The sequence below is a fragment of the Macrosteles quadrilineatus genome, unplaced genomic scaffold (assembly GCF_028750875.1).
Source record: "Macrosteles quadrilineatus isolate MER2022 unplaced genomic scaffold, UCM_ALF_1.0 Scaffold_9__3_contigs__length_116548681, whole genome shotgun sequence".
Classification (NCBI taxonomy): Eukaryota; Metazoa; Arthropoda; class Insecta; order Hemiptera; family Cicadellidae; genus Macrosteles; species Macrosteles quadrilineatus.
This window is the reverse complement of record NW_026542602.1, coordinates 68,432,926-68,505,014: the sequence shown is the minus strand read 5'-3', so window position 1 is coordinate 68,505,014 and position 72,089 is coordinate 68,432,926. Positions and strand designations below refer to the sequence as shown.

The 72,089-nt window shown below is 33.0% G+C and overlaps 1 protein-coding gene across 2 annotated transcripts; it reads left to right on the top strand.

Moving 5' to 3' along the window:
• The first annotated feature begins 29,318 nt into the window (after positions 1-29,318).
• Positions 29,319-49,581, top strand: LOC129003078 (uncharacterized). 2 transcript variants are annotated; one of them, XM_054431302.1, is made up of 8 exons: positions 29,319-29,367; positions 36,356-36,384; positions 42,409-42,466; positions 43,273-43,310; positions 44,414-44,507; positions 45,256-46,055; positions 46,879-47,022; positions 49,125-49,581. In XM_054431302.1, exons 1-7 carry the CDS (start codon positions 29,322-29,324, stop codon positions 47,005-47,007), a joined length of 1,194 nt encoding a protein of 397 aa, XP_054287277.1. In that variant the 5' UTR covers positions 29,319-29,321; the 3' UTR covers positions 47,008-47,022; positions 49,125-49,581. The 2 variants fall into 2 exon arrangements, with proteins under 2 accessions (XP_054287277.1, XP_054287278.1); XM_054431303.1 differs by lacking the exon at positions 36,356-36,384 and having other exon boundaries at positions 29,329-29,367.
• The last annotated feature ends 22,508 nt before the right edge of the window (positions 49,582-72,089 follow it).

The window sequence follows — 72,089 nt, the reverse complement described above, 5'->3', positions numbered from 1 at the left end:
TTTTGTAATTTGAAGTGGTTTCCGCGCCTAAAAAAAATGTTTTAAAGGTATTGTCTTGTTTATTAAGATCGTAGGAATGTTTTAAAAACGTTTAAAAGAAAAGTCCAGAAAGTTCAGAAATACCAAAACTATAAACACGAAATGACAGGTTAAATCGTAGTTATAATAGTCAATCAGCTGCTCATAGTGTTATTATCTTTAGGTGTTGCCAACCTATTTCCAAGCGTACACGGATTACGTGCATAATAGAACCACGCTGTTTTGTGTTGTTTCGTTGGAATCCTGATGTGCGGCAAAGTATAAACCGAACGGCAAAGTATAAACCGTACGGCAAAGTATAAACCGTACGGCAAAGTATAAATATGCAGCAATTATAAGCTTTCTGTACTATAAACAGTACAAGGAAGCCAACTTTGTCGGGTGACTGTAGGAAAAAGTTGTTTACACAATATAAAATGCGGTAATTGTTAGTGAATTGATAAGGCTAACATATTCTCCTAATATTCTCCTGAATAAATGCCTGCAGTTGGTTCATTGTTAAAATCATTAAGTGATATCTTTCAATCAATAGTCAATGGTTATATGCAATCGCTAATTACGTTAAAGACATTTACGATTTAGCTACATATGTTCTCAAATATTATTTCTAATTTATTATTGGGTGGTATGGTTGCAATAATTAATTAATACATCGTAACAACCGGACGGTTTTCCTGTATGCAAGTTCTTAAACTTATTCTTTTACAATTGGAATGAGACATGCTAGTTAAGTTTTCCCCCTTTTATATTCAGATCATAAGGAAAGATCATACGTAATAACGTACTGTGAAGTCGAACACAATAATATCAACCTAGGCAGAGTTGAGCCTTGAGGCTACGTCTGGAGCACGCCTGGCTCATCTACTGTCAACAGCCTTTGTAGAAATCCACAACAACCCGTCCAACCTCAACATCCTACCTGACCAAACGTGAACCACACTCCACAACCAACCTTTGTAAAATATAAACCAACCTACTTACCCTAACTAGCCAGGTTATCAAATCGTAATTTAACGGTTCGTAATATTATACACGTGCATATCGTAGCTGCGACCCCACCCCGGCCTTAAGAGAACATACGTGTAATCCTAAAAAAACTAAAGTAGGGTTTCAGCACACTGAAACTTCACAGTGAAGACCTCCGTGGATGATGTATTTAAGTATACAATAAAGTTTGTGAATAGAAGATTTATAATCTGCTTCACATTGTAGGTTATCTAAATATTTATACTATTGATTTTTTTACAAGCTTAAGTTATTGCAAATAATTATACCAGTAATAAATAGTTATACCTTTACGTCACCCATCTTTGTTTACGCCCTCGTAGATTTGTTGGATTAGTAGGTTGGAACTATTTCAGTTTATGTAGATTTGTTATGATACTTAACTTACATAGCAAGTATGCAGGCATATTGAAGAGAGCTATTGACATAAACTTGTCTAACTTACAAAAATGGAATATATACTTAGTAAACAAGATTATCTAAATTATCCAGTAGCATTAAACTCAGAATATAAGACTTAAGCAGTGTTTTTTTTTTTAAATTAAACTTGATAATAACCAGTGGGACTCAAAAGGGAAATCTTTGAGTCTGGTAACTCGGGTCGAATAGCGTGACTTTTGATTATTTACTCAATGTGATCGAAAATTTGGTAAAGTTCAACATTCTAATGAGGATTGTGTGTGATATTTGAATGTCAAAATACACTTTTAGGAGCAGGTTTACTCAGGAAAAAGCATGTTAGTTGAATAGTATGTAAACTTATTGTAATACAAAGAATAAACGACTGTACTGCCTCTATTTCAAGGTTGTCAATAGAACAGTAATTATGACTGAAATATCTAAAAAGCTATGAAGCCTTACTCAAAAGCTTTCCGGTGACTTTTAATTGGTCCATAATCTTCTTTACGCCTCCGGAAGCCTCGAACTTAGAAGTTTGAAAGTAATATCAGAAGGTTGATAGTTTTCACCATTCGCAAAATTAGTTTTTTCGTCAAGGTATATTGTGTTAAACCAAAGATTAAGCACAATATCCGATATCATACTTACGTGATTAAAATAGTAACTTTTATGTCCACCCTACCATTCTTGATTAGCTTATAATTGTGTCATTTAACGATTTCCGTAAATTTAATCTAACATTGCAAAATGCCTATAAGTAAAATTCAACAAATTCGACTCGTGTGGAGGTTCATATGACGGATTGATCTGATTTTGATTTGAATACTGACGGATAAGACACATCAATCACATACAGCTAGACAATGGAACAGACAGCTGATCAATACTGGCCATTGTACTCCACAGGACGAGGGGTGTTTACCTACAGTGGTCTAATGCTAGGTGGACTTTGGTACCATAGTTGATTTGCCTCTGGAACATATAATGATGGATTCGATGAAAAATAATGTCCAAAAGGTATAAGACTGATACTATTTGTTACTATATTATATATTATTTGCTATTTGTTATTGTTGTATTATTTTCTATTACAGGTTGTATAGCCGAACTGAAAATGTTTTTTTTTGTGAATTTAGATGACCGGTAAAATCCATTAGCTATTCATGAGTTTTATTTAGGAAAATGGACATCTTTTTATAATCGTCAATAATCATCATTGTGATACTTGATTTTTTCCTTGAATGTCCGTGAGATTTATTTATTTACAGACGGAAAACTCCATTTTCATATACATACAATGATGGCAAGACGTTACATTCAGACTAACATAAAACATTTCATATATAATATGAAGATGACCTGACTAAAAAACCCTAATAAATAAGAATGTAAGGGTGATAAAAAACAAACATAAACAACTTTGCCGCAGGCAACAACACATTGCTCACTTTTCTTCCTGTAATGTTCATAAGATACTGCAGCAATTTCATCTTTGTCATTTTTTTACATTTTAATTCTGTATATTCATTACATAAGGTTATGATACAAAGCATAAGGGTCAGCAATGAACATATACAATAAAACGAAAAAAGATATCACAGTTGGGAGGATAAATATGATTCCATATCGTTAAGGTAGTTTTTTTCTCTACTGATCAACAGAAAGGATTTTCAATGTTCCAAATTAATTCTTTAGACCTGTTTGGAGAAGCGGAAAATTCCAAAATTTTAGTTTTAGCATATTTCAAGTTAAGGCCATTCTTGCTGAACCAAAAAATGATGTTTTGAACAGAAAAAAAATACTATAATATTATAGTGGAGGAATAATTTTTTTATAAGGTCCGGTTCATCTTTGCGTCTTTATCTGTTACTATCGTTTTAGTGTTATAAAAAAAAATTTATTAACATACGACATAGAATTGTTGACATAAACTAAGAACACGTCATGTCAACCTTTGAATCTTGAGGAACTCCCAAATGTACTTCATAGTTTGTACCAATATGATTAAACTAAATTTCTATTAAGGTAGTATTATTATTATTTTAACTATTTTGGAGATAATCATTAAACAACAGAACAACCTTTATCCACATACTATAACATTCTAGTATTTTCATTTAATGTTAACACTAACAATGTCAAAAGTCTTTGGCAGGCCTCATATTAGCTCTGCGATCCATCAATGATATCCAAAACATGTTTTATTAATTTAAACATGTCATGAATCGTTCAACTGTTCTCTCTAAATCCAAATTGATTTAATTGCTTAACATACTCTTAAAAATGGAACATTTTGTTTCACTACCTTTTAAACTATAGATAAAACTTGTGATATAATACTTGACATTCGTTAAATTTTGTTATATTTCACTGATTCAGAAAGTTGTTGAATCAATGAAATATCCGTTTTACATTTTTTATATGTTTTTTAATCAATGTAAGTTGAAAAATGTAAAGGCAATGGACTATGGAACTGAATAAAAGAACTGATTTTTATATATTATGTTTTTAGTTGACATTTTTGTAGAGTAGAATGGTAGATGAAATGAAACATAATATATGTGTCATTGCATCTGTGATTCTAAGTATTTTATACTGTATTTACTATTACAATTATTATTAATATTGTTATTTTAATTATTATTGTGTTTTTATTGTCCTTGATGTTTTGATAGTCATATCAGTTTTGTCTGCCGTCTTTAATGCCAAATTAATTGTTTACACCTTTTTATAGTATAGCTATCGTTTCTTTAATAGTTCAAAAGACTGTTGATAAGAAACAACAATATTTGTTAATTTTATAACAGCTGATGTCAGTGTTGCTAATGATTTATTTTAAGTGAAGATGGAATAATTTGTGATTTAATTTAAAGAATATTGACCCACAAAATTGTTCATTTAAATTTAATAATTAGTAGTTTTGCAACTTCAAGATTGAAATTTAAAATGTCAAAAATAAAGAAAAAGATATGTAAATAAGGAAATTGAAATTAAATCATGTAGACTATGTGAAAGTGTTATATGAAAATTTGGGAAGATTTTCACATATCAGCCCACACAAGAATTAAAATTAATCAAAACCAAAATTCCACTACTTGCCAGATTCAAAAGCAACAAACGTTTCTAAAGGCCATTAAGGTCGAATTTTTTTTCTAAAAGCGTTGGCGGATGCGTAACTATTTCATACAACAGATGTAATGATCAAAATGTTTCTATTTCGTGTCCTCTTCCCGTTGCAAAGCACGGGTACAACAGCTAGTAAATTATAAAATCACTTTACTCGTACTTTTATTTTGCTCTTATTCCATAATTTCAAACGAACACCACATGAGATTGTGGCACTTACCATGGAGACATAAAAATCGTGGTAAATGTCCTGAACTAAATGTTAGCTCAAGGGAAATAAAGCCTCGTTGTTAATCATCCCAGCAATCTCAACGGAACAGGTAAGGTTTACTTTGCATCGCGTCCTAACAAAATGTAAGATACAATGTAGTTTCACTGAAAAATATTTTCTGCCAAAAAATCCAATACGTTTTATTGAAAGGAGAACACAAAATACCTCTGCCGCAGCAAACCTGCAGATTAAGAGAATTTTAAATTGCCAGATTGGATTTCCACATAGATCTATTTGAATATCATTAGGTTTAACGAGTACCTAGGTTTGTTGCTACAGTGAGGTGGCACCAAATGTGTACACAATTAACATTTTAAGAGGTTTGTTACCTTTTTAAGTTACTATACTGTTACCTTTGAATACATTGTGTACCTACTTAAACAGTCCAACAATCATTAAAGTTGAATTATCTAAAAAGTGTTTTGTATGGATCGACACTTCGAACCTGGCAATTTTGAACAGTTTTGTTACTATACGCTTGACTTGATATATTAAGGTTACTAAACGTAAAACGTTAATCACAGATTAGCTTAGCCTAGTCAGGCTCGAGTGTAAGTGAAGCATCTCATTTGATTATACGATCCTCGGTGATTAGTGACAGTCTAATAGCCACTTGGACTCATTGTGCAATATTGAGTTGATCCGACATTAGAAACGGTCTTAAATTAAACCGATCACTGCTAATCAAACGGACTTATGATTGTTATATTTCTGTGAACAATTATATTTATGGGAACAAATGATTAAATACATAGTATACTGTATACAATAAACCATACTGAGTCGATACGTGTTTGTAACGGTCTCAAATTAAACTGAGGCCTGTAATAAGCTAAAAGCTAATTTACAATTTTACATATTTGATTACCTAAATTATCTATCAAAGTCATATAATTTTTATACGTAATTTTCCAATAATATCATACGATACATCATAATATTGCTGCAATACTTGATTGTGGTTCTTGTTTTACGAAGTGAAACTACAATATTTAGTCGAGTTAACAAAAAAAAAAAAAAAAATAAATAAAGGTTGAAATAAGTATTACAATCATGAGCAGAAGCAAACAATAGAGCACTTGTATCTGACCTGTTTGTATCAAGACTGTGTGAAGGTAATGTGCACTTGGGTACTTGTCTGGAAACAATCGAGCTATCGGTAAACACTTTAAACCACTTCCTTTATGTCTGATCATTGTAAGTGCTTTCTCTTCTGTTCAGCCTGATTCTGAGTTAACCCTTTATGAGACTAAAAAATGTCAAATGCATATCGACTATTGAAAAAGTAAGAATAAAAGACGGCATGAAACTAAAAAAAATCATATTTTTTTGTTATTGTTCACAAAACTCTCATTAACTGTTGTTAACTATTCTGGTTGCAGTCTTCTTCCGACTCTCTGAGCCCTAGACTAATCAATATATAGATGTACACAAAATGCAAATCTAAAGCTGCTGTGTATATTGTGTTGTATTATCCTCCTGTAATAAAAAAATCGTGTTTGAAATGTTTTGTAGGAATTGTATTTGTTCCACTAACTTTATAGAGATATCTTTTTATGTAGGGCTACGCCATTAAATTCACATTTTTGATTACTTTTCTAATTATGTTGTGGTCTACTGACTCTAAAAACTTTATTTATTGATTACTTTTATTACTGATTTGTGATAAAGTAGGTCTCACCATTTTTGGAATGAACAGTTAGTCCAATTTATTATTGGTTGACCTCCATTTTAGATGTAAGAAAGGTAACGTTATGAAATTTGCTGAGCTGTAAAACTGTATTAAGATTTTACAAATTTAATGAGTAAGGGAATAAGTATTGAAACCCAAAAACAAACTAATGACAAACACCTCTAAACAGTACAATTAAGAAAAAATTATTATTGCTTGGTTTTTGTAACATAGATTTTTATATATTTTATTGCTTTATCTATAATTTCTTAATTGAAACTATATTAAAGATCTGTTAAAAGCTAAGAGATTTTTTACTTGACTTAATAAAAATGTTAGGTGCAGATTTAAAACACAAATTACGATATATTTATTTATTAGAAGTTGTAGCAACATCGTGATGATCCCAGGTAGGATTCTTATCATCGAGTGTCTCTGTTTAGGACTGATTACAGGTATGTCACATGCATCAAAGCTATGCTTTGGGTCACCACGAGCTTTTCGTAGAAACCAATACTATTCTATCATCATTCATAAAACACATTCGTATTACTAAATTTAACGTCTTAGAATAATTCAAAGATTCGCTAATAGTAATTATTGCCTCTGACACCTATATTGTGGTTCTGCTGACACGATATTTGCAGAACTTATCATGTTGTCTATACAAATTACCGGGACTTCTAATGTCGAAGGTGTAATTTACCTCAGTGATGGCTCAGTATGACAGAACTTCTCAGATGTCCGTTAAGCGATGGCAAACACAGGTCTATTGTTGATATCATTAGGCTTAATTACTATTTTGAAATTGTACGTTGTACGCTTCTGCGGAACACCATATTATTACATTTCAATAAATATATATTTTTTTTAAACGTAACAATGTTTAGGGTTAGGTTGGATATTTTGAATGATTTAAAAAAAAATGTGAAGGTAATGTAAATAAATTATATTACCAAACAATTTTTATGATTATTTAATTTAATAATTAAATGTTTGATTCTATAAATTTAAATAATATGATAACTATTACCATCATAAAGAAATTTGAAAAAGTAGTTAACTATCCCGAGTTTCCGTTTCTGTTTCAATGTAACACGCTAATTGTATAAAGTTTCTATCCATATTTTAATATGTATGGGTATGTAACACATTTCAATGATGATACATGTTTGATTATAATTAAACTAATGATTGCGGCAATATGCATAGCAGCATTAGACAAAGTTCGGTTTTCATATCAAGGTTTTCAGGAAGAAACTACAATTTTTGCACAATGTATAGCACCAACCTTTCATAGAACACTTCATAAATCTATATAGGCTATACACCTGTAAACTAAAACGAATTTCTTTCAATATATCTGTTGTAATTTTTGTCAAACTGAATACAATTTTCAAAGTTTTAGCTTTAAATATGAAATAGGTTGCCATTGACTGTTTTATGTCAATATCTTTGCAAGAGATACATTCAATGATGATACATGTTTGATTATAATTAAACTAATGATTGCGGCAATATGCATAGCAGCATTAGACAAAGTTCGGTTTTCATATCAAGGTTTTCAGGAAGAAACTACAATTTTTGCACAATGTATAGCACCAACCTTTCATAGAACACTTCATAAATCTATATAGGCTATACACCTGTAAACTAAAACGAATTTCTTTCAATATATCTGTTGTAATTTTTGTCAAACTGAATACAATTTTCAAAGTTTTAGCTTTAAATATGAAATAGGTTGCCATTGACTGTTTTATGTCAATATCTTTGCAAGAGATACATTTTGTTTACAAACTTATACAAAATCAATTTAGAGAGGACAAAACCCAAAGAGAGAACAAAACCCAATGCTGGGGATATGTTGGTAAATAGTATATTTCGTACCTTGGGCCGAAAATGAAGTTTTGCCGGCTCGAGATAGATTTTAAGTTCGAGACGAAGTCGAGAACTTAAATCGATCGAGAGCTGCAAAACCATTTTGGTCCGTGGTACGAACGCTATTTTTCACCACACTATACCCTATTACCACTATTCACCACTATAATAATGCACACTGATAGTCAACAAAACTACAACTTCAAGGTTATGTAAATAAATAATTTGAGGAATCAGCAAAAATAAAAATAAATAGTTGCTAGGCAACGGTGACAATAACACAATTCTATTGCAATGCTATGGATTTTGATTGTGTATTTAAAATGCATTCATGTTTTAAGTAAGTAAGCGGGCAGCTGATTTTGCGGCCTCGGGCTGTAAAAACCTGCTCGGTCCCCAAATTACGATGACAGCTGGCATGGCCAGCAAAACGTAACTTTCAGCCACTAATTAACGTATGAAATACATACAGCCAAAAACAACATAGTGTGGTGAAAAACTAGTTTTAGCAATGTAAAGTTTTTGTTTTCTATAGTACAGTACTATAATCGGTCTGAAACACATTGCAGATATTATTTTAGTGTTATTGTGTAAAATCTACTTAGCTTTAACATTTAACCTTTACTAATTATTAAATGATTGACAAACAAATAATAACGACCTTTAACAGATCTAGATGATGGTAAGGACATGTGAGTGTTAACACGTCCACAGTCGAGGATTATCAGCTGATTTCAGCTCGTCCAGTCGCTGTTATCCGTTGTTACCACATCGCATACAACTAGTTCAACTAATATTATTTTAACTTACAAACCGAAACATGTAAATGATTCCAATTTTTAGTTACTGCTATTTAAAACTAGTTTTTGAGCTTTAATTGTCAATATTAAAATGTATAATTTATAATACCAATGTAAAACCGATTGTAAAAAAATACGGTGACCAGGACAGAATAAGTCCGCAAGAGTTCTTATATAGTTTTGAATTTTGGATCGAATTGGATGCTTTTTGATTGCAACATTTAGTTTTTAAATAAAATGTAAGCAACATATCAGAGGTACAGTATACTGTTTTATTTATAACATTATACAGAGTTTTATTACACATACTTACAGTGTTATAAATAATCTTGTAGTGGGATACTGTAATTAACAAAGTTAAGCCATTAGTTTTTCTGCGAACCATACAGCTTTTCTTGAAAAACATTGCTAATGCTAAACTCACAATGTGTTAGGAGATAAATTTATGATATATTATTATTATTATCATATTATTATCATTATCATATTATTATCATTATCATATTATTATTATTGTTTGTTTTCTTACCTGAACTGCGTGCCACCATGATCTGATTATAAGTGTGGTGGTGACCTATCGTCCAACAAGAAAGTACCAGTAAAGTTTAGGTGATATGAGGTATGAATGGTCTCGAACCAGCAATGTGTAGCTTATCAGCATAATACTTAACCACTGATCTACCATGTTCGATATTATTCCAATATTTAACTAAATATATCGCGACGACGGGCGACATTAACTATTTAGCAAACTCAAACTCACTACGAAACAAATACTGAATATTCAGTCACATATTCACACGGGTCGTTGCATCCACATACAAATCCTAACTAAATTATTCCTTTGAAACCACGACACATTGAGGTTGTGGTTCAGAACATTTTGTCTCTTGCAATGTTTTTTTTTTCAACAATATTGAAAAACTATCTATAAAGAGTAAAAAAAATCCTAACTATTCAAGTTCCTAAACAGAATATATACATTCTTTTTTATATAAGTACTCATTTTTCTTCACACAGATTCTTCTCATACCGCTTAGCAACCTAAACTGTAAAGGGTTTTCTGGTTTCAAAATCAAGCCATGACAAATTTCAAAACATTACCAATAACTTGGAGACTCTAAATTGGGACAAACTGTGTATTGAAACTCTGAGAGAAAACTCAAGGTAAGATAAACAATAATTTAAAGTTCTCCAACTGTTATTGTATTAAACTAAATCATATGGCTTAAACTTTTCTTTTAAGTGCAAGTACGTTTACAATATTTTTAAATGACATATTATTGTGTTCAAGCAAGTTTGATTACGGAATAAAGATTAAACAGAAAATAATAATAAGTTCGTTTACACTACAGTTTGTTACTGATCTGATTCTCCTGACATATCTTTTGCGCTATGTTAACTCTATCCGTAAATCACAAATATGAAGTAAACAAGCGAGTACCGGAGTCCGGTATACAAGTTGAAAATACAAATTGTACATGTTGCTTGAGTGGAATTTGCAAATAATCTAATTACACAGTTTATTTTGTTTCTGAAGTGTTTTTTTGTTATTCTTACAATAAACTAGCTGGCCCGACAGACGTCGTCCTGTCCTATTGTGGTTTTATGTCACATGCTCGTTCATTTTCAAGATGAGCTCGTTCGCATGGCTCAATCACGTCCTGGTTGAAGTTCGTTCGCTACGCTCACTCACCTTTAGGTTGGAGCTCGTTCGCTGCGCTCACTTGCTTTCAGGTTAGCTCGTTCGCTACGCTAACTCGCCTCCAGGTTGAAGTTCGTTCGCTACGCTCACTCACCTTTTGGTTGCAAATTAACTGTTCTCATAAATTAAAAATAAATATAGTGCTGCACCCTGTTGGAAAACCTATTAACTTTTTAATGCTATTGAACATCACAGAATCAAATTGTGTAGTTGCACCAGCTGTTAAGATTCTTTAATTCCATTTAAATATGAGTACTCATAAGGTTAACATGGGAAACTCCAGAGCCTCTGGGGCGGAGCCCTATTGACGGATCTGCACCAAACTTCACACAAACCATCCTTGAATAATGTTAATAATGCCTGAAAGTTTCATTACAATCTGTCGAGCGGTTTTGGAGTCCATAAAGGACAAACATACAAATATACAAACATACAAACATACATTGGATTTTATATATATAGATTGTTTACATTGTATGAAATACATGCTGTAAACATGTTATGTTGTGATTTGTTATGATTGATTGCATACGTTTGCGTTGGTTGCTATATAAATCACGTCGCTGATGTTACATAAATAATCTATGATGATTTAGGAATATTTAGAAAAGTAACCTTGCCTAGAGCATAGTTTTCAGAAAGAATAACTTTTGGAAATACTGTAATCCTGAGGGAAACAGCACCTGAAACCGCTTTTAATATAATAAACATGCGGTATAAGTACACTTATATCGAGTTTACAAATAAAACATGAACCTCGAGAAGGTTGGAAGCTGCGAGACAACTTTTCTCTTGTTATGAAGTAACAAACGATTCCCGGTCTCTCATTTAGGAAACGTGACTTTTCTCTTTACTAAGGTGACGTTCTTTTGACCTCAACACAACAATACACACGATGACTGTGTGAGAATACAATAATATACAATTTACTAGAGTATTTTCAATACGAGATTGTTATTATGTTGAATATGTTTGAAGTTATGTTGCTAAATTTACTCACATTAGAACAATGTAATTGTTTTATCAGTTATCAATATACACCTTTTTGTGTAAACATATATTTTAAGTTTGTTGAAATATTAGGTTTGAAGTGCCTATTTGAGGGATTCATTTTCGATGAGTAATGCTTTATTGTCTCAAATACATTTAGTTCCTCATTTAAATATTTTACTAAACAAAAACCTTACTAACTTGAGATTTTAGAACTAAAAAGTACTTTAAGTCCATTTCGCTCTAACATCATCTCATGCATACACTTGATAAGTAAGAATTAAGTGATAAAATATTTTATGCATGTCTTTAGAAGACAGCTTCACCAGTAACATTTTCACAATATTATTTCTATTTTGTGTCATAAAAACATATTAGGTATTTCCGTTTTGCTTGAAAAGCATTTAATTTTTCAAATTTAAATAAAGTGTTAGTTATAATACATACATACTGCCCAGCTATTCCCGATGACGTGGAACACACCTTTTTCCACTGCCAGCAATGGGAAAGACCCCGCCTGGAGGTTCAACAGTTAGTAGGACTGCTGTCAGTGGACATGGTCATACCGATGATGACGGAGGGTGAGTAAAATTTGACCTGTGTGTCACATTACATCCAGGGTATTCTCCACGCCAAGAAGCTTGACCTTGGCCGGGATGTGGTGTAATTAATAAATAATCTAAATGCCAGAAACGGTGCGAGCCCTGAGGGCTTAGGCCACGTGTTGGCCTGACTTGAAATAATGTGACAAACAATCCTAGGTCTGTGTCCAAAAGAGTAGAGGGGTTGTTTTAGTAAGTAGTATGATAAATTCAGGAGTCTCACACTACAGGCTGGCTACCTGTGTGCGTAAAAGCAATTTCCATGCTATCTTAAAAAGAAAATGTTGTTAAAACGCGTGTATACGATATATAATCATTTTGCGACTCATTGTTCATGAACTTTTCATCAACCAACAACTCGTAATTGATAGCTTTAATATTTTTGTCTAACAAGAAAACATAACATTTAGTAGTTCATAAGTTCAGATATTTAGTTTTTTTTTTATCGTAATGTTATTGTAGTGATTCCAAAGTGATTGAAAAATAATATTAGCAACTTAAACATCATGTTTTTAAAAAATATTTAATTTTTTAGCTTAACCTCCATTCCTACTTAGATGTTACTTATTAAACAGACACACAGCCTATTAGCTTCAAAAACATTAATTTGTTAGTTAATATTATTTTTCTAAATAAATTGATCCAGTGATTAAGCCTTAAACCTGGTAAACTATTGTGGAAGAACTAAAAATACATTATTTTACTTAAGATTATTTTATTCAAGATACTTTTATGCAGCGGATTCTCTCTGTTAATATATGAGGCGAAGCAAATAGGAACATAAACAAATCTCATCCCGCAGGCAGCAACACATTACATACTTGTTGCTCCTGTAATGTGTCTAAAACACTGCAGTAGCCGTCTTGTGTTACATACAATGTTATATCTCATATTTTGCGTTTATTTCATTTTGTTTGTCCTGTGTAATCATGATGCTTAGTATTTACAAGATTTTATTTTGGCGTAGTTTGGATCCTTTTAGTTGAAGAATCCTTGCGGAACCATTTTCTTTTTTAAACTTATCTGTACCTAACAAAATTGTATGAAGGGATTTAACATTGTACCGTCCCTCATATTTAAATGGCAATATAGTTAACTCATTATGAGAGATGCTACTCATCAGCTTTAAAGCCATCAATAGTGAGACAGTATACACTCGAACATAGATTGTAAGCAAAATAAAACAGATTACTCCTGAAAAGATTTATAATTACAGCGGTTCATTATGTTTACAAATAAAATGTGTATAGATATGACCCTCAACTATCTTACAATTTACATATTAACTTGTAAATTGAAATATTTTTTTACATAACTAAAGTGAAAGTAATCAGCTGATTTAAAACAAAATGAAATTACTCTGCAACTCAACTATTCTCCTACACAAATAACTCTTAATGACACTCTGCCCTACTATTTCCTCTAAGTTAAAAAAAAAAAAAAAAAAAAAAAAAACTAAAATTATGTAGGTGGGGTACTCATCCCTTTCACATCCCGCTACGTGGCATCCTTGATTGGCGAGGTTTCATGAAGCTCAAAGGAACCATCTAGCCAATATATGTGTAGAAGTTCTGCGTAGTATCTCGTAGATCCAAGACATGGGGACGAAACCTCGAACATAGGCCTTCCTCCCGACGCAGCAGAGTACAACAGCCTGCCTAATGATTGAGGTCCAGGGGTAGACGTGTTCCCTCGTTCTGAGGGCTATAACACGTAAGACGATCTCCTTCTCTGGATGCGAACAACATGAAATGAATTGACAAATGAGAACGTTACCGTAGTCTGCACTCCCTAATATAATCGTGGCGTACACCTACAACGACTCTATCAGTCTGCAGACAATGAAATTAATCCCCCCTTCGTCGCATGAATAGGTGAACTTTGCCTTGTCTTTGTCCTTGAACGTCTGACTCACCTACTCAACATGTAAACCCCTCTGCTAATGCAAAATATTTAAATCTATCTAAATCACACACTTCTAACAAATTTGTTGTAACGAAAACTCGTTACAAGATTTGTATACAGAAAATATTACATCCTTCATTTGCCTTTACAATGGAATTTTCTCAATTAGTCCTTTTTTCCGTTCCTTTTATCAATAACAGTGAAAAATCCAACTTTTTTATTGTACTGTGTAGAAGAAAAAAATCTCATTTTTGTACGAGAAACAGCTGTTTTGATATTGAATATTTAACACATCCCTTAGACTGGCGGAGGGGAATTCTTGCTGAGTAGAAAGGGACTTTCACTAAGACGGCTTCAATCAGTGAATCGCTGACGTCATTCTGATAAACGATCTGGGCCTTCGTCAGCCAGCACTGTGTAGTCGTCAGCAGGTTCTCAGGCTGAAAACGTTCTGGGTACAAACGTTTAGTTGTTTAGTTGTATTTACATCCCTTCATACTCATTTACATTTATACAGTATAGATATTGTTGTTTTTTTGAATTTGCAAGATTTTTAACCAAATGCTTCAAGTTGTTTAATGTCGATTAAATCAGGTTGATAATATTTTATATTTAGCCATAAGAAATCTAAACGTTTTCAATGGAAAAAGAATAAAATGTAGACATATTGGGATCTAACTATTGCCACTCCCTAGGCTAGAAGCTGTGAGTTTTGTTAGAATAGTTTTAGTTTAGTTTTAATTAGCACTGGTGCATTTTGCTTAAATAACTCTTAGATTTATAGCATGAAATTAGAATGTGATTCGGCCAAAACAGTTGAATTTGTTTTTTAACCTGTATCACCATGATAATTGCATATACCTTTTATTGTTTTTGTTTTTGTTAGCCATAATTGCTGAAAACTGTTAAACCAAGTTCATCTTGGACACGAAAAGTTTGGTAAATATCTTAAACTGAATGTAAGCTCAAGGGAAATAATGTCGCTTTGTTAATCAACAGAGAAGTCTCAACGGACAAGGTCAGGTTTACTCGACATTATGTAAACAAATATTCAATCGTTAATTGTGCAGTAGCTAATAATTTTTTTTATATATTTATAATACAAGTAACGTGTAATTGCCAATACTAAACATGAGCAATATTTTTTTTACATTTGAGTGCATGTACGAAGCTTAAAACATAATACTTGAAATAATTAGCCACGAGCCTTTATAGCAAGAAGCATTGGTACAGTTCCAGATAGAAACGAAGTTAGTCATCTTATGTTTTTTCTAGAAGGGTATAACAAATACATACAATGAAAGTAAATGAAGCTGAAAGATTTAAAAATATATTTACGATGAAAATCTTTAGTTGAAATCATATTGATAAAGTTTGGTTTTGTAAAGCTTTCAAGCAGTTCCAAAGTTTATTATAAATACAGTTTTAAAATCGATGAAGTGTTAACGTCTTTATTTTGTACGCTTGACGTCCAACGTTGATTATACTTATTGTAAATGTTGATAACAGATTAGCCTAGTCAGGCTCGAGTGTAAGTGAAGCAGCTCATTTGATTATACGATCATCGGAGATTAGTGACAGTCTAATAGCCACTTTGACTCATTACACAATATTGAGTTTATACGGCATTAATTGGTATCTAGGTCTTTAATTAAACTGGTAACTGTTAATAATAACTAAGCAGATTGTTATTCATATTTCAAAGAATCTAATGAATATCAATCTTATTTTAAGTGTTGTTTTGATTTCTAAAAATCCTTTTTTACTGCCTTAGAACTGCGGTAAACGCCTAGTAATATTACATTTCTGTGAACAATTATATTTACTGTAGTAAATTATTAATTAGGTACTCAGATTTTATTGCAAATTAGGAACATAATATCTCCTGTTTTTCTATCACTGGCCAAACCCTGTTATAAAATTGTGTTTGCGATAGTTCACGTAGAACCGCAGACTATAGACAACATAGTCGAGTTGTCTATAGTCCGTGGGGAAACATACTATTCTAATCTCGCTATTTTTATAAATCGTAAGTTAAACCCTAAGGGAGTATGTTTTATCCATGGTTAAACTATGTGTATGCTATTATTCTCCTTGGTATGGCCAGATAAACATTCGGAATATAGGCATTCCCTCAAGTAACAGCTGATATGAATAAAAATAAATAATTATAAAGCAGACGGATTGAATACTTTAAATACTGTAAATGGTATTTAAATATTGTTGTATGGTCGCCATACGAGTCAGATTACTATTCTCAAGATATAATCTAACTACCATAACATGAAAAGTGTAAAATGGCAGAAAAAGGCCGTGTGGACCATTTGATTTTTATTGTTTACGTAATAAGAGTAATTTAAAAATAATATTTTCCAAGCTACTCTGTTTAATGGACTTTCCACACAAGAATTTAATCCGGAAAATAGCTATTTTCCGAACTACTGAACAGTAATGAATTTGTCACCACACTAATTTGTTTAAATGGATTTTCTGCTCACGGATTTATCCCGAAAAACAGCTATACTACGTACTACTCTACCGTAATGAATTTTACCAGACACCAGCTGATTAAAATTTGCTTATTTTGCTTAGTTACTAAACACTTTAGTTATTTTATATACATTATTACTTTCAATGTAGGCCTGGTAAAATTAAAGTCTTATTGGCTTATAATGTAATATTTAACAATAAGAATAAAAGAAAAAAGGGTTATCACTTCTTTTGCTACTCAAATATTTCGAAAGGAGTTACTTAAGAACTGATGAAAATCCCTAACTTTTAACTCTCAGTTAATGATGATTCAGCCAGTTTGTTCCTCTTTTGTTGGGACTCCTTTGTTAGACTAGATGATCCACTGTTATCTTCTTACAAACTAGATACTTCTAAATATGATTTATAAAAAGGTTTTTTGATCCACAAGTAGAAATTTGAAAATAAAACTTATGCAAAATTTGTTTCTTAGTGTTCAGTTTATTATATCTATCAACATAAGTCAATAGAGTAAAATAGTGTTGCTTTGTAGGTAAGCGCAGTTTAAGTGTCCTTCCAACTAACAATATCACTCCGACATACAATGCTGATTACACCACATCATGCAAACTACCTCGGAAGTATGTAGTTTGAGTCTGTCAGTGTCAAAAGTTGAGCGATAAGCGTGTTAGGTAGTGACTTTATCAAACATCAGAACTCAGAAGTAGAGACAGTTTAAAAGAAATAATGGTGTTAAGGAACATTTTATGCGTCTTATATTAGTCTGTGAGATATTCCCGAGATGAATACAGTGATAGTTAATAGGTAACGTCTTTATTGTGTCCATCTAATACAATATTAAACTACAACCATCTCTGTTTACAAACAAACCCAACATCAGGTGTTATATAATCATATGTTTTATATAAAGACAGAAGAAGAGACCAGCGCATCCTCCTCTCACAAGTCGAGCGTCTGGGGTAGGTCTAGTGAAATTCATCTTTAAGATTCGATAAATGAACTCGGTTTCTTCTTAATCTTCTCCCATTTTCCGTCTCCACTATGTAGGACCTGGGCTGTTCGTGCTTTCGTATGATTCTTCCTTTTACTTGTTTGTCCCTGACATAAACCATTTGTCCATCTTGTAGCTCTTCTCTTTCTCTCGTTGCATGCCTCTTATCGAACCGGATTTTCCTCAAAGTTACAATTTTTAACCAATCTATGAAGAGCTTTTAAGTATAATTCGAAAGATTCCCCTTCAAGCTGGTCCCTCTTATTAAACCGTGCTCTTTCATAAACAATGTTGACAGCTTTGTTAAAGTAGTTATTAAAATTGCGTACAACTTAGACAGCAGGCGTTGGACAGCGCAAATGAATCTAAAATATACTCAGCATCATCACCCATGGCAAGTAATAAAGAACTGATCTGAGTATCCTGAGGTTCATGGTTTAAAAGTGAAGTGACCCTATACCGTTCGAATTTCCTTATCCAGGATGTCCAATCAGACTCCTGGTTTCCAAAAAACGATCAAAAGGTGGTAGTACGTAAATGTACCTGCCATGAGGAACCATGTCAGATTTGTGAGTAACTGTAGTAGAACTTTGCTGGTTACCTGAATTTTCATCTTCTCCAGTTTCTGCATCAGCTTGATACCTTTGTGACTTTCTGATCTTCCTGTTCGGCATGGTTAGTTCCTGTCTGACACCATGAGATATTCCCGAGATATACCGGACACATACTTTCTCCCAAAAGTTTGTCAACAACCTTTATCATGTGTATGCGGTGAGAGTAAATATACGGAAATGGGATGTGTAAAATTTTCTTCAGAATTTAAAGGACTATAACATACTAAATTTTTATCAGAATCGTTCGGGCCATTCTATAGAAAATAAATTTTTCCGTTATTTTATGGGGTTTTATGAGAAAATCCCCATTAAAAATCAAAATTTCTAAAAAATTCAAAATCGCCTGGAGATACCATGGATTAGAACCTACGGTACCAAATTTAATCGAAATCGGACCACAGGTGTAGTCCCTAGCTCTGTACACATCCAGACACACACACACACACTTAAAGCTAAATTTAAAGACACACACAGACATCACTTTGAAAACCACTTTTTTGTGCCCAGAGGGACCCAAAACGAATATATCCATTCAAAACTCAAACTTGAAAATTTTGACGAAAACAATACTTTCTCCATATTTGAACTCGGTATAGGGGGAGAAAGAAAAAAAAATACCCCCGCCGCAGCAAACCTGCAGACTAAGCGAATTTCCATTTGCCTGATTGGATTTACACTAAAATGTCTCCTTAAAAATATCACATTTATTCCCTATTTAAATCAAATCAGTTAACACATACTTAGGTTTGCTGCAACAGGGAGGGTTAAAGTGTTTTTTTATGTAAAATGTTAATAGTTAGTAAGAAATAAAAACATTTTCCAAATTCGGGCAAAATATGTTAATAAATAAGCAAACTACAACAGTTTACTTATCCTCCATAAGAATAACATGGGAATTTTAAATTTACAATTTTTTAGAATTTTCTCCGTAACCATTAGGCGCATTATAACGCTTCAATATACTAAATTATTTTTTTTTTTAAGCTCTACAAAATAGTTTGGAAAGAAATTGCAAAAACTTAAGTTTTTTGGGTCAAAAATGGGAAAAACCCATTTTTACCCCATAAAAGCCCCCATAAACCCCCGTTCCCATGGTCCGATTATGCTGGTTCGCGAACTCGTTCGAATAAACGTAGGTTTACACGTTTGTACCAAATTTCATCAAAATCGGATCATTTTTGCTCGAGTTATCGCGCTAACGGACACATATATAAATATATATATATATATATATATATATATATATATATATATATATATATGAATTTGAACGGATGCTATTTTTGGCCTCTAGGGACCTCAAAACGAAAAAAAAATCGGTCCCGGGTCCAGGTCTTACCATGAGTACTACGGTAATAGCTTATTCCCTATATGGGAAATTCGCTAAAAACAGCAATAAAAGCTGAAAATCACGAGATTTTTTAAGTATCGGCCAGGTAAAATAAGGCCATGATTCGAATGATATGTTTTTGCAAATATTACAATGCTGCTTCAAACTGTATACCAAATTTCATTAAGGTGTCTGTAGTATATTCAAAATACATTTTTATATCCAAGTTATAACAAATAAGGGTGAATATCTTGTTATTAAAGTGTTTTTAAGAAAGAAAATCATTTGATTAATGTTTTTCTTTAGATTTTGAGTCTTAAAAGTGATACTTTAATTCTTACGAGCTGCTATACCCGTGCTTTGCAACGGGAAGAAAATGTGACCTAGATAGCTATTAAAGTAATTCTGATATTTGTTTTAAAATACGGCAACTCTATGATTTAGTTTGAAAATATAAACTGATTTAATAATGTAAACCTACTTACTTTCAACCCCTACTTTTTATGTTAATAGATCCAAAAGAATATGACAACATACCTTAGTGTGCGACGCTATGTTTTCTGCACTGGAAAAATATTACAAGTACAGTCGTCGCAACCGTTTGCCGGGGATAGCTCAGCCTACAATGGCTGGGTAAAATTCCAGGGTCTGCGATAAGGTCAGGGAAACCACTAGGCCAATAGCCGGGTCTAACCGGTGTAGGACTGGCTCATACACGGGCACTGTGAACAAGTCAAAAACAAGTCACCACAACAAACGTGCAATAATCACTACCAGACCTACGCCGATTCTCCACACTCCTAGGGGGTCGTTGCTGACTACGCAACTCGGGCTTCGTCCTAACTATCCAATAGCTAAGCCCAGAGTGCCTAAAACACGGTGAGTTACACGACGACTTGCCAATAAAAACCACAACGCGTGTTATCACCAGGCGGGGTCTACTAGGCCACTATAATCCAATACACAACTCTAATGCCCAAGCTAAGAATCAAACAGTTCACTCAATAATCGTACCACATAATAATATACAAGTACACTATAGGTAGAGTGACTACACCACTAGTAGCTGGTCTCAATAAATACCAAGCCAAACAAGCAAAACTAAATGGCAATTGCACTATTAAAATATTGAGCTACTTAGTAGCAGATAAATAAATATTAACTACGTTCCAAACACTAGATAAATATATTATCTGATAGCCGGTACTCCGCTATCCAAGCTACCAAGCTAACGTGTTGGATTACTAAGCAAGCTGTTCAGGTTAAATTAAAATAATTAAATGATTAATCGATACCAACCCTACTGCTACTACCACTACTGCTACTATACCAACGTTATATTGCTTAGCCGGGCTTCTGTTAATAGGCTAATAATATCAGCTACTAGCCTACTGGCCTCGTGCTTCCAACTACGCACGCTAAATCGTGCAGCCTAGGTTTGTCGGGCCTCAGAGTTATTAGTAATATAACTAACTCTAGGTACAACGCAAAATAATATCTACTACAGTCAATTAAATTATATTATTTGCGCTCTAGCACCTGCCCAGAACCGTCAGGAATACACTTTAATATTATTCCTGACTAATATAAATCCTAACTACCGTCAGGCTTTGACCAGCACGGTTACAACTCTAACCCTCGCAAATAAAACCAGATATTAATATTATCAAACGAATAATATCAAGTCGTCCACTCACCACAAGTGGGTCAGTACCCAACTTACACCAACACTGTTCACCGGTATCACCACACTCCGATGTACCACCAACGTACGCCAGCCGTCTCCACAGGCACAGGACACCAACACTCACTACTTGACTGTCCGAGATCCACCACTAGAATCTCCTGTCCTAGGCTATCCTGAGAAACTAGGATATCCCAGGCTTATCGGCACTGATAAGCCGGGTCAAAGGGCGCTAGCCAGGTTCGCCGCCGCCGCTTGCCTACCTCAACAATCGGTGCGCGGCCAAATAGCAAATATTTACCCCCCTAGGAAAAATAACTCGTTACAAGTGTAGCAATAACATGAATTGCTTCATATTGATGCTTCACGAATGACATATTATACCATAATGTATTCTTCAACTTTAGTCAAGCCTCTTTACATGTAGCTTACTATACAGGGTGTTCATTTGAAAACTTTCCATATCTGTTGTGTGCAAAGGTAAGGCTTTTAACACTTGTTTGTTCTCATTTCCCCCTAATTTGGACATGCCAAATCCAATAAAATTATTTTCAATTTCGAAAAATGCCCCAAAAGGGCCCAATTTGGGGGGTAGGGGTGCTTTTTGAGAAATTTTCAAATGTAAACATGGGTTGTGTGATACATCAATTTAAAGGTCTAATCACACCGACTATTTTGGTGCAATAAAAATGTAATTATCTTTAACCGTATTTACAGGGTGGGTCAAAACGTTTTTAAAAAGGACTTTGAAGTTAAGTGCCGTATTACCCAAACTACTGAACGGAACAGCGCCAAATTTCTTTCCAAGCTTATTCTTGATCTACTCTTTAAGATAACTTGTAATAAGGGCATTTTCCATGTTATCTTCTAATTTTTAAAAAATCTCAAATTTTAAGAATAAAAGAAAGGTGAAAACTCAAAATTCTTAAATAGCAAGGTATGACAAATTTCATACCACGTGAAAGGTCCTTTTTAAACAAACATTTTACGTATTTAAGTTTTCTTTCTATCTCTTACCGTTTAAAAATTGCAGTAGAAAAACTGAATTTTCTATGGTAAAATTATAACTAGTTTTCTAACAAAACACATTGCACTTTGCTCAACGATGTATTATGATTAATTACAAATTGATCAAACAACTTTTACTTGTGTCAGTTCATCTTGGACCCTTCATCCTGTTTTTTTCTCATTGGGAACTGAGCCAGTTTCAGAAATTTCTTAACCAAATCATTTACAGCTTTATGACTTAAGGTCTTACCTGGATATCTATTGTTAAACACTTTGCAGTTATCCTGAAACACTTTTGTTCTGCCCAATAAGTAAAAATAAAGTCTATTTTTTTTAAGTGTACACCATATTCGATTAGATGCTACAGAAAATAGTACTTTTTGAAATTAGTACACCGTTGACTAGTCAATGGTACTACAGAAAGCAGCCCACATGTAGGTTGTCCTCATCAGCTATAAGACTTGTTTTTCACAAATTAAAACGTAACGACTTGTTTGTCAATCAGGGTATCAATAATTATGAATTGTTTCCTTCAGTTAATGCACCATTAAATGTGTCTTGAGACGAATTTTGGCTGTTTTATTAGAAAACTAGTTACAATATTACTATGGAAAATTCAGTTTTTCTACTGCAATTTTTAAACGGTAAGAGATAGAAAGAAAACTTAAATACGTAAAATGTTTGTTTAAAAAGGACCTTTCACGTGGTATGAAATTTGTCGTACCTTGCTATTTAAGAATTTTGAGTTTTCACCTTTCTTTTATTCTTAAAATTTGAGATTTTTTAAAAATTAGAAGATAACATGGAAAATGCCCTTATTACAAGTTATCTTAAAGAGTAGATCAAGAATAAGCTTGGAAAGAAATTTGGCGCTGTTCCGTTCAGTAGTTTGGGTAATACGGCACTTAACTTCAAAGTCCTTTTTAAAAACGTTTTGACCCACCCTGTAAATACGGTTAAAGATAATTACATTTTTATTGCACCAAAATAGTCGGTGTGATTAGACCTTTAAATTGATGTATCACACAACCCATGTTTACATTTGAAAATTTCTCAAAAAGCACCCCTACCCCCCAAATTGGGCCCTTTTGGGGCATTTTTCGAAATTGAAAATAATTTTATTGGATTTGGCATGTCCAAATTAGGGGGAAATGAGAACAAACAAGTGTTAAAAGCCTTACCTTTGCACACAACAGATATGGAAAGTTTTCAAATGAACACCCTGTATAAGCTACAAAATGAAACTTTGAGCAATACTTTACAAAACGTATGCAACCTTTCTCTAAAACCAAACATAACCCTCCTAAATCTACATAAAGTGTCAAAAACATCTTTTCGCCACACTACACTGTTTTAACGAACTTCCCACGCAAGGATTTAGTCCAGAAAACAGCTGTTTGCCGCCAGCTTAATCAAATGGGGTTTCATTGCGTGATACTGTGCTGCAATGAGTTTTACCGGACACCAATCAGCTGGTTTTATTAGGTATATTTTTAGTTATTGAGAAGGCCTAGTGATTGTTGCCGTTGTCAGTCAATAAGAAGAAGAAGGCGTACGCCATTAATTAAATGTTATCTTCACGCTACAATTAGCTAATAAATTAATAGCCTAAAATGCATTTTAATGAGTTGGAAATGGACATACAAGAGGAAGCAAATCTAGTTACGCTAAACCTACTTCCTGAAAAATCTAAGAATAGGTATGAAAAGGAGTACGAATTGTTTCGTAATTTTTGTAAGGAAAACAACATCACGAGAGTAAATGATGACTGCATGCTTGTTTACGTGTCTCGTCTGTCAAAATGTATGAAACCTTCAACTCTTTGGTCAAAATTTTCCATGATAAAAAGCTGTTTGTTAATTAAAGATAATTTAGACTGTGATAAATTCTCTAAAACAATCGCTTACCTTAAGCGTGCTTCTACGGGTTACAAACCTAAAAAATCCAAAACCTTGTCTACAGATCAAGTAACTCAATTCATACTTGAAGCGCCAGACCAGACCTTTCTCCTAAGTAAAATAGTGTTGATTTTTGGTGTTTTTGGGGCTTGTCGAAGAGACGACCTTGCTAGACTAACTATCAATGACATCGAAGACAACGGTAGGTTTTTGTTGGTACATATCCGCGATGGCAAAACCCACAAATCAAGATCATTCACGATTATAGACGACGGAGTACCATTCAAACCTTGTGATCTGTACCGCAAATATATTGCATTGAGACCTGGTCATTTACAAACTGATAAGTTGTTTATTTGCTACCGAAATGGAAAATGTGTAGCCCAGAACGTTGGCCTGCATAAAATCGCGTGTGTGCCGAAACAAGTAGCAGAATACTTAGAGTTGGAAAATCCGAGCGAATATACAGGGCATGCTCTAAGAAGGACCTCAGCCTCAATACTAGTAGAGAATGGTGGTGACTTGCTCACTCTTAAGAGGCACGGGGGCTGGAAATCATCTGCTGTTGCAGAAGGATATATTGAAAACTCTGTAAGGGGGAAAATTGCTGTGTCACAAACTTTGTTTAGCAAGTCAACTGAAATTAGTGCAAATAGGCCTAACCCTAACTCTTCTACTAACAGTAGGCCTATTGATTCAGATCAGCAGTGTAATTTACAGACTGTAGACACTGCTTCAACACCTTCATTTACGGGGTTGGACAACATCTCTGTTGTAAATAATGCACTGCCAATGAATGGAATTAATATTTCTAACAATACAAACTGCACTTTCAATTTTACGTTCCATAGGCCCTGAACTTATTAAGATTAGTTAGGCCTAAACTTAATGCATGTTTTGGTAGCCTAACTGTTATTGTTAGTTCGTAATAGGCCCTACTAAGAAGGCCCTAGTAAGAACAGCCTGTCTAAAACATGGTCTTCTTACCAGATTTATGATTTAATTAATTAAAGTTATAATACAGAATACATGCTAGGTTTTACATTAGCCTAAACACTTTATCCAACACTTATTTTATTTATTTGTAACCGGATAAGTAACAAGATTAGTTATAACAATAAACCAATTGCTTGTTTTAATTGCTTGAGAATGATGTTTTATTTAGGCTATAAGCTAGGCCTGGTTATAAATCAATAAGTTAATGACTGCTAGGTCCTAAATTAGGCTAGACATTTGATCTTATACTTATTTATTTGTTACCGATAAGGTCAGGATAAACATGATACAAGTTAAGTTAGGCCTATGATTGTTTGTATCCTAGCTGTTAGTTCACTGCTAAGCCGATTTAAATTTTGTTTTAATTATTCAGGTATAGTTTTTATTTAACTTATACTTTAGACCTAAGTTATCACCATAACAATCAGTACTTAGCCTACTAAGTTAAGTTTTTGATTAGCCCAGGCATTTAATCCACTAATCCAATAACTTATGCCTTTATCCATTTGTTGCTTGCTGGTAAAGTTAAGGTAGGCCTACCTAACTTATAGGCCTAAGCTTATGGTTGTCTGTTTCATTTTGTAAATTAAAGGTTTGGTTTGGTTCTTAATTTGTTTTATCTTTAGATCAAAATCCGTCATATTTTCTTAAATAGTTCCCATATTTGCTATTAGTTAACTGTAAACTTGTACTGTATTAAAAAATTAATTGTAAATGTGTACTTACCTAATGTAAATGATTCGTAAGCTCTTGATTCAATCAGTTGAAAGTGATTACAATTAGTGGATTATATTATAATTAGGTAAAAATCTGTATAGTTACTTTTATTCTAATAACTACTTATATTGTCTACAGATTTAAACTAGATGAAAAATATTAAGAACTATTGGAAAATATGACGGATTTTGACAGTTTTTTAAAGTTATAGGTTAAGTGTTAGATTAAGGTAGAAGAAGAAGTCGTATTCTAAATTGCTGTAAGTGGTTACAAACAATAACATAACCTCTCTGAGTCTGAGAGGTTATGTGTAGTGATAGCAAGTCCTTAAAACAGTATAAGTTAAATATTTTATTAATAATATATTTTAGGGTAGTAATGGCGAAAAATATCGTACGTTACTCGTCCAAAATGTGTTTACCGTACTCGTATGGTAATCCCGCACTCGACTTCGTCTCGCGCGGGAACGACCACGCTCGTCCGGTAAACACCTGTTTTCCGGACTAGTAACGTAATATACTATTTTCGAGTAGGCCTAAATAAACAAACACCACTTCATTGTACTGACCAGCTGTTTCATTAACTGAATTAAATTAAATCATGTAAACTTTGGAAGCATGCCAGGTGTAGCCCTTTGGAAATCAGCCTGTGGGACAGAGCCCTTAGAAAGTTCGTCCATATAAATACTTTTCGGCAAATCTACACACTCTAAGCTTCATTTTGATGTTCCATATGCCTATATTTTTATTTGGTAAATGGCCTTAACCGTTTACATAAAATTTGATTGTATCACTTTTAGACTAACTGGCCCGACAGATGTCGTCCTGTCCTAATGTGGTTTTATGTAAAATGCTCGTTCATTTTCAAGATGAGCTCGTTCGCATCGCTCAATCACGTCCTGGTTGTAGTTCGTTTGCTACGCTTACTCGCCTTTAGGTTGGAGCTCGTTCGCTGCGCTCACTTGCCTTCAGATTTAGCTCGTTCGTTACGCTAACTCTCTTCTAGGTTGAAGTTCGTTCGCTACGCTCACTCACCTTTCGGTTGCAAATTAGCTTTTGTCATAAATAAAAATAAAAAAAACTAATGAAGATGTTGCTCGAAATCGAGCAATTGCAAAGAAGTAAAGTAGTTATTTAAAACGAATACCTAACTTATTTAAAAACAAATAAAAGTCACAATTTGCGATGAGTTTAAAAGACTCAACTCATAGATTACGTACCTAATATAATCAACATTTTCTTTTAACTATTTTATCATTTTTCAAAAGCTGATTTGGTTTTTTAATGTATTCTACAAATGTTTCCCACTTATAGGTTCCCCGCATTAGGTTGTCCATCTTGATCTTCGTCAATGATGATGAAGTCTGCATTGTATTACCCATTGTCGCCAGTACGTTTACAAATTTCAGTCATTTTTTTATAGCGATAACATTTTGTTTACATTACTTAAGAACTGTATAATTTTCTGCATATCCTCTTTGTCACAATTTTATTTGCTTCAATTGGCATTAATTTGGCTAGTTACTGTTATAACGTAAGCTATATTTACCTAAATAAATGCAGAATTGAAAGGCCTAATGTTGTTCAGATGGTTTTTTGTTTCCCTTAAATGTGAATAATAAAGTGAATAATGCAAATCCTTCAATGAAAGTTAAATTAAGGTTTCTTGGATGTAGTTATATTATTTTAAAATCACTTGACTTTTATGAAAAAATATATTTAATGTCCTTGCCGTACCAGTTTAATTCAGCCTTAGAGGGTTTTCCTTAGCCAATCATCATAAAGTTAAGTCTGTGTTTCCTACAAAATAGTAGCACTTCGGCTAACATCCTTGTTTATTGTTTTTGTGAATCTTCATATTTTAGTTGTAGGTGTTCTTCATTAGGATGATAACGATAGTAAATGTTTTTTTGAAAATCTCTATTTCTTCTACTTGGTGGAGTTCTATGACTTTCCTATGTTTCCTTGGTTAACAAATCGATTCTTTCAATGATTGCTCAAGAAATACAGTACCATGTCAATTCATTTTTCTTATTTGTTAAAATATATCAAATTGTCCAGGCTTTTCTTGATTTTTTACATTGTATGTACGAATGTAAATTAAAATAGTCAATATTTAATTCCAACTAAATCTGTAAATGTAATACGTTGAATTGAAAAATAAATAACAGCAATTAAATTTTACAGCTGATCAAAATGTAAACAATTATGTTCTTTATAAGGATAACATGGGAACTTTCAAAGCCACTGGGGCAGAGCCCAAGGGACGTTTTCAAAAGTGTAAGGCCAGTTTGCAAATATACGCGAGACGCTCTTTCCAATGAGACGTCAATGGATAAAATCGGTTAAGAAATGGCGGAGGAGTTCAACCGACAAAGTTTCATGTAGCGTATTAATTATATAGATACCTACTTGCGGGAAGGTAAAACATCTTTATTCAATAGCATTCCTCAGTTTTCAGACTGACCTTCAGGACAATTCTGGTTAAAACTTAAAACTTAGAGCGTACGAATAAATTACATAAAGCTCATACATATATACTACGTGTAACAAATAGACATATCAACAAAATATCAAGACAGCAGTAAATAATGCAACATTTTTATGTTTATTACCATTGTTATAATGTGCCCAGAAAATGACACGATACATCAAAACTATCATTCAAGCACTTACTAACTAGTGCTATGTATTTGCCCTTCTAACCAGATGGTTTTAAATTGTAATACAACATAGGAAGGTTTGATATAAACCGAAGGTTTATACACTTGTCTGATTCATAACAATCTAGAGACCAATCCACCATCTTGTAACCTAATTTTATCGATCGTGTATTTTGAAATCTAACCAAGCCGCTTGTACAGTAAAGTCCATTCTACCTAAAACACCACTGTTAAAAGACAAAAACTAACAAGTCAGTATGAAATTTATGTAATACTTCAAAGTTTTTATTTGAAGAACAAAGTGTACACAAAAATAACATTCAAAGGACTCAGCTGACGGAAACCAATCTAGTTATTGGCACACTCTTCAGTGGAGGGTACAATAAACGATGACATGACAATGCAATTGTGAGCGCTTATTGCGATGGACAAGGTGGAGTCAATTAGGCCGAGGGGGTGGCTGGGGTGGCGCCGGCGCTGGGGCGGCAGCACCACCACACAACGGACGGTGGGTCTCAGTGACAGTGAGTGGCGCCGCCATGGTGGCCGCAGCAGTGGTAGTGCTCGTACTGCTCCAGCTACACGGTATGCGCTAGTGGTAGTGGCAGTGTGGTGACTAGTGTAGTGTCTCACCAGGAAACTTACTCATTTGTTTGTATTTAGATTTATAAGAATTAACCGGTGGCGTCCAAAATATATCGTTTGATAAACACTGAAATTTAAATGGTTACATCAATTTAAGAGGAATAATGTTTTTAAAATATGAATCTAATTTGATAGCCTTATTTGACGAGGATATGTAAAACTATAGGTTTAAATTGCTTACATTTACGGCTGTTTATATTTATGTAACATAAACTGTACTCTTCCGCTCAATTTATCAATATCTTGACTCAAATGTGTTGCATAGCTGAGTAACACTTAACTACTTGTTGCTCTGCGGTTCACCCGGCTGTGTTGCGATGTAAGCCTAACGTTAATTTGTTGATGTCTGTACACCAGCTAAAACTTCAATATTGAATAACCACATTAATGTTAATGATGTACATTAGCTGCATCAATTTCTGATACTTTCGTTCAATTCCCGTATTAATAAACGATACAGATTAAGTCACAAATAAACAAGTTCATAAGTATTGAACAAATGATCATGTAATTTATTCATATTTTTTTACAGTTCCGACTTAGTTACAAATAAAAAGCATCTATGCCGATCTCATCTACAAAATTATCTTGTACCCTGAAAGTGATATATAAATTATTCCTTAACTTATTGCATTTGGTTGAAACAATATTCAAGGAATATGTAAGATACAAATGGTCTGTGCTGACGTTTATTAAATGAATAAAACCTTTTGTTTAACTTTTCGGCTTTTGAAACATTATAAATGAACGATTTGAATTCACAGCGTGGATATGTTTTGAGTAAATAACGTAACTCCAGAAGTTAAATATCTTCATAGCTTTTCGAATAAGTTTTAATTTTTAAAGTTTTAACCGTTTAAATATGCACACTAGTTTAACCCATTGCCAGCCCATACTATAAAAACTATTGGAAACTAATTCTAAAACTTATCTCATTAACAAAATTAACTAATTAACTAGCATACTATATCTAAAAGGATCAACTATGTTATTTTGGTTATGTCTCGTACTGCTAATTTGATTCAATAATTTCATTAGACAATGTGTAATAACAATGTAATAGTTTGGAATTGAAAATCTTAGTTGAATGATAAATTCACAAAAAAAGTTATAGTTATTCATCACCCTTCTACGGACAAAATCGCGATACAGGTAATACAGATTGGTAGCGACAAGTAGATACTCCTAGTCAATTTGATTGGGTATTTCATGAATAATTCGTCATTCCATAGACCTTGATTGTTATCACTTCCGGCCGAACAGCAATTACATCTGGTATCAGTTGGCAGTCGGGAGATGTATTGTTTACAATATGGCAGCTTGATATACTATTGTCGTCTGCCTTCCTGTTCAACAGGAGATGTTATAACTCCGTCCCAGGTTGTGGTAGCCATCAAGTTTGAAAATTATGACAACAGTTTAGTAATGTTATTCTTAATCTAATTTTAAATTGAAGTGAGGTTCTCTATAACTTTCCTCAAACTACAAATAAGCTGAATATATCTCACCGGGATTAATTAATGCTAATTAAAATTCAAGTAGTACTATATACGAGAGAAAGTTTTAAAGTATGTAAAGGAGATTAACTTGGTCATGTTGCTTGAAATAGTAAAAATCTATTATTGCCTGTGCTATATCGGTGCTGATTAGTATCCTAAGGTAAAACATTCATGTGTAATTAATAATTTTCAATACTTGTGCAGCAATCTATTTTAGAAATAGGTATACATAGTTATTGTATTACTTTAACAGTTTCCTTGAGGAACAAAGTGGTTCACAAATTTATTATGTAGTTGTTTTAGTGTTATTTAACCTAATATCTCAGAGTGTAACTAAATGATATTGTCTTGGGGTGAGCTGGAGCTAACGGGCCAAGTTTGTCCATACTACAGTATTCATTGAGGGCTAGATGTGGCCCTGGGGAACACCCGCAATGAATGGGATTCTCAACAGTTAAACCATTAATGTGTAAAATATACAACCTAAGACTGAATCGAAACAAAATTTGCTACATTTTAAATACAAGAGGGGGGCTTATGAACACATTGCGCATTTAAACTGTGTTCAAAACTAGTTTCCGAGGCAAAGTGAATATTGCAATACACTTTTAAGTGTCAAATATAATGTGGTTCACTGTAAAACTACTAATTTACAATAAACTAAATTCTTCAATACAAGAATGGTAATTCAAGAGTAATCAATAAAGAGTAATTTACCTACCTCAATCAGTTTATAGTTATCATAAAATAGCATATTTAAAATCCATTTTTATAAGCTATTCCGTCTATTGTTTACATGCTTACTGAAGTCAAACATTCAGCCTAACGATCAGCTACTAAATTTCAATACATATTTAAAACTTTATAAAGAAAGAGGGCATCATCACTGAATCTTTAAAACCGACTCTAAAAAATGAATCAAACGTAAGAGGAATGAAGCCCTAGATGATATGGCCTTTTTAGTTACCATTAATGACACCTCAATCTATGAGGTTAGCAAGTGTGATCGAAAAGGGGTGTAAACTAGAAACCCGCATTGAATTTAGTTTATAAATTGGTCCATCTATACCAAACAAACAGTGCAATATATACAAAAAACCTGATTAATTGGTTAGTTGTGCAGCTGTGGTACTAGCACAGTATTTAAATAGGAAATAAATATAACAATTTTAAGGGAGTATTTTAGTAAAGATATCTCCACTATAAAATGTCTCTATTAATAGAATAATTATAGACTATATAAAAAATTCCTAAGGATGAATTCTCATCCAACCAATAAAAAGCTAGACATCTGAGCTGCTGATTATGCCAGAGATAGATGGATTCTAGAAGATCAAACTTCAATTTGCAACTACTGAGTATTTGTCCATAAGCTTGAGACAATCCCTATGTGTCTCATATACAACAAATTAGGCAACTTTCTGTCATTAGGTCAGTCTGATTGTGTTATAGAAACTGTTTTGAAATTCAATATCTGTTTGAGGAAAACTATTGTTTAACCCCATTCTGTATCTCAACAATATAATTTAAAAACATTACTGTACCTGCATTTGATAAAACAGTTTTTCTTCAACAAAACTAGAATGGTGCAGGTTTTTAGAGAAAAAGCGTGGTTACGATGATTCAGTCTTTAAGGAGTTCTTTTCATCGGCCAAAACGCACTTGAACGCAAAGATAAAGACATCCATTAACACTAAGAGGTTTACTTCCCGTCTGGTGTTTGTCAACCACACTCTTAACGTCACTTAGTATCCGTTCTGTCATGAAAACAATTTTACACCGTACTCTCAATATCACTATGTAACTGCTCTGTAAAGACATAAGTTACAAAATTTGTTCTCGGAGACAGTTTATATTCGTTGTGATATGATTGAATTGAGATTTTATTCTATCAGCACCACTATTTTTGTTCTGTACAAACAACAATATATACGCCATACTGTCGACTTTATTTTATAACCGTTTTGTCATGACATCTATAACAGTAACGCTAGTACTGTCATGACAAACTATAATCATGACATCATTACAGTGCCGCATTACTTTGCTGTTGTGACAGCAGCTGCAAATCATTATCCCAATATGACAATTTATCGGTTCTGTCATGGAAGCACTCACAAACCGAACTCTCGACGTCACTTGGTTATCGTTCTGTCCTGACAGCTATCACGATCCATTGTTATGCTTCCCTGTCATTATAGCTATTATCTTTACGCCTTTAGCTTTTTATACCTCGAGTATAATGACTTCTGCCGTTACAGAGATTATAAAACCTACTGTATTTCAGAATGTAAAGGTATCGGTCTAAACCCGTATTACCACACCCTGCTCGGAAATAAAATATATTATCTTGGTGATTTATAATCAAACATAACATAATTTGCGATTAAGTAATTTTAGGAGGGGGGGAAATAAGGGGGGGGAGTTTATTTCAAATTCACCAGTTATTGGTTGGTAAATCGTCGTAAAATGCCTAATAACATACACGTACTCATCAAACCTATAGTATGATAACGTGCAAAGTGTAGACATGCATAAGACACCCAACTTGATTATGACTTTAAGGAGAAATAAGAGCTTTGGACAACTACTTGGGGCAAAATCCTCACAAGTGGTTCAAGTTGGAATATGTTGTATCCATCCATAGTGAGTTAAATAAAAAATAGGAAAACAATTTGTTATTAAACGTATACAATTCATAAAAGCGAACTTAGAGCTCGGTTTTAAGGAACACCGTTACTGATGTGCATCCTGAACGTAAAATTTACAGGTGTTGTATCGATAAAACGTTTTGTATGCTAAGAAGAAAAATAAATCTTGATAAAAAAACTAAGCATTTGTCAATATCAACGACAGGATTCATTGATATGCTGAATGCATTTAGTTATTTTAAAATATTGCCAGATTATTATTAGAAAGCAGCTAAACGTGAGTGCTATAAAAAGTAGATCGAATGTAATTCACTTAACCAACGATAACTGAAACACCCAGTTTTAGTTACAGATAGTGTTTGCTTTGCTGCTGTTTCTGTGTTTATTCTTCCTAATTGAGTCTGCATTAATTAGAGACAATATCTTTGTTACTTTGTGGTAAGAGAATGGTATTGCATTCTGACTGCGATACATGGATACATTGTGTACAGGGGTTTACCTTAAATATAATAGTTAAGTGGTTTAGTAAAAATGTATTAGTAATATGAGTAAAAAGTGTATTGCTTTTTATAAGTAACCGCATACGCTTATAAGAACCGCGGTTCTTTTTATATGTAACCGCATTGACCGCAATATAAATATAATATAATAAGGATAAAATAAGTTTTATTTTACAATGTGGCATTTATTGTTGTGTAAATATCTTAGAATGTAAGTTAAAAAAAAAGTTTAATACATGTTATCCCTACAATGATATTTTTATTCAATAACAGATATTGAGAGACAATATATTAGTGGACAAACACTAAATTGATGAGTTTTACGTATCATGAGACGGGAATTTAATTAACTTTTCAATCCGTCGATGACCCACCAATGTGTATCCACCTTTGACCTTTGATTATTGCCACGCAGAAACATTATAACACAAGCTCTCTCTTTCACCGCGTTTTGATCTCAATGATACCTATAATTAATTTGACAATGCATATGAATGTATATTACATACGATGTTTTTTTACGCTCAGCCCAAGTTAAAAGTACTGTGAGACACATTTTAATGAAAAAAAGACATATTTTGGCATCCTTATTTTATTTACTACATTGCTGATCAGCTGATATGTGTTGTTGCATAGCTATCAATAAGGTTTATAGTTATTGGGAAGTTATTTTAAATGAAACTCAACATAACGTTTCCCCATTCTCGAAGAGTTAGAATAATATGTTGAAGGTTAATCTTTCGTTTTATGGCAAGAAAGGTTTGGTATTCAGTTTCTGTGCATGTACCTAGCCTGATTAGATTTGTACTAAATTCTAGATACTAAAAATTTCCTTGAATTTAAATTAGGATTTCTTTAACTAGCTTACGTTAATAATCCGTACAGTAGGATACGTATAGGTGATTTATTACATATGGGAATCACACTAGGCAACTTAATTTCAAACCTTTCATGGCATAAAAACAATGATAAACTTTCTACGAATTTTTCCAGCTTTTCGAGATTTGAGAAACGCCATGTTTCGTCTTATTTCCAACTAATTAAAAGTAACACTCAAACCTCATAGATAACCATGCAACAACACGTATCAGCTGAACGGAAATGGAGTAAAGAAAACAGGGATACCAACATATAATGTATTTTTGTGATAAACATTTTTCTCACAGGACTATTAATTTTGGTTGCGATTAATACCCTGTATGTATATATATATATATCGATTATTCAAATTTATTGACATTTTAATATTGATAATCATACAAAATAGTGATGAAAGACACTTGGACATAAAACAAAAACAACGTCTCAAATTGACAAAAGTTAGATCTGTATTTATTAGCACATTCATAAATGTTTTTAATCTGTAAGATTTCAACCACATTCTTTGGTATAAAGTTTATATTTAGGTATTGGTATAAGCAGAATCCAGTACAGCGATGAAATAAATGACTCCGACGCCAACCTTCAGGTACGGAAGGAAGTAGAAGATTTATTTTATGAACGATGTAAAACAGAACCCTTTACAATATTCGACCTTCCTACATGAATCACGCTCTCGACATGAATTAATGATCTTCCCTGGATTCATCCAGTCCGATGCCAACTTTCCGCTGCACTCACATTCATCATGATGTTTATCTTTGATCAAGTAACACATTATGTTATCAATGTCATTTCGTTTTAAAACGGACTGGTATCTGATTAGTTTTGTTCTTACATTGTTAACATGTATTTGTTTTAACATGTATAATTCCGAAGCAATCCAGTTTTGTCACACTATTCTTCTGTTGATGTTTTGTTTTGCAATAGTATTCTATTGAAAAAACAACTTTGGAACGTGACAATTCGTTGTAAAACATTGCACTACGGCTGCTATTTCATTTAAACACAGTATTATAGCGATGCAGTTTTATTTTGACACGGTATGCTATCAGTCACGTTTAGATTGAAAAGTATGATATCAATTTAATTTTACTATTACACAGTATGCTACCGGTTACGATTTATTTCAGTACAGTATTCTATTACAATTTCGGGTTAACACAGCATGGTATAGGTTACGTTTTTTTCACAGTATACCACCAATGTCAATACATTATTACATATCATTAATGACGTAAATTTGGCTTATATATTATTTTGGGTAGCTAATAGCTGGGAATGAATTTAAAAAAAGAACCTTTGATGTATTAAATGTTGAATACTGCATGAAAATTCGTATTCTTTTCTATTTAAGTGGTTTACCATGGTTGATGTATAATATGAGCATTTGTTTCAGCCAGCGACACTTTGAAGGAAGGATATGAGGTAACGATATATAATTGCAGCACTTAAACCAGATATACACTTGTTTGTTTTATTTATTACTTATCTCACAGATTAAATCATTATAGATTTAATCTTGGTTAGGTTTTTATATAACACAAAATGAATAAAAGTACTGTTTGATTGATGTAATGCATTAGCATGAAAATTAATGAGCTGAAATAATCCACCATGATTAGTACGATGATATTGCAGAATCATAGTGAACCTATACATTTTGAATTATTATAACTATACTACATAAATACCTATACGTTACACCACACACGAACGTGGAAACTATATTATTATTTATGATACAATCCTTGTTTTGAGATATATTAATAATTGATTCATACCAATCGCTCACGCAATCAAAAAAAAAGTTAAGCATTTAAAGTAGGTTTTAGAATTGCAATACTTACTTACTTGAATAATACTTACTTGAAGTAACAAGTTGTCCTAACTATACTAATAATTACAAATATAAATAGTGTTCGAGAGAAATAAATATTCAAAGGAAACATGGAGGAGTTATGGTTTGAACAGCAGTTACATATATGCCTCGCAGAACTCATGTGTATCACATTAAACTGTTATCTTTCCATTTAGAATATTACTTCTTTCGTTTTACAGGAGAAATTGTGTTTGTTTTTTCTGTCTAAATTGAGGTATCCAGAATGCAATAAGGTTATATGATTAATTGTTGTTTTATTGGTACATGGACCCAATTATTAATTTGATTATTGAGTGAATGCATTCAAAAAATGTCATTGAAATACTGATCAAAATATTGCATTCCTTTTTTTAATTTAAAGTGTAAAATAATAAACCGTTTAATACGCATTTACAGTTATGGATTCTTATCTATCACAACTACAACGAAACAAATATGTTCAGTAAATTTAATTAATTCTGTTAAAAACATACTCACTGATTAAATTATATTTGGTATGTAAAAAAAGTACCCACTGATTAAATTCTATTTTGCATTTTTATTAGTATAGATGATTATAAAGTGGAATATTTTTTGCAATTTAAGTAATGATAAAAGCACTCTCAATTAACAAAAGAAGCATAGAACAAAGCTGTATTTGAAGTGGAATTGCAATATTTAAAAGCAGTTCTTGGTATTTGAAAAATACAGTATTTTTCCTCCTTTGCTTATTTAAATTATAATATCGATTTTATTTACTATAGGGGGTATTTAAAAATTACCTTTACTGATTCTAAGCTATGATAAAATTGTAGGTAATTTAAAAGAAACACTTTAGCTTCAGAAAATATATTATTTGAAACAGTTTCTCGTAATAAGTTAAAAATCATAAACCCCAGTGTTTTAAACATGTTGATAAACGGCGCGTCTAGTCTTCAAACCCGTTCGAAGAGTGTTCAAAGTAAATAAACCTAGGTAGATAGAGATCCAAAAACTGCTGTTTTAAATTAAATAAATAATGTTTACAGTAACACAACTTTCTAATTCTAAATACTTGTTGGTGACAAACGTATTTTTTACCTCGACACTTACAGTTAACAGTTTTCTCTAATAGAAGAGGTGCAACGTGTGTGTAGGGTGGTGATAATTATTCCGATACTTGAGCACCGCGCAGGCAATCAAAGGTGTAAAGGGTTAACCCGCGTTTATAAGCAATCCAACCCTGTTTAAACCAATTACGCGTTTGAAATATTCAGCGAGGGTCGCTCAGCGAACTGGATTAGGCGGAATCCCGGTTGGCTTTAAACCCTTCCTGAAACAGATTTTCCAACGTATTATAAGTTTTTTAACAGCTCTTGTCAAGTACAGTTTATTTTATAGGCTCCTGTACTTTAAGACTTCGTTATTTTCTTATAACCCCATATAATTTGTATAGTATTGATTGGTTTATTTATATAATTTTGTACTAATTGTCTTTTTGTTTTGTTTTAATTTGATCTAATGTATTGCGTCTGTTTACGTTCGCTTAGTAATTAAACAGGGTGTCTATAAAAAACGTTTCAGGACTTTGGGATATGAATCCTCATAATAAAATGAAGAAAAAAGTTTTCCTTGGATGTGAGTCCGAAAATGCATATTTACCTAGATATCCGCAATTTGGTTTTTTTTATATATAACTATTTTTATCTTAGAAATTTTCAACCGAGGATTATGCATGTTTACGTTATAGTTTAGATCATGTTAAATGTAATGTTACATATGATTTGGCAAGCATTTTAACGTACACAAGAACTATTATGGGGGGAAAAAATAACTTGGTCGGTAATAAATTTCAAAATGGCGGCCGTTTTAATTTTTATAACTCGAAAATGGATAATGTTAACAACACTAAAAAAACTAACACTAAAAAGTTAAAAAGCCTCTTTTTTGCATATTTAGTTTTCTATCAAACGACACCAAGAACAAAAAGATCGAACGGCCAAAACCTGAAATAGAACGTATTTGGTTAAAAGTAGGGCAAAATTAGTCAGAGTGCACTTTATTTAGCCTTATCTTACAACTAAAACACGTTCTATTTCAATGGTTTAAGCCACTTACATAGAAAAGGATAAAAAAGGAAAGAAGTACTAATTTCGTAAAGTATAAAAAATCAATTAAGTAATTTATATTGAGCCGATTATCTACTAATTTTATAAAATACATTATATCTGCAACTAATGGGGTTTTTCTTTTTCCGTTAGTTTTCTAGCCCTAAAGGCCTGATATCAAGATTCGAAAAGTATATATAGGCGTGATCGCAAGTGAGTGTATGAGGGTTACCCAATCGTTGGGATTCTTTATGAAATATACTCAGTTTGGTTTTTTGGAAGTTTTTTTTTTATAAAAAGTAGCACCCATCGACGGGCCCAGCTAGGCTTATCACTAACGTAGGCCACTAAAATCACAATTTGGCAAAAAAATAAATAAAAACAGTATCCTGTACACAAAAATGTAGTTTCGTAGTGTTGTAGTCGTATGGCCAGGAACGCCAGCCTGGTTTAAATATTGAGGAGCGTTGTGACAACCAAACATTGTGTTGTCACATTGTTTCCTGTTTGTCGACGGGTACAAAGCGTTAAAATGTTTGAAAAAAATATTTTTAACCTTTTGTAGATCTGCAAACGCTAACTTTAGCAAGATTAAAATAGGACCAGTCTTATTTAAAATGTATCTGAAATTATTTGTTTTTAATTACGTGGCTTGTGCTGAAACGTATAGTAAAAAAAATACATTACAAACTTAAAAAGTACCAACTTTCAACTTTTATCCACCCCTTCTCCCTTTTCAGAAATTCTGACGCTAAAAACGGCAAAACTTATGTAATATACATTACTGGAACTATATCAAACATTATGGAGTCGAAGGTTAGCTTTCACTTTGGATGCTAAGGTTGGGCAGTTTTTTTTTCACTAATTGCACATTACTACAAGGTCCTCGTTTGTTAAGAAACTCAACTTTACGAACTTGACTTAGGCCGATTTCGAAAACCTAGCTAAAAACCTTAAATAACGGGCTTTTCAAAAATCAGTTTACCGAGTAAATGTATTTGTTTGAAGCAATTAATAAATCAATTTTATTTAGGTATATTATAATTTTATTTACACTGAATTTACACCACACATAGGTTTTAAGGTTAAAATAATTGTTCGAAATGCTTTCCACTAACTTCATTGCATTTTTAACAGCGTTTTTTACAAAATGTTTACAATCTTTTTGCCTGGATTTTTATTGGTGTTTGGGCTTCAAATTATCTTGCGAATTGATTGGCCTCCAAGGTCTTGGATCTTACACGGTTGGACTTTTCTAATTTTGGGGATCATTAAAAATGAAGTCCCCTAGATGCTCTGCAATTGAGAGCAGCCATCGCAAGAGAATTTTAAGCCCTAAACAACGTAAATTCAGTTTCAATAAAATCATAATATAAATAAAATAGATTTATAATTTGCTTCAAATAAATACACTTACTCGGTAAACTGATTTTTGAAACACCCGTTAAAGCTTATGTTAATCTGTCCTTGCTAGTAATCGCTTTAAAAATTAAAACAATCTGTATATTTTAACTTCTGATAGCTTAATAAAAGCCTTATTAGCGAATTTCCCTATAGGGAAGTAGCTATTACCGTAGGGGGCACGGTAAGACCTAGACCCGGGACCGATTTACTTTTTCATTTTGATGTCCCCAGAGGCCAAAAACACCATTCGTTCAAATTTTTATATATGTATATATATATATACGTCCGTGAACGCGATAACTTGAGTAATTTTTGTCCGATTTTGATGAAATTTGGTTTAAAGGTGTAAAGCGGGATAAACTTGAATGAGTTCGCGAACCAGCAAGATCGGACCATGGGAACGGGGCTTTACGGGGGGTTTTATGGGGTAAAAATTGGTTTTTCTCACTTTTGACCCCCAAAACACAAAATTTCCCGATTTCTCTTTAGACCTTTTTAAAGAGCTTAAAAAAAAAATAATTTAGTATATAAAAGTATTTTTGTTTGATTGTTAGTAACGGAGAAAATTTTAAAAATTTTAAATTTAAAATTCCCATGTTATTCTTATGGAGAATATTGTCAAATGTTGTAGTTTGCTTGTTTATGGATATATTTCTATCAAACTTGGCAAATTTATTTATTTTGTACTAAGCTATCAATATTTTACTCAAAAACACACTTCATTAGTTTCCTTGTAGCAGCAAACCTAGGTACTCGTTAAACCTAATGTTATTAAAATATATTTAACTGAAAATCAATTCAGACAAATGGAAATTCGCTTAGTCGGCAGGTTTGCTGCGGCGGGGGTATTTTTATTGTATTTTTACTTTAATCTTGTTTTTTTTTTTAATTATATGTATTGGTTCGTTGTTTAAACAAATGTCGTTATATTTAACATTAAAGCATTTGGTTTTACTTCACCTGGTTATAAAACGTAAAATGAACAGTGAGTATTCTGTTTGTGTTGGTAAATAAATAATGATCGGCAGAGGTGGCTATTATAATATTTCCGAGGCCGAAGCTGGACGGTAACAAATCGATGCCGTTTACATTCCCAACCTCTCCACTTCCACCTCGCTTCCGCTTCATATCATAACGTTAATATGAAAAAAATATTTTACAAATAGTAAAAATTAGGAATAAACTTTAAACATTTCTTTTAAATCCATACGTAACGTTGTATGGTAAACATCTATAATGAAATAATGTGGTACAATGATATTCGGGGTCGTTTTAGAAATCCCTAGATCAATAGTAATGATTGTTAATGGTGATCAGAAGTATCAATGCTGTAATCCCTTGTATATGATGTAGCCGAATACCCTGTTGTACGATTGTGTAGGGATTGTGATGTATTGTAAAACATGCTCTATCCAGGTTCTTTATACAAGAGTGCGTTAATCTATGTATTCAATACGAGTGCTTTTATTTACAGGCAGATTTTATTTGACAGATTGTACTGTTTCATATTTTTACTATAAATTATTACTTGCACAGAACCTTTTAAGTTGTTGGCAATAACAAATATACAGTTCAATACAGAAAAAATACTTTTGACTTATCATTTAATCTTAAGCTTGAAGTCACAAGCATCGATGAAATTTCCGTATCGTTCATCGGATATTGAAATAGTGTTTTCACAAGGCAGACTTGAACTCTGATGAATTTTATCCTAAACCATATCAATTATACTATATCATATAGCATAATTAATGCATATCGTTCATAATAAAAAATTATAATTGCGCCGTAACATTGAAATTATTCCTCATCGGCTCCAAATTATGTAAAAAAAGGAAATATTTAATTAGCTATGAATTTCATTGAATTCACATAGTGGATAAGTTAGTTATATTATATAAAAGGTAAATAGGACAATAATTAAAAATATTTATGACAATATTTAGTCTACACTCGTTAACTACTAGCAAAAAATCTGTCACAAAATGTATTTTTTTTAATTACTTATATCGTACTACAAATCTTAGAACGAATAAATGTTTATATATATTAATGTATAGTTCGTAGTTGAGCCTGTAACAGTAGATGGGGTTGTTTCAGGCGGGGAGACCACATAAGTCGTCGGTCAGCAGTCCTCGTACACCGCCGCCACCACATGGTACGTCCAACAACCGCAACTCCGCGGCTATACCGCCTACTGCCCTACTGTACTGTGTAACAAACCAACTGTTGTGTGCAGTATATCCTCAAAACAGAGCTAACATAACAGAGTTGAAAATAACTTGATAAATGACTTGCAATTGTTATCAGTTTTGTAAATATGTTTGGTTTAGCATAATGTTAAACTACTATTAAAGTCGGTGATTTTTTATTTACGCAGAACGAGAGTACATAGACCTTTTGACACACCTGATTCTAAGTTATCAATATTTTTGGTGGAAAAAGTAAATATGGGCCTTTTCATATTTAAAGCAAAAAGATTTTGTCTTTGGGAAGTAAATTTGTAATATATATATATATATATATATATATATATATATATATAGAGAAAAATTGAAAGGTCGAGAATATAATACCATTTTTTCAAACTTTAAAAGCTGTAGTAACGGGATAACCTGAGTAGTAGAATCCCTGAACAATCTAGTATATTAATCATTTAAATGGGACAAACGAAATATTTTTACTGTAGCGCATAAATATAATCACTTTGATCATTGTTAGTAGACTGAATAAATATCACATACTCATTTACCTTGCCGTCAAGAAAATTGAATACACTAATAAATTAATTTTGGTAAGACCTGTATAAGTCTCACTCCTAAGTGGTTTGGAAAAATGAATTTCCTTCAACCAAGTTCGTTATACTAAATTAAATAGAAATAGTTGATACTAAGCACACAATTTAGTTTTATAAACCTGTTGGGCGCTGATTATATTATTGATATGTTTTGTTTTTATTTCCAGGGTCAACTAAGACCTCGGTTCACAGCCATCAAACTCGGGTAAATATTTATTTGATGGTTATAATTGTTTAATATGGTTGTGTTCAGACGATTTAACGAACACATTTTGTACCATTGTAATTGTTCTATTAAAATAACTGCGTTTTGCTAGTTAATATTTTATACTAATGCTTTGATAAACTAATTTCCGAACACAAATAAAATGTGAAAATGTGTTCAACATTGATATTCTAGCCAGTACAAAGCATCTTGCCATATCCTGAGAAGGCGCTAACCCATCGATTCTCAAGAGAGCTAAATATAAGTTAAATGGAAACAGTCGGTAGCGTGCCGCCAGTTCGCGAGGTCTTGGCCGCCATATTGATTTCTTTGATATTACAGACCTGGTGCTCCCCCTTCACCGGCCAATACTTCAACCAAATTACATTTCCGTCAGACAATAATTCTTACTCCTTCTGTTATTTTAACAGCTTTGTTTGTAAAAGGTTTTTCATGTAAATTTGATATTTATTTCAATTTATAGATACATTAAAAGATTAATAACAAATGAAGAAACGAAAATTGATAAATTAATTAAGTTAAAACACTCAGCTCATGGAAGTTGATTAATTTTATGCAACCAATTCATGATTAGTTTCGCTATGATTAATGTACTCTGTATGCAGTATGTGTGTGCCCTGTGTTGTAAACTACTTAATGAAAATTGTGTAATATACAGGGTGTCCGGTCATAAATTTCAAATAAAATTATCTGTTAAACTGCATGATTAGGATGATTAAATGATGCTTATTACCAAAGTGGCTACTGAAATATACATCATTACTATTAAAGATGTAACAGGGCGAGCACGAAAATCTCATTTATTGGTTTTTTAATATTCTTGTGTAGCTTAGTTCTGTTCTACTTGAATAATGAATTTAAAAAAAATCTTATAATTTGGTCATTGAGATCATTGTTGTATAAAATATTTTAATAAACTATAGACTTTGTTTCGTCGGGAATCAGTATCCTTGGACTAGAGTCGTTTGTGTGATATGAAATGCACCTTTTAAACACTAACAGCGATACTTTTCCTTACAATATTTAGTTGAGCTATTGCTACAAACACGCTGTATAAGTAATGGTCTGTTTCCTCGTTGCAGTACGTCATGTCCAGCCAGGATGAGGACCTGCTAGACCTGATGGTCAGAATCGCAGAGACACCAGAGGAGTGGGAGCGCATACACAGAGTCCTCAGTAAGTATACACGGCACACATTTAATTACAATTACTTTACAGTTCATTGACATAGGCAACAATATACTAAGAAATAGGTGTGTGTGTAAATAGTTTATTTCTTAGTGTTGAGCGTATTACGGATTAGAAATAGTAAAAACACGCGGTAAGGTTATTTCTCAAAATGTTAACACAGTAGAAAGTTCGGGTCTATTTATGTTTATTACTAATATATTGATAAGTTTTTTCTTTTAAAAAGGCTATCTAATTATACTAACAATAATATTTAGGTAGTTCATGATGTTAGCACGCATTTTAATACACACTGTAAATTCGGAAAAAAGACTAAGCGATTTGTGTTTCGTTTTATAGCCTACTTTCCTTTCTAGTATTCATCTCAAATTTAGTACATGGTTTCGGTTATGAAATTATACTTACCTTAGATTTTTAGTTGGCAACCGTTCTGAAATATAAACTTTGTCATATTTAAGATTATATTAGTCATCGTATTAATAGATCAATAATATTTAACGAAACTTCCATTACAAAAACAATTATTAAACATTTTATGAAAAAAACTTATGTTTTAATAGATTTTTTTCTATGAGTTTAAACCTACAATCCATTCTGTTTGTGTACCTTTTTGATTGTTTATTATAAACAAAAATTATTTTAAAACCTTTTCTATTCCAATTAGGCCTAGCCTAAATGTAACTGATTGCATATTATATTTTTACTAACTTATTGAGAGTATAAACACTTTTTCTAGGTCTTATTGGAAGAGAGAAAGAGGCATACGAAACAACGGAAAATAACTTACCCACAGATGATTTAAACGAAGTTATTGATATGAAAAACTTGACCGATAACGATTTCGAGTCAGAACACAAGATAGATCCCACGTATAACATAACCGTCGCGCCTACCACCGAGGTTAACATGTTGACGTCAACAACTCCTCCATTGTTGACAACCACACCAGAGACTGCGACCACTGGCGAGAGTCAAGATACGCAGTCTGGAGATATGGACGACACGGACACAGGCTGGCCAGACTTCGAAGAGGCAATCGTCAAGAAGGTGAAGAAATCTCACCCAGTAGATGAAAACGACATTCTGGAGTCAAACTGGCTGGAAGACGATTGGCTCGACCCTAAATGGAACAGCTTTTTGAGCAGTAAAAGTAATAAAGATCAAGCTGAACATATATCAAATAAGAATTCTGTAGGTGTTACACCCCTGGTAAGTGGTGTGAAGACAAACTCAGAGAAGAGTGAGGATGTTCCAAGATCGAGACTGTACAGAGACCCCAAGATATTGGAATTTCATTTGAAGGACGTGGTAAGCTTCCGCAACCACACGGTTGAACACAACTCTTCAGAGGACAGCAACAGCAGCTCCAGTCACGAGGGTCGGCCGATGTTCGTGTATCACAGAGTAACGACGAGTCCTCAGGAGCGCCGCGGCAACGCCTTCATCGCCGTGAGCGTGGTGCGGCAGAGTGTGGAGGAGTCTCCGTCCACCACACTGTCACCTCACACGTTCTGGGACCAGATACGGAGAATACAGGTAACTATTATGTTTGACTATTCCTTGTTTGTGAAAGCTTAAAATCTATAATTGTCATTTGGAATTTCAAAGTTCCGTTTCCTCAATAAGTAATTGATACTTGAAGACTTTTTTTAGATGAGTATGCATAAGTTAATTATGCCCAATAAACACCACATTAAATTTACAATTATCCTGAAATACACATTATGGGTATGCCACGATGTGTGAGGTTGTAAAATCTATCTATTCGAGGTTTTAGTTTGGTTAAAGTTTGTCATAAATAATCGTTTGCTGATATTTCCACAGAAAATAGTTTCGGAAAGCACTATAAGCTTGTTGAGTCAACTTATATTTAGTGATATGATTAATAAATTACCTAAATTATGTTATTTTAGCAACAGACTATTAATATATAGATTCGCGAATAGCATTTTCCTTTTATTATAAAAACATACTCATCATAACTTTTTAGTAAATATGTTGTTCATGTGTAATATTGTTGTTTTCTTAGTACGTTCAGCGGCATGTTTTGTCTTAGTTTGCTATTATAATCAATATTCACAACACAAGTAAAACTTGATCTATTTGCCTTTCTTGAATAAGTTTAATAGTGTTTGCCGCTACCAGTAGTCGTGATTATTATATAGGCATATACAAATTTGGTATTAAACTAATCTATTTGTAATTTGACAAACGTTGATATTTTGCAATATTTTCACGCATTATAAATTCACTCATGCAAGGTCTTTAGGAGCATATTTTCTGCAGGAAAGATTAACAAATTAATTGTATAACGTATTATTTCTGTACTTCTGTCACGTAATTATTGGATTTATTACAGACTCCAGCTAAAGATTCGCTGTTGAAGCGTGAAAGAAAAAATTGGAGACAAGAGGTTCATTGGAAACACAACAGAGGACGCAGACACCATCACGCGCACACGCACACACACCAGCCGACGCACCACTGACGTAGGGGACTTTAGGTGACTATCTAGCAAAGATAAGGGCTGAAACATTATTGTGCTTCTTGATGAATTGCATACATACCAACTGACAAAGACTCGCATTTATTGTGTCGTTATTTGTGCAAATAGTCTATAAAGTGGAGACAAATATTGGATATGAGGCTTCTCAGAAGTGTCAATTTTAGCATCTTTAAAAAAGCCGCTTTGCACATTACGTTTTTTGTACACTTGTGTTTATATGATAACTAACAGGTTCTATCTTACTAGTAACACAATTTAATACAACGTTAATGTAATGAATCGATGTTCAAACAAACAATCGAAACACGTTTGATCTTTAATCCACACATTTCTTTTGCTATTAGGCCAGCTTGTCCACCAAGGAACGATTGTTGATTATAGCATTTCTATAGTTTTAATAATTGCACCACCAGTTATTGGCCTAAACGTTTTTATGTACAGTTGTCATTTGGAGTGGGTAAAATATATTGTTCAGAAATAAGCTCTTTCCTATTTTAGCGAATTTCCCTATAGGGAAGTAGCTATTACCGTAGGTGGCACGGTAAGACCTAGACCCGGGACCGATTTACTTTTTCATTTTGATGTCCCCAGAGGCCAAAAACACCATTCGTCCAAATTTTTATATATGTATATATATATATATATATACGTCCGTGAACGCGATAACTTGAGTAATTTTGGTCCGATTTTGATGAAATTTGGTTTAAAGGTGTAAAGCGAGATAAACTTGAATGAGTTCGCGAACCAGCATGATCGGACCATGGGAACGGGGCTTTAGGGGGGGTTTTATGGGGTAAAAATTGGTTTTTCTTACTTTTGACCCTCAAAACACAAAATTTCCCAATTTCTCTTTATACATTTTTAAAGAGCTTAAAAAACAAATAATTTAGTATATAAAAGTATTTTTGTTCGATTATTAGTAACGGAGAAAATTAAAAAAATTGTAAATTTAAAATTCCCATGTTATTCTTATGGAGAATATTGTCAAATGTTGTAATTTGCTTGTTTATGGATATATTTTGATCAAACTTGGCAAATTTATTTATTTTGTACTAAGCTATCAATATTCTACTCAAAAGCACACTTCATTAGGTTCCTTGTAGCAGCAAACCTAGGTACTCGTTAAACCTAATGTTATTAAAATATATTTAACTGAAAATCAATTCAGACAAATGGAAATTCGCTTAGTCGGCAGGTTTGCTGCGGCGGGGGTATTTTGTTAAAGGACGAGTTTTCCATATACTATAAACACACCAGTAACTAGTAATGAGTAAGGTAGTTAATTTTACCTACGACCGTTTTTTAAACTAGACTTTTCAATTGAGTTTTTAGAATTCAAAAGTATCACTCAACAGTATTGTTTACTTACTCAATCAATGAATCAATGTTTTGTTAATTTGCAATACAAGTTTGGACCAATGATGATCATGGAGTGAGAAATTGTAATGCTTCAAACATCAACTTATCAGCTCTTAAGGCCAATTTAATTGATTCTACAATGAGTGAGTGGTTGGTACAATCACAACCAGTGGCGGATGAGAGGTTAGAAACGATGACCTCATTTAGACGTTATGAGTAGTGGTTGTCAGTAATAAAAAAACGGTCCTAGGTAAGGTAGTGAACGCATCTCGCGTAATTAGCATTAAAGACACTCTTAGAAGTTTTAAAGGCACTTGCCAAGGCTCGTAACTTAAATGTTCTACTCGTGTCTTAAAGACTATCTTTACGTGATCGTCATTAAAAATGTATAACACAAAGATTTAAGATCGCATACAATGTTATAAGTTGATAAAATAATCAAACGTTTAAAATCATTTGACGAAATTTTCTAGTTATCTTCTCTAATTTTTGTGCCAGAGTGTACATCCGAACATTAAAACATTTTTTTTTGTGAGATAGGCAATGTGAGAGATTCAATAAAATAGGAATCAGTGTTAATAATTGATTTTCTTAAATTAATAATTTTTTAAATTAAATAAAATTTTAAAACGAATAAAAAATATAGCCATTGGTCAACTTAGCTCTGAGGAATAATACTTTCACTAACACATACTTTAAAGGTAACGTCTGCAATAAAACTGAATATTTGATGTTTTCAGGGCAGAAGAGGTCCCATTACGCCGGAGTTGCTTATATTGACTGCGACAATATATTTTCCACGTCAGAGTATTTTTGTATGTGTGTTCACTAGACTTTCCTAAACAGCTTTTGTTGCGGTTTATAGCAACATTAATCTACTACATTCCTAGCCATTGTTTATGATCTAAGTTTCACATTTTGTTTGCAAAGGAAACAACACGACAATATTTAATGTCACCATTCTTGTCAATAGTTACTTTGTTTTTATTTTTTTTTTACAAACCTCTGAACTATTTTTGAACGAATAGCTGTAGCAGTTAAACAAGAAGAATAGTGAGTAATGTGCATTGAAGATTATGTAGATGTATGCTTTAAATTATTGAATTTAAACCTAAAAATGTTATTTAAAAACCAACTGTAGCCTATTGAGTATTTTACAGCTTGTTAGTTAGGTGATTTTTACCAAGTTGTATTGCTTAGGAATAAAATTTTGTAAATATTGTAAAAGATTGTATGTTCTGTAATAAAATCTACATTTGTTTATTGTTTACTTTACTAACACATTTATTCTCTTCATAGGATACACTTATAAGATTCCGAATAAAAGCTCATTTAAACGTATTTCATTATCTTTAAGCAAACACTTTTCTGTGAAAGCTAATAATATATGATGATTTGATCATTTAAGTGTTTTTGTTATCAGTTTTTTGTTATCAGACGTGTTAAAAAATATGTGGTTTTCCATCCACATATTGTCCACATTTTCTGTCAGAGATATTTGATAAACCCCCTTTTACATGATGTACCTGTACTCCCTTAAAAGGGGTCTATGGCTATACAATCGATTGTCAGGTCTAAGTAAATTAGACAAAGTATATTTACACTAATTTCTGCTACAAAACCAAACTACTTTAGTACTAAAATAGTTTTTAAATAGTTCCGCAATTAAATGAATATTCAATAAAGGCAGACAATCACTGCTGTACAATCACGTGGAGACAGCCTAGTTTTTATTTCGCTATTCTTTTTTTATTTTTAATGTTTAAGGAATTTAGGAGGAGTTGGTTTTAGTGCTCTAACTACCTGACCCAGAGGTGATGTACCACCAAGGCGATGTAGATATCGCTGGGGAGGGTGGGTAAGTGCGGAAGCGTGTGCCAGTATATTCCCGCCCCGGGCTACAGCAGCATCAGATACATTTATCTCCGCGCCCCCAGCAACATCCGCGCTCGAGCCTCATTTACACTTTACCCATTTCCTTTCAAACTTCTCATTTTTATATTTTCAACCATTATATGGCATTGTATATACTTTGACCATACATGGTATGAAACTTTGCCCCCATGGCTTTTGATTTATTATTTGTTATAGTTCTCTTTCAAAGATTAAATGATAATGACCAAGGTTATAATAATGGTTTATATGTGACTTTACGTGTGAGTATGTGATCCTTAAGTTGAATTTTCAACCATATCCACATTGTGAACAAGAGGCAAAACAGTTAATGAAAATGGATTCTAAATATCATATACTTACTGATTTTGCAACCGGGTTGAGGTAGGTAAATTACTCGTAGTACTAAAAGTAAAAAAATATTTTCTTCTGTTAGTAATTTTATTCTCCTAATAGCTGTCACCAACAAACAACATTTTTTGAATGGAAAAAGGTATTGTATAGAGTTCATTTTGCCCCAGAACCGATTTTCGACCCCTATGAAGATGGTCAATTTGCGCACGAGCCCCCCTCGTACACCTATTTTAGTATTCAAATATGTATTACTAATTCGTAAACTAATAATAAACACTGTGTAATATTGCTCTAATAATTTGAATGGCAAAATTATTGGCAACAATATGGCAAACTTAGTTGTGATTATATATATCCTATATTATACATATGTTTGATTAAGTTATTTTAGATACTAAATAAATATTAACAATAAATCGTTTAACCCAACTCTTTGAACTTGAAATTGTTTTTGTACTGAATCTTTTTCACTTTTTAAATGGTTTTGTTCTTTTTCAAGTAATTTAGATGACAAAGTTACCGACCCATTTATTAAATGTACACTGTTAAAACCTCTCCTAAACAATCTTGAATTCCTAGGAGATTGAAAGATTCAGAACACTACAAAGGTTATCTTGTATAACAATCCACATAATAGCAGACTTTCTGTAAGGAGAAGCCTAAGGAATTACAACATACTTGTTGATAATGTGTGACAAGTTAGCATGTTTATTATAATCTTACAAAAAAGTCTTAGTAGTTCTTTTTATCTAGTATAATGCTAGTATCAAATTAGAAATTAAGTGAATTACAATCCATCATTAGGTATCAAAACTGAAAAAGAAGCTAAAAAGAATATGCAGTTAAAAACAGTAAAAAGGTGCAAAGGAACGATAAGAACGAATGTTAACACGACAACACCATGTATGTCTTTATTCCCGCTGGCTTTGTTGAGGAACATCTACATGTACTGCAAGGTGTATAGCTGGTGCAATGGATACAGTACATTTATATCACAGTTCGCAGCAATTTGTATGGTTAATCATAAATGTTGCTATGTAGAATAACATCTACATGTGCTCTACAGTGTATGTATATGCATCAAACACAATCAACAACACCAGCTACTGCATTATGTTGAAACATTTACCCCACTGTGTTGTGAGGTATATACATTTACATCCCACGTTATGGATGTTGGATCATGTATCAGACACAGTACATTTATCTCAGTCCACAGCTACAGCTACAGCAGTTCCCTCAAACATGTATGTTGAAACATTTACCCCACTGTGTTGTGAGGTATATACATTTACATCCCACGTTATGGATGTTGGATCATGTATCAGACACAGTACATTTATCACAGTCCACAGCTACAGCTACACCAGTTCCCTCACACGTGTATGTTGAAACATTTACACCACTGTGTTGTGAGGTATATACATTTACATCCCACGTTATGGATGTTGTATCATGTATCAGGCACAGTACATGTATTACAGCCAACAGCTACAGCTACACCAGTTCCCTCACACATGTATGTTGAAACATTTACACCACTGTGTAGTGAGATATCTATATTTACATCCCACGTTATGGATGTTGTATCATGTATCAGCCACAGTACATTTATCACAGTCCACAGCTACAGCTACAGCAGTTCCCTCTCACGTGTATGTTGAAACATTTTACACCACTGTGTAGTGAGATATCTATATTTACATCCCACGATATGGATGTTGTATCATACACACTATATTTAGCTCACTCTTCCTAGTTCAATTTTTTTAAGTTTCCACGTATGTGTGCTCTGTAACATGTAGATCACAGTGTAGCGACACACCCTGGTTATGGATTTGGTGCAGAACATGTTACATTCATCCCTCTGTTTCCAGCAATTGCTGAGTGAGACATTTACATTTACACCCCAGGTGTGGCACATATATCAGACACAGTACATTTACTTTACTGTCCCCACAGCAGCTTGAGTAGGTGAACTATTTGCATTCCTATACAGTAAAGTGGAATCCCAATACTGTGAGGTAAATCAATGATAATTTACTTTATTTTGGTAAAACACTAACAAGGAAATTAATATCTTTAGGTTCTTTACTTAGAAAAATGGTGTACATGTTATATTATTAATTTTGTGAATATTTCTGTCAAGATTTTTTCCCGAACGAATATAATGTACTTTTCATAGAATGAAATCCAAGCTTAAAACTAAACTAAGCTAAGTAAGTTTAAACTATGATTTTATTTCGTAAATAAAACTGTACCTCAAGGAACAAGTTAAACACAACAACAACAAAAACTTACCCAACCCAATATTTTATACGAAGTAAAATATAACTATAATACATATTTAATATGACCTTTTTACGTCATGTTCGAAGTTAAAGGCTAAATTCTTTTGGATTTTTCTTTGTTTTATAGTCTTTGTTCTTGCAAAATTCTCTTCCTTTCCCCAACTTTTTTTCGCCAAGTTAGCCCGCATCTTCAGGGAGGATAGTAGAATTTCTTTTTAACATATTATATACAAATTTTATGCACTATTTACACTGATTTATTGAATGCACAATGTTCCTTATGTTCATAAACAAAATAGGATATGAACAATGCATGTAATGTAAAAACGAAATTCTGCAATTCTCTCTGAAGATTCCACACATCGTGGCGAGTTATATTGTAAAAACACAAATTCTGCAACATCAAATGCTATAAAACAAGATAAATAATTCAATGTTTTAGTTCTTGCCGGTAGGAAAATAAAGAAAAATAAATTTATTTTTAAGGGTTTTTAGATTTAATATTACTCTAGTTTGTCACCCAACATATAATACATCAAATCGATTTGTTTTATCGAATGGAATGTTTACCGGTGTCAAACGTGATATGTCTGATTGCTTAACAATCTAATCATTTTGTAACTTTGCGTTGTTTACAGGAGAACAGATTATATTTGACAGTAATCTATTCTATTATATTTGATATTGTGCTTGTTAATATTTGCCATATTAAGAATATTTAATTTAATTTTGAATACAACGTGTTTGTTATATGAATTTCTGGCTTCGGGATGTAAGTCATGCATGAGATTTTGATGAGATTAAATTAAATTTCCTGGAAGCTGAATTTTCCTGTACGTAAATATTAAATTGAAGTTGGTAATATGTTTACTCCTATTTCAACTAACTTGCACTTAACTTTAACCTTTTTAAATGTCCAATAATGAAGTAGAATTGTTTTGCTACATTGTTTTCTTAAATTAAATCAAAGAGAATACAGAACTGTAAAACGAAGTTGAACACAGTTGGAATTTATTTATAAATAATAAATGTTAAATGTTTGTTTCTTTGATTGATGGTAAGTGTGTAGAACTACACGCTGTTTTTCTTAATGTTTATAATGTCATTTATTATTAGATGCAATATGACACAATGAACCAGCTGATCGTATAATTGGTTGTTTATTAATGTTTTATTTACTTTGATAACATTAGCGTCCCCAAAACAATGGTAGATTGTTGCATTAAAGAAAGATTGTGGTTGTTCCAGATTTTGCTGGATATATGTGTGTGTAAAGTGTTCAAAATTATTTTTCACAGTTTTCCAGATTTCGGCCAGTAGGCCAAACACGTTTTACAAACGAATGTTTAGAGCTTCAACCGTTTCGTTATTATGGAAATAAAAATACGATGAACATCTAATTATTGCTTTCGGGAAAATTAATACAGAATTTAAATTTGAAAGGCGTGTACATTTTGAAGATTAAAATGCAGGTAACTTAGGTGCTGTATGAAAGGGGAAGTCAAATTAATTTTGCTAATATGAACTGAGCGATACCAGACACTTCGATGCAATTGTTGATTTCAAATGAGTTCTTAAAACCCTTATTATTGTGCGTTGCATTTTGACCCAGACAACGCCGGGTTCCCCTGTTGGTATAAAATTAAATGCAGCAAATTTAACTCATAAGGGCGTGCCTGTAAGCATCAATAAGCCTAATACATACATAAAGGTATTATTGCTTTACACCCAGGTATACAAGAATTTCATTTAATTTTTAAAGGTCTTTGATCTGTAACTATGGTGCGTATAAAAAGGTTTCAATATTATGTATTATTTGTTTTTAAACCCTACAATCCAAAAAGATATGACAAAACCTTATGTTTCAGGGTCTAAAAAGGCAAAACTAATCTGTACCTCGTAAGAACCACTAATGTACATAAGGCCCCCTCTAATATTTTTCTAAGTAAATATACAGAGATATCCTTTTAGTGGTCGTGCAACCTTAGCATGAAGTTTCATTTTATGGTCTTGAAATTTTTGAGTGCCCCTTCAAAGGGAGGGATTTGGGGGGGCAACTCAAAAAATGTAAATGTAAACCTCGATCAAGTGACACTTCATTTTGAAGTGTTTACAAAAACTTAAAGAATTGTGAAAATCAGAGTTCGCTATATATTCTCTATCAAAAATGGAAGCCCGTCAAATGTTATGGAAAATCAAAGGTAATATTGGTTCATAATAGTAATATTGGCATAATAGTAATATATCTCTATATATATTTACTTAGAAAAATATTAGAGGGGGGTCTTGACTTTTTATTCACAATGTATATATCGTTCACTTAATTCGATCATGATTTCGCAATTTCGTATGAGCTCACTTAGATTTACAAGTTTGTTCCAAATGTTATCAAAATAGTTTTGTTTCGAGCGTATTTATGAACATTGATCCAAAGCAGTAAACCGGTACCGTGCCCAGGTCTGACCATGGTAAGGAAAAATTACAAAATTCGTCCCAGAAAGAGAAATTGGTCAAGTTCATAAATATAAAACTTCTATTTAAAAAATATATATTTTTTTAATTTCTCCACTTTAGTTTATTATGTTTCACCTTATCTCAACATAAGAATAGTGGTCGTACTACCTTGTTGTTACTGTCCAAAACTATTCAAATTACAAATGTTAACCCACGATAGTTCAATTAACATGTATAATCAATATGTAAAGTTGGTAATGCAACTCTACGTAGAAATGAGACAAGGGTTATCAGATCAAATTTATGGCTGGGGTCTACAGCACATCAAGAGTGGGTTCCTGCTCGCTACATTCACATTTAGGGGTTGGTCGAATGTTGTGGGTTTATCAAGCGTACTTTATCTTTCCAGGCTAACAGTCTCCTGCACGTGTAACCCTTCTCACACTTAGACCAATCCAGAGCTTCAAACACTTCACTGGTACCAAATACTACTTGTTCAGCACGTTCTAACAAGTAATTGAAGACAAGCAGAAACTTATGGGAGCACTGTCATTATTTCTATTGTAAAACAATTTAACAATTTTTCTACTATCTTAGATATTACATGGTAATGTGATCTGCGTTTCGGTTTGTACCATTCTCACGATAAAAACCCTGAGTAAAATGCAAACAAATCAGATGTTGAATAGTAAGTTTGAAGTTTTAAACGTTAGCAAAGTTTGTTAATTAATGAGTTTAAGTTTAAGTCAAATCATTTGAGTGTTTACACACGGTTAAATTTTCCATCGTAACAATTATGACAAACATGATCGTAACATTATTTATGAAAAATGGGCAAACAATTGATTTCACCATTGTTCACTTTATCTAAAATGTGCAATTGATTTAAATCAAAATCGTTGTGAATTAACTTTAAAGTTGCTGTATACACTAAAGGAAATCGATATTAAAAATAAGTAATTTGAATATGGAAACAATTTAGTACACCGTGCCGGTTTCCTTGTAGTGTGACAAAATAGTAATATTTAATCACACGTGTGTGAAATGAGTCTTTTAGACAAGACCTCCAGTTTAACTAAAAAAGTGAGCGTGTTAAAAGATGAAAGAAAAGGATGAAATATACTTTCGTCATATTGCACCATTATTTATGAAAAATGGGCAAACAATTGATTTCACCATTGTTCACTTTATCTAAAATGTGCAATTGATTTAAATCAAAATCGTTTGAGAATTAACTTTAAAGTTGCTGTATACACTAAAGGAAATCGACATTAAAAGTAAGCAATATGAATATGGAATCAATTTAGTACACCGTATGAAACGTTATTATCATGTACAGGACAAAACAGATAAAATATACAAATTACTTGTTGATTGCAAGGTTTGGCGGCGGCTGGGGAGCGGCAGCTGCGACTCTGGTGTTCCACCGACCGGAAGTAATTCACTGCATCGCTCCCCCTGTAATCTGGCAGCAAACTTCCCCTACTTTAATGGAAGCTGTATAATCCATTGGATTTTAATATCAGAATAATATTGTTTTAAATATACCTAATTTCAATTTATGAAAATTATACTTACGGAAGAAATTATAGTGAATATCATTATGCAATACCATGTAGAACCCGATATACTATTATGTATTAGGATTGTGTACTATTAGGTCACATTTTACAGTCGTAATCATATAGATTTTTGTCAGAGTGTATTATTCATAAAACAGAACCATGTATTAACTAGCAAACTACTTACATGTTCCCAATCAACATCCTCTGGATAAATTGAAAGATGAAAAGCTGCTGTTCTGCGGTTGCTTGTTGTTGATCAACAAACTAGCTAATTAAGCTGTCACAACTCATGGTTTTGTTTAACTCAGCATGTTCTCATTAGACAGGGGTAGTATTGACTCTGATGAGGACGTGTATCCCTAGTATTGTACCAGCATTAATCAATACCCTCAGACACATGCATTCCGACCTGATGAGGAAAATGATCCGTATATTCAAGTATTGACTAGACGTTGGTTGACGTTGGTTGGTACGTTAAAATATTTTGTGTTTATGAATATTGATTATAGTAGGTATCGAGCTTTCCTATCGTCAAAACGTTCAAAACGAGTCAAAACAGGTTAAAGTTTAGTAGAGTATACAATAGCTCTTTCAGAACATCACTACAGTGACAATGATGTGTTACAGCTCAGCAGTTCTCACCGTAGTTGTGTCACAACATCACTACAGTGACAATGATGTGTTACAGTTCAGCAGACCACACAGTACTTATGTCACAACATCACTACAGTGACAATGATTTGTAACAGTTCAGCAGACCACACAGTACTTGTGTCACCACATTACTACAGTGACAATGGTGTGTTACAGTTCAGCAGACCACACAGTAGTTGTGTCAAAAAATCACTACGGTGACAATTATGTGTTACAGTTCAGCAAACCACACAGTAGTTGTGTCACAACATCACTACAGTGACAATTATGTGTTACAGTTCGGCAGACCACACAGTACTTATGTCACAACATCACTACAGTGACAATGATTTGTAACAGTTCAGCAGACCACACAGTACTTGTGTCACCACATTACTACAGTGACAATGGTGTGTTACAGTTCAGCAGACCACACAGTAGTTGTGTCAAAAAATCACTACGGTGACAATTATGTGTTACAGTTCAGCAAACCACACAGTAGTTGTGTCACAACATCACTACAGTGACAATTATGTGTTACAGTTCGGCAGACCACACAGTACTTATGTCACAACATCACTACAGTGACAATGATTTGTTACAGTTCAGCAGACCACACAGTAGTTGTGTCACAACATCACCACAGTGACTATTAACGTGTCACAACTCAGCCGACCACACAGCAGCTGTGTCACAAAATCACCACTACCTTAGTGACAATGATATGTTAGAGTTCAGCAGACCACACTGTAGTTGTGTCGCAACATCACTACAGTGACTATAATGTGTTACAGCTCAGCAGATCTCACTGTAGTTGTGTCACAACAACATCACTACAGTGACAATGATGTGTTACAGTTCGGCAGACCACACAGTAGTTGTCACAACATCACCACAGTGACTATTAACGTGTCACAGCTCAGCCGACCACACAGCAGTTGTGTCACAAAATCACCACTACCTTAGTGACAATGATATGTTAGAGTTCAGCAGACCACGCTGTAGTTGTGTCACAACATCACTACAGTGACTATAATGTGTTACAGCTTGGCAGACTGCACAGTAGTTGGGTTAGAGAGTGTTTGCCTGACCGAGGCGATGTTCTGCGCCCCGGAAGTAATGCGATTCATCGCTCCCCACCGTAATCCCAAGCTGAATTCAAATTTGTTTCTGTCGAATGTTTGTATGATAACGTATTTTTTATGTACTTTAGTTCCGTTTTTCAACTGCGTTGCTATATGATCGTTTCGGGGTATTTCTTTCATGTTTATTTAAACTTTTACTTTAACCTATATTTTATCTTTCGCAGTATTGGAATTTTTAATGTTTTATATGTATACATGATTGGTCAATAATTATAAAAATATTTGTATTATATTGTGCATATTTAACAATCAAGCTGGTATAGATAGTTGATGGCTGTTAAAACATTGTTTATGAATTGAAATAACTTTACACAACATTGAGTCATGGATAATCTTTTAGTACTGGTGCATTTCCCTTAAAGCGCCAATAGCTATAAAATTGCCTGTTTTTAAATACAAATTTGTATAACAACGCATTTCTTGTGCTATGTAAACATTTCCAATGAGTTTTTAGAAGGAATTCTGAATGAATGTGCTAGAATTTTCTTTTCTTGCTTGCTTTTTGGTCTGGTTTTAAGTTTTTGTTTTATCAGTTTTCTAGTTAAGTAATCTTGAAATGTTATGGAAATATTTCACTAGGATTTCTTAATGACAAATTTTATAGATTTTGTGATTTAGAAATCCAACAATTAAGATCCACTCTCGAATAAAGCTACATTGAGGATTGAGATGAGGAAGCAAGAGAGGTTGTTTCGCTGATAAATGTGTCATACTGAACCGAGGGAACGAAGACAATGAAACTGCATCACTTTGGAGAGAACAGATACAAATTGACTTCGTAAATCTTCTCGCTCAGTAGCAACCACCCGCTGATTTAAGTCATCGTCTGTGGTAAACTAATATCAGTCTGTTTTAGATGTGTCTCAACGCAATTTATTTGTTTATTCTGCTTGTGTTTTGTATTTTGCTAAGTTTATGGTATATTGTTTTTAAGAAACAATGCAAACAAATGCAAACTTGAATTAGTACAATAGTGTCCCAAACATAAAAGTACAGTAGTAAGCATACTTTTGTATTGTATTTACACTAAATATCTTATATTACCGGTATTTTAGAATATAAGAAATCTAATTACATTTGTAGTATATTATATATCAATATTTTATGAACTGCAAAAACTGTATTAGGCAAATTTCGTTATTGATATTTACACCTTAGTACGTTAGTAACTATATTATAAAAACTAACATTTTTGTTTTTGAAAGCAAAATCTGTATTCTGTTTGAATTTGGCAACATGTTTGAAATTTTCAAAGCAATTATGATCTGATAATATTTTTATGTTATGTCGATGCATACATGTTAGTAATATGTTAGATGATAAACATGTTTTGCATTACATTCTTGTACACTGAAAGATTTTTTTTTTTTCAAGTAGGACTGATCTAGCACTTTAGTACGTTCTAAATTTTTTTTTCTGCCAAGTTCTATAACTCGTACTTTTGTCCTCATCATGACATACATTATAAACATTTTACAATTGATTATTTCATGACTGCATCCAGTATAAAGAATATTTAAGAGAAAACTGAGGTCTTGTCATCTCCTTTAATATCTTAATTAAACTTGTTGTAGAAAATTATTTATCTAAATACTTACACACATTTTAGTGTGTATAGGAAAAAAAAGACAGATGGTCTTATTCTGTTAGGATTATTTTTTTGTTATTTACCAATAATTTTACAAAAGTAAATAAATTTATGTTTAACCTGTAAGTGCACAACAATCTATATGTTGAAAACTGAAAGGATTCTAGTTGAAATTTACATGTATATCAGTAAACAGTACTAGTCTACTAAATAATACGCATAAACACAAAATAAGCCATCTAACTTTTGCTTCATAATGTATACGATAAACATTATCTCTCTATCTAATGTACTTATCTTCGCAGTTTGTAACTAAACCTCTACCCAGTATTAAGCTCTCAGCAGTTTGAAGCTCTAAAGTTGAACCTTCGATCCAACAGCGTCTCACATAGACCTACCTTTCTTGCTAATTAATATTGCTCATACGTCAATAGTTTTTTTACTAAGTAGTATGTGATAGTACTAATTAGTAGTAGTAATTTTGCACTTTAAAGTAAGCTTTAAAGTGCAAAATTACTCTGCCATTTTCCCTGCAAACATAACATCATGAGCAGAATAATGTGCATTGTTCAAAGAATTAGGTCAGAAGTAATTGAATATTTTATCATGTTTCCTGGGATCTGAAAACCCAATGAACCATTATTTTTAACAATAGTTTAAAGGTTCATTGAGGGCATTTATTGTCAATGTTCTTCTTTAGAATGTCTTATTTATGGTGAATGGTTTATTTTATGGTACTTGCATAGTAGTCTGTTAACAAAATATTAATAAGTTGAATGATAACTATTAATAAATACAATTTTTACTAATTCTAATAGTGGGGTTAGTTACTATACGGTACAAAATGATAGTACATGTGACATGTTCTCGTGCCATTGTATACTGCTCGTGTATACAATAGTATATTGTATATTGCAGCACGACACAGACGTGCGGTAAACACCGAAGGCTGTTGTATTATACGGCTGTTTGTGCTCGCTCTACAAACCTTGCTTTGTGCTCCTCGGGCTAGTTACCTTTATTAAACCTGTAGGTTCTACCTCACTAAAATATTGAGCTGCATGAATCTGGAAATGTAATAAAATACCTCAACTCAGTGTATTCATATGTCACACGAGTAGAAGTTTACCTTAAATCTTCTACTCGTGTCGTTAACACCATCTTTACGCAATCGTTGCGTAAACTACTATACAAATACATTGAAGACTGTATTAAATTAGCACCTGAGGACGTCAAAAATTAGGCCAGTGGCTAAATCGCTCTGTAAAATCAAGCACTCTTGCTTGAGTTAAAGGTGCAACAATATTTAGTTTCGCTAATTGCGAGGTATAGTCTTCTTGTACCCTAGATACAGCAAAAGACACATATTCATCCACGTCACTCCACAGCGTTCGTGACTCAAGTACTGTGTTATCTAAGCATGCATCATACCTAGTAAGTTGTAAGTTTATTCAATACACGTTTAAGGATCTTAAAACATTAATGTTAAAATCACCTCCCACAATAAGGTTATACTTACTCCTAAAGTTTGCAAGGCTAAGGACAAGCATTTCAAAAGCAGAGATAAAAGCATCCATATTGCCAGCTAGAGGTAGGTAAATAGCCACATCACGAAGGTTTTAAGCGCTACAAGTGCTACACATGCAAATTCATTATGCATTTCAAGGCAAAATTGAGTAAAATCAATAACCTATACACTATCTAACAGTTTATCAGACACATAAAGCACATTACCTCCTTTATGGTCTGAGCGGCAAAAAGAACTAACCTGGGAAAAGACTTAAATCCGCTTAGCACCTAGGCTAACTTCACTCATCCAATGTCCAGATAACCAGATAAAGTCACTTGAATTACTCACCAAAGCAACTTCCAGTTCGTCAGTTTTCTTATCAAGGCTACGTATTACAAAATAAGAATTTGTGAGAATCACTAAGAACCCCGGCTTTTATTGGGTTTCATTCCCTAAAAAAGTCTTTGTGTCAGAAGTGATAGGCCGTTTTGGGCCTCATCAAAAATCCCTTTGGGCCAGATGTCAACCTTCCATACCTTATCATAGTCACAGGACAAGATACCTACCTTAAACAAGGTATACAATGGATACTTCGTAGATAGTTTGTAGCACACAACGTCTTCTATACCACCCAAAAGTTTCACTGGAAAAATCATAAAGACCAAAAAAGACTCAACATTAAAATCTAGATGTACTCTAGAGACAAATAGCCAGGATTTATTCTCCACAATTTTTAAGGTCATGCCTATCACAGGTTCAAGTGAAGTATTCGTCACTATCACAGGCATAGGCTTGTTTCCAGCAGACCGTTTTCGCACAGGGGGCATTCCGATTTTACTTTATCGGAAAAACTAGGCCTTCTGACTGAGTTGTATTCCTACCACTTTTTGCAGGGCTGTGTTGCGGGCTTTAGTAACATAAGTATCCAATGTCTTAGATTTTACCAGGCCTATGCCAGACGCCGATTTTAAATACACGACTTCGGTTAATTCATAGCCAGAAATCTGATTTAAATCAGAATCAGAAGCCAGCCTCTGCGAGTCCATTAACCCATCGAGCTGTTTATTTAGCTTGGAGTTATCGTCAACAACTCCCTTGAAAAGAGATTCCAAGTTTTCCACGATAGAATTTAAATCCAGGAACTCATCGATTTTGCAAAAACGTTTCCTATACTCGTTTTAGGATAGAACCGCATGACTCACAAACCCCCTTGCAACGATCTTACAACTGACACAATAAGTCATAATCATTTTTATTTACATTAACACAAGCGATATGAAACCATTTGCGGCAAAATCCGTCACAAAAAAGACCATTATTATTAATTTTTACGAGTGTAAAGCAAGAGCCACAATTTGGATCATTGAGACCATCCGCCATGACACCTCGAGTATTGCATAGGTAAAAGTTGTGATTTTAATCCATGCCTCCATAAAAGGGGTCCCGATTTCTAACCACCACGACATCTCTATTCATATATATGGTAAACACTATTGTATACAACGTTTACATGCCAGTTATCAGTTACAACACAGTTTACTGTATGGGAGGTTTCCATTATGATACGGCCGCGATGCTGAGATCCGCTTGTTGATTGATGCATCAGGCTAATGAGCGAGTGGTAATGACATGTAAATAACTCATCTGTCGTCGTGTCTATCTCTGATTGTGTGTGAAACACAAAGCAAAACACTGGAAATACAATTTCAAAGAAATACTCATTCTTAGGCCTGTAGAGGAAACAAGTAAATACAAGTTTAAGACATTACAATCATAGCTAGGTTATTGGTTGATTATTATAATCTTGATTTAACCCAAGCTATTGATGTGCAAGCTTGTGAAAGAAAAAATCTTAAAAAAATGTGGCCAATTTATTACTTAATCGGTCAATATTATTAAGTACCGAATGTAAACATAGAGTCATACAAGGCACTTTTACCTAATCTTTACAAAACTTTGAAAAAACTCAAACAAAGTTTTTAAATATTTTACTATAATGTCTAATAGCTGTTGTTTAATTTAATTACAATAATATTGCTAAAAGAAGAATGAAAGTTTAATGAGGGTCGACCCAAAATATTGTTTCACAATAATGAAGAGTAATAAAGTATCGTTTTAGTTAATTGCACTATGATTCACAAATGAATTTACAGTACTTCTTTCTAATCCACAATTATGTGGTTTAAAATGTATTTAACATACAGCATACCGCGTGAACAGAGACATCGCACTTTAACGAAGCAATTAGGACTATCTGAAGCAGTGATCTCGGCTAATAACACCCGAAACCAAATCAACATCGCGGTTTTGTGTTTGTAATCATACCCGTGTAATCTCCCCATGCTTGTGAAAGCAATCGTAAATACAATCTTACGGTATTGTGACTTAAATCAATCAAACTTTGTTTACTTATGACAAATTTTGTGCAGGCAGATAAAAATAGGGTGTTTGACTGCAAAATTTCAGGCTGGTTTGATTTAAAATGTTACAATTTTATTATGTATTTGTTTAAACTAGATAAAACAGTAAAGAAGTAGTTGAGCATATCTTTTATACTTACGTACAGCATTCCCAATAACAGATACCTTACAATCGAGTTAGATTTAGTATATGATTATTCCTTCTTTGGATACAAATAAAAAATAAAATAAACTGAGGTATTGGATGCATCAGACATAATTTTCTATTCAAGTCTTTTTTCAATGTTTTTAGATTGCATCACCAATTTCCAAATTGTGTTTACACGATGTTGTCAATAAATATTAAAACAGCTTTTTACAACTAAATTATCTATAATTTATATTTTAGTGGGTGGATAACGTGTGACATTTTTTGCCACGTAGCTCAACAAAGCACTCGCCCGCAGTCCGCACACATTCATCATGTGGGATTCCCCTGACAGTGGGAGAGACCCGCCCAGCGTCTGCAAGATACTGTATCTGTCACTTCTATGTATCTATCGTTACCGAACACATTTATTTAATGGATATACAGTTTGTTAAAATAATTGTTAAACACAAAAAACTTATACATGTGTGTTCAGTAATAACTGTTCAGCAATAACGGGAAAATGATGACACTGCAATACCAGTCGCCGCCGGCCCAACCAGATGAATGCAAGCACCGCGATGGTTGATGGAATAAATATAAAGTCTTTTGATGTGTAGGGGTACCTTACAATTCAGAAATTGTTAGTTAAGGGTGAGAAAGGGATAAATGGGAAATTCACATTAAATACACAATTGTGGCCCCTACGTCAATAAATGATTCCCGCAAACTGCATATTTCTATCTATTGCATTTGTTACATAAATAAAGGAGCAAGTTTTTTTTAATAAAACACCTTGTAAGCTGAAAGATTTTGATTTGATTGTGGTGGATTGATTACCTTTTTATAACAAGTAACAAAAGTCAAGGTCAGACTATTACAACAAACCCTGCAGACAGTTTCTCACAGTTAAAATTCTTCAAAATGATGTTTGCAATGTCTGGAACGCAAGGGGAGGTAACCAGAAAGTTAGCCATACTTAGGAGCGCCTGCTGTCAGAGATTGATGGACCGAGGCTCACTGAGCGATGAACCGACACTCGTTTGCCGTAACATTAGCTGAGAGGACGGATTATTGAAAACACTGATAAAATAAGTAAGTCTTTTAAAAGATTAACTTTCTTAAATTTTACAAGGGTTTTATTTTTATTTTTTATAGTAAAGTGGAATGAACAAATTGCAAATCATGCGTTTGATTTTATTCAACTAATTAACACAAACATGATAGCGGCTAATGTTAATTTCCGGTTTATTTGTTATTTTGTATTGCGACTTGGCCTATATAGTTTGCCACTTTTTGAGTTATACACATCGAAACCTTCTTCACTGATATGTTTCAATTTATTAGGAGATAAATTTTCCATTAAGTGCATTTAGATCTTGTATTAATATACTCAGTTTGGGGTTCTTGGTATAGACATAGTATTTACCTAACCGCGCATTGTAAAGGTTAAAGGTATAAAGGTATAGTTCGTAATAACCATCAATAATTTTTATAAACTTTTTAAAACTCACTGAGGATCGTTGGAAGAAAATCTTTGTGTTGACTTTTAAGTACACACTCAATTACCCTTCAACTACAATTACACCCACAGTATATAAGTTATGACAGTATTATACAAACAATAGTATATAAACCCAGTATATAAATTGAAGAACTGTACAAGTAAAATTTTAATACTAAACAGAATGTGCGGGATTTTGTATAAAAAGAAATAACAAAATATGTATCTCTCATCAACTTCGTATTTTGTTGCTAGCTTTCTGGCATATTTCATATGTTATCTACCTTTAATTAGTGTTGTTTTGTATTGCGTCAACCTTGGTCCTTTTAAATTATAAAGTTCTTACCAATCCCACTGTATTATACTTCGACTCATTATCCATTGAACATCTTATAAACTCATTTAAATTTAAATTTTCTCAATCTTAAAAGAATTGTACAGATTTAGGTGTCATGCCTTTACTAAAACCAGGTCAATACAATGTTTCCTGGTGCAATAAGACTTATAAATACTGAAAACACTTTATTGATCACCAGTTACAAAGTAATGAGTTTTGCAAAAGCCGCGGATAATAACTTGTAAACAAACTCCTCTCCAGCGCTGTGCTCGCTGGTAATCAGAGGCAATATTGTGTCAGCTTGTTTAACGTTACACGTAAATGAGCTGCACTCAATAATGACAAGTGCTTAGCTTAACACTAAGCTACAAACATCAAATATCCTAAGACCAGCTGCGTTTTACATTCAAATTTTCAAAAATGCGTTTTTTATATTCTAAAACCCAATATGGTTTCTTGTTAGAATTTCATTTTTTAATTATTAGTTAATAATAATAACGCAAGTTTTAAATATAAATACAGAAGTGTATGAACTGTACCAATTAAAAAAACTAAACATAACCCACCTGGTCTTGTGGTCTATAGCTGTTGTTTTGCTTAACTAAGCTCTAATAGTTCATGGCCGACAATAAAAATGGCTTTATTGGCAATTATTAATCCTAACTCTTTGGCCATTCCAACAGCCCTGTTAGCAACTTCGATGGATTGTGCGCAATGGATTGCAATGTGTAAAATGGAGTGCAATGGATTGTGCGTTTTCAACCCCTGGACTGGGGTTGAAAACAAGAAACAGTAATAAATATTATAATCGATCAGAAAAGACTGGTGGGTTATATGAAATAACAAAAGAGCTGTCTTCAGTAATGAAGAATAATAGGAACAGGGAAAAACTGTCCATTGAGGACCAGCCCCCAGAAACTACTGGTTACAAGATGATAATGGAATTAGTTTAGAAGAAATGGTCACAATCTAAATCCTTCAATCACTCAGCAGAAAATATGGTCGGCTCCAAGAGTTGACGGGCCAGTGCATCTAAGACCTCGGGTCAATCAAGATACAAGCAAGATTTCAGAGTACTATATTATGGGGTATCAATAGCAGGGCGATGTCCGGTTGATTTCGTTGTTGTTTTAGGTCATTCTTTTACACTTTTGTTTATTGTATTTTTTAGCAAATTTCCCATAACGTCGCAAAATAACCCAACTCACCCATGAGGGGATGTTGAAAACAACACTATTATTCTTAGTGATTCTTTGAACATATACACAAGATCCAAAAAGAGCCGTAAATCGCCCAAATCTATGATCATTGACTCGGGGGTTACACAGCTCCACTTAAAGTCACCATAAGCTTTCCAACTTATATTCACGATAAAGCTTTTCTTAAATTCTATCTGTGGTATGAAAAAGTTTCCGTATTTTAGTAAATCTATAATTCTGAGTTGATAAAATACATTTAACCACAGATTACAAGAATTTATTTACAAGAGATTGAGAGAAAGGGACAGAATAAAACTATATTTATTACACAGATTCCATAGCTTTAACCCACATTAAACATGTGGCGCTACAACGAGCTTAATTCTCGTGAGGGAGATTCCTTTAAACGTTTTAGTTCCCCAAATACAAAGTTGTACAGCTATTTACTCACACACACACACACACACACACATATATATCTTTAGTTTTATCTTTATCTTTATTTATATATTTATATATATGAGTTCACTTAACACTTAATATTTTCAGTTTGCTTTTTATAATAAAGCCTTTATCTAATAACTATGTTAAACTCTTTTAAAATACCATCGAAAGCTAAGTTTTGTTCCACGTTTTAACTACCCTGGCCTGAGCCATAAAAAAACCTTATCATTGTAAAAAAGCTTATAAAAAAGGCTGAAGCTCTTGACTTTACCATAGTATACAAGGTGAAAAACGTAATTGTTCCGCCATTGGTATTTCAGAAACTTATTGATAAAAAAAACACTATATGGAAAAATAATTTCTTATAACAAGGTAAAATATGAATTACACTTTTTCTAATTTGGTGGCTATTTTAAAAATTGCTTTGAAGTGGCTTAAAATACACATTCTGCATCCTGCAGCTACAAGTACGTTTGGAGAAGAAAAGCTGACGATAAAAAATCTTTAAGTTCCCTCTATATTCTAAAAATACCATAAAGTACATTTAAATATGAATTGCACCTTTTTTATCGGCTACCAAAAAGGGCTGCTAACTTTTAAATTTCCCACGAAACACGTTGCAATTTATTATCTTCCTAGAATGCAGATGCAATTTTAAGATTTATTTGCTTTGAGCATGTTTTTGACTTACTTAATCGCTTAGGAAAAAGAATGAAGAATGTACAGCAAGCCAAAGTATAATACGGTTTTACTCTTAAACTTGTAGTTTAGAGAAAATAATGTAAAAATTATAACTTTTATATTGTTATTAAATTTTAAAACCGTTATAAAACAGGAGTCGTTTCATATTAAATTTTAGTTCGAACATCCACAATGCAGATGACTGTCATTTTTCATAATGCGGAATTCACATATCTTTTTATGTCATAAGAAAATAGTTAAAGTTTTCTATTAAATATTTTTTTTAAATCTATTTTCTTCTTAGATACCAATGGTACCAATGGCACAGTTGAATTGGCCACCCTGTACACGAAAACGACACTGCACTGACAAAGCAATTTGCTGTATCGGAAGCGAAAATCTCAGCCAAAGATAGAGACACACACACAAACAAACAAACAAATCAACAGCGTTGTTTGTTGTGTAAACTAATGGAACTCTTTTTTTATTCATTGGTTTGAAGAAATAGTAACCGTACTCCCTATATACAGGGTACAAGGTGTCCATAAAAAACGTTTCAGGACGTTAGGATATTAATACACATATAATGCACATATAATAGAACGATTTTTGTGTTAAAATAAGTCAGGGTGCCATACAACTAATAAACGCTCTATTTCAGTTGATTGTCATCCAGTCTTTTTGAACTTGGTCACATTTGATAGGGAATTTTAAAAGTAAAAAAAAAAACTTGACATTTTATCATAAAATTAGCCGTTTTTGAGTCATTTGAGTTATACATTTGAAACGGCCACTATTTTGAAATTTCTAATCGAACCAACTTTTTTTCTATAATAGGTCTCTTCTACCTTATCATGGATACAAAGTTTTATAATCTTTGGTTAAAAAACGTCAAAGATAAAAATATTTACGTATAAACACAAAATGGCAATGACAAACACTAAATATGCATATTCGAATATAACTTAATATAGGCTACTCTTTTTTTCTTTCTTTTAGTATGAGGATTCATATCCCAAAGTCCTGACACGTTTTTATTGATACCTAGTGTAAGACTAAACTCAGATTTACAATTTGTTTAAGGAGGTAAGCTGATGTTATAAAGCCTCATAACTATACAGGTAGAGACACTGTCCTAAAAGTGTAAAAAATTGTTTAAATAGTCATTCATGTAATCCTAGCGTATAAATTATTAACCTCTTGGTGACCAAATTATAGTTTCGATCAATCACCACTTGTTAGAATCACATGGAACTGTTTACGGAACCATAAACAATATTTTAAATTTGAAATTATATTTTATTTGATGTGTAAGTTTATGTAAATTAGAGTATCTTTGCATATCTGTTTATAAGACTAAGAAAGAATGTGCCCATTGTACAATCCTCAAACCTTTGCTAGCTTAATAAGTTAAGTTAATAAGTTAACAGGAACAATTTGTAAAACTCAACTTCGTCTTTAACTGGACTAGACTCTTTTTGTTAATTTTTTAAATTGTCAGTACACTACAAGATGGCATATGGCTTCATCCATTCGAATAACTTTAATGTTGTTGGAAGGTAAAAACTGCACTAAAAGTAAACAGATAAATAATCCCCCCCCCCAATAAAAAAGAAACCCTAAAATTCAAGTTATATTTGTGAATTCTCTATATTGGTGTACAGCACGATATGTAAACACCAGAGGCTCATTTGAATCACACGGTTGTTTGCGATACGCGATACAAAGCGCTTTGTGTACCTCGGGCTGGATGTTCATTATTGAAGCCTGAGCTTACTTTAAAATTTCCGTTTGAGCGCTAACCTGCCCGGATAATGTTCACCATGCGTCAATAAAATGTATTATTGTCTTTAGTAAGCGTATTCCTCAAAACAAGATTTTAAACAAAACCTGTGTTTGTTTTTATCTACAGTGACATACTAAAATCAAGTACATTTACATTTACATCATATCAAGTACATTTTTTTAATGCTGTATATTGATAATATCTCATTCAGGTAAAATAAAGTAAAAGTGTACTATTGCGATGAGTGCGCTTTCAAAATTGTACCCTAGAGAAAACGTTTTATCGAGACTAAAAATCTACTTGGATTTGAGTGGCCACAAGGGTAAGTGAGTGAGCAAGTCTATTTACACGGAGTAATCCTCATATTATTTGAATATAGGCAATAACAATATTATTCTGATATTTGCACGATTTTACCACACTTCGAACGCTATTTCAAGGTGTATGATTTAAATAACAGTCTGTAATTAATTATTGTAGTATAGCATAAAAACTAAGTCATTTACATGGTAGTAAATTAATTTGTCATTCATTAATTGTAGTGTACAAACTGTTGGAGTTAAATAGGATGTAATAATGTTGGCTGCATTATCGGAAACAGCTTTAAGCTTTCCCTACATCATCCTTAAAAGCATAGAATCAATATTGGTTTATTGGTTGATGTATAGCTTAATATGGAAATCAAGTAAAAAGTATTTTTTTTTCTTTCTTTAGAATACCGCTTAACTTGGTTTGTTTAGATAAAGTGTACAGCGTCCGAACATCGATTGCCAATAACATTGAAGGACAGACTGACTGATACCTGTTCTTCTCCACTTACTTAGCAATATCAAACTTGTCCACTTCAATCCTTTTATATCAACTTGTTTTACAAGCTACCGTTGTGTGTAAATTTAAGATTTAGCAGTAAAAAAATCTATCGAAAATTCCTTTGAATCTTTCCAACATTATTGTTCCTATATTATACCTGTAATATACATTTTACTCGCCTTGGGCTCGCTGTGGGCTCCACCCCCCAGGCCCCATTTAACCTTGGCTGTGATGACAAATGGTCACGAATGACAGAATGATGATCAGAATTTTTTTCTTAGTTAAAAACTCAACGATAATAAGCAAAATGCTATTTTACAAATATGTTGTTTTTTAAGTTTAACATAACACGTATGGTTTTTTTTTGTTAAACTATTACGCTGGCTAAATTTGTAATGTTTGTCTCACCATTTAATTAATTACTGAACTTAATATGCGAGTTTATAAGAGCATAGTAAACCTTTAATAAAACATCCAATGAGCAAAGTTTTAACAAGTTAAGTAACATAAATAGATCACAGGGAATTTCAATGTTTGAGTTGTCTATTTGGAAGAACCAAGATTTAAGTTTATCAATAATTAATAATTAATAGTCCTAGAAATTTTGTCTGGTCAACCTAAGTCAAGTAATTATTAAACTATGCTATATAAAAAAAATTGTCTTCAATACTTTTATTGACTATTAAAATTAAAATATATAAACCCCCATTGAATTCGAACGGAATATCAGCATACAATTTAAATTTTTATCGATGGCTGAATATTTATAAAATAATGGTAATCATAACAACATTTTTCCTCGTGTTAAAACAAACAGGAACGTTGATAAAATATGCAAGATATAAAGTGTCTGGTCACATCTGCAGCGTTCCCCCACAGTTTAGTCTTCAATATCGTAGCTTCTATAACGACATCAACTTCTCATTTCAGCTTAATACAGCAACATTTATTTTACACATCTACT

What these genes read in the sequence shown, in the direction of transcription:
- LOC129003078 (XM_054431302.1), top strand. Translation starts at nt 29,322, where the DNA reads ATGGTGGCCGCAGCAGTGGTAGTGCTCGTACTGCTCCAGCTACACG. An exon ending in TACACCGCCGCCACCACATG is followed by an intron (nt 42,467 to 43,272) that starts GTACGTCCAACA and finishes TTTTATTTCCAG; the next exon opens with GGTCAACTAAGACCTCGGTT. An exon ending in TTCACAGCCATCAAACTCGG is followed by an intron (nt 43,311 to 44,413) that starts GTAAATATTTAT and finishes TCCTCGTTGCAG; the next exon opens with TACGTCATGTCCAGCCAGGA.